Source organism: Impatiens glandulifera, chromosome 7 (assembly GCF_907164915.1).
Source record: "Impatiens glandulifera chromosome 7, dImpGla2.1, whole genome shotgun sequence".
NCBI classification, from domain to species: Eukaryota; Viridiplantae; Streptophyta; class Magnoliopsida; order Ericales; family Balsaminaceae; genus Impatiens; species Impatiens glandulifera.
Window position 1 is genome coordinate 5206192 of NC_061868.1, and position 72089 is coordinate 5278280.

The 72089-nt window shown below is 29.8% G+C and overlaps 6 protein-coding genes across 8 annotated transcripts in view; all 6 read left to right on the forward strand.

The window, feature by feature from the left end:
- Window positions 1-13503: 13503 nt before the first annotated feature.
- LOC124945949 (zinc finger BED domain-containing protein RICESLEEPER 1-like) lies at window positions 13504-16176 on the forward strand. The gene is made up of 3 exons (XM_047486489.1): window positions 13504-13689; window positions 13792-15805; window positions 15895-16176. The coding sequence occupies exons 2-3, from the start codon at window positions 13846-13848 to the stop codon at window positions 15951-15953; spliced, it is 2019 nt and encodes a 672-aa protein (XP_047342445.1). The 5' UTR covers window positions 13504-13689; window positions 13792-13845; the 3' UTR covers window positions 15954-16176.
- An 8260-nt stretch (window positions 16177-24436) lies between these two features.
- On the forward strand, window positions 24437-28392 carry LOC124946225 (oligopeptide transporter 1-like). The gene is made up of 6 exons (XM_047486793.1): window positions 24437-24497; window positions 25433-25902; window positions 25972-26069; window positions 26472-27044; window positions 27131-27398; window positions 27535-28392. Exons 1-6 carry the CDS (start codon window positions 24437-24439, stop codon window positions 28339-28341), a joined length of 2277 nt encoding a protein of 758 aa, XP_047342749.1. The 3' UTR covers window positions 28342-28392.
- A 4518-nt stretch (window positions 28393-32910) lies between these two features.
- On the forward strand, window positions 32911-37052 carry LOC124945353 (ABC transporter G family member 26). Its single transcript, XM_047485774.1, has 8 exons — window positions 32911-33390; window positions 33467-33753; window positions 33859-34014; window positions 34089-34272; window positions 35065-35343; window positions 35429-35995; window positions 36387-36494; window positions 36572-37052. Exons 1-8 carry the CDS (start codon window positions 33196-33198, stop codon window positions 36836-36838), a joined length of 2043 nt encoding a protein of 680 aa, XP_047341730.1. The 5' UTR covers window positions 32911-33195; the 3' UTR covers window positions 36839-37052.
- Window positions 37053-57197: 20145 nt separating this feature from the next.
- On the forward strand, window positions 57198-59330 carry LOC124946180 (E3 ubiquitin-protein ligase At1g63170-like). Its single transcript, XM_047486750.1, has 3 exons — window positions 57198-57885; window positions 58517-58895; window positions 58976-59330. Exons 1-3 carry the CDS (start codon window positions 57470-57472, stop codon window positions 59123-59125), a joined length of 945 nt encoding a protein of 314 aa, XP_047342706.1. The 5' UTR covers window positions 57198-57469; the 3' UTR covers window positions 59126-59330.
- A 4646-nt stretch (window positions 59331-63976) lies between these two features.
- Window positions 63977-66112, forward strand: LOC124945863 (protein FERTILITY RESTORER RF2, mitochondrial). 2 transcript variants are annotated; one of them, XM_047486377.1, is made up of 5 exons: window positions 63977-64123; window positions 64224-64300; window positions 64408-64568; window positions 64651-64726; window positions 65676-66112. In XM_047486377.1, the coding sequence occupies exons 2-5, from the start codon at window positions 64249-64251 to the stop codon at window positions 65879-65881; spliced, it is 495 nt and encodes a 164-aa protein (XP_047342333.1). In that variant the 5' UTR covers window positions 63977-64123; window positions 64224-64248; the 3' UTR covers window positions 65882-66112. The 2 variants fall into 2 exon arrangements, with proteins under 2 accessions (XP_047342333.1, XP_047342334.1); XM_047486378.1 differs by having other exon boundaries at window positions 63984-64123; window positions 64198-64300.
- A 1266-nt stretch (window positions 66113-67378) lies between these two features.
- LOC124945613 (calcineurin B-like protein 3) overlaps window positions 67379-72089 on the forward strand; it is a 6289-nt gene continuing 1578 nt past the window's right edge. For both annotated transcript variants that reach the window (XM_047486073.1, XM_047486074.1), the window contains exons 1-8: window positions 67379-67496; window positions 68110-68227; window positions 68314-68468; window positions 68629-68711; window positions 68801-68860; window positions 69238-69346; window positions 69449-69501; window positions 71832-71912. In XM_047486073.1, the coding sequence (XP_047342029.1) occupies window positions 68345-68468; window positions 68629-68711; window positions 68801-68860; window positions 69238-69346; window positions 69449-69501; window positions 71832-71912 (510 nt within the window). In that variant the 5' untranslated portion in view covers window positions 67379-67496; window positions 68110-68227; window positions 68314-68344. The remainder of the gene's footprint in view (window positions 67497-68109; window positions 68228-68313; window positions 68469-68628; window positions 68712-68800; window positions 68861-69237; window positions 69347-69448; window positions 69502-71831; window positions 71913-72089) is intronic.

Consider the following 72089-nt stretch of genomic DNA (forward strand, 5'->3'; position numbering starts at 1 on the left):
GACGGATCATAGAGGAAGTACGCACAAGAGTATGTATTCCACATATGAATGGTTTAACTCTTGCCAAGAAAATACTTCGTCTCGGGTATTATTGGCAAAACATGGAACATGAATGTGTCAACTATGTAAAAAGATGTCACCAATGTCAGATCTATGCAAACCTAAAACATACCCCATCATCTTTGATTTATAGTATGATATCACCATGACCCTTTACTATATGGGGGAATTGATGTCATTGGGAAAATTTACCACCATGTGTCAAATGGACATGAGTCTATACTTGTATCTATTGATTATTTTTCTAAATGGGTCGATGCAGTGTATTCCAAGATTTTGAAATCTACTCAAGTGGCAAAGTTCATCTGCATCAATATCATCGCCAAATATAGGGTAACTCATGCCATTATTTCATATAACGGGATACACTTACAGGGAAATGTTTTATCCTTGCTCAAAAAATTCAAAATTGAACATCATAAATCATCGCCCTATCGACCCTAAACTAACGACATGGTTTATGATCATAAAAAAGATGACCAGCACATACAAGGATTGACATGAGAAGTTATCATTTGCCTTATGGGGATATCGTACGACTGCTCGACATCGACAAAAGAAACTCCCTATTATGTAGTATACGATATGGATACCGTACAACCTATTGAGATTGAAATCCCTACACTAAGAGTCCTTTTGAGTCCCAAGTCATTGAAGAAGATTGGGTAAAATCTCGATATGATCAGCTGATATTAATGGAAGACCACAAGTTGGATGCGTTATGCAATTACCCAGGTGTACCAGAAACGAATGGTTGATACCTTTAATAGAAATGTCAAACCCATGAACCTAAAATAAGGTGACTTGGTGCTCAAACGAACTCTAGAATTGTTAGACCCTAAGGGCAAGTTCCGACCACGATGGGAAGGACCCTTCCTAATTAAGAGAATCCTCTCTAGAGGTGCTGTTCGCCTATCTACAATTGAAGGTAAATAGTTTATTACTCCAAGCAATCTAGACACACTAAACAATATTATGTGTAATATCAGCCTATGCAATGAACGACTCGCAATCCAGCCTTACCAAGATTATGACGGCTTTGATCCAGCCCTACCTAGATTAAAATGAATTTAGTCTCTAACCTTGAATGGACTAATTGTCTCTAGTTTTGTATAACTACGTCATTATAAAGGGAGAACTACGTGAGACCCGATTATTCCAAAGAATAAAATAAAATATGTCAAGGACAAAAGGAAGATATGTAGGCAGTATATATAGGTCCGGTCTCAAACTCAAATAAAAAAAGGAATAGACGACTCCTAGTTTTGCCTCACATAAAGTCAAAAGATAGTGGGAACTTTAATTCTGTTCACCAACCGGTGTCAAGAATATTAGGAAATAAGTAGGGACAAAAGTCAAGAGCTTCTTTGTTAATCAAACAATGATTAATCTCCCAAATATGACCCCGAGTTTCTGGAAAACTCTAATCGATTTCTTAATAAACTCGTTTTCGGGCTCCGCGATTATCCAAAAAAAATTAACCCTCTATGGAAGGTTTTTGAAAAAAAAAGCTGGAATAAATCACAAAAAGCCAAGCCAAAAGCCACAATTTGAGAAAGGACATCTCATTCCCCTTATACAAGAGAACAAAGAGAGCTAGACTCAAGGCTTAAAAAAATAGATATGTATATACGCTCATATTAGGTTGAGGTGTTGAAATCACTATTTATGTTCACTCTAACGGTTGTCCCAATGACTATCATAAGAGCAAAACATATCGATTTCCCAAAATATACTACGAGAACCAAAAATATAAATGCTTTCGTATAGGTTGAGGTGTTGAAATCCCCGTTTATGCTCACTTGGGCGGTTGAGGTGTTGAAATCCCCGTTAGATATCTTGTCTTGATATAAATAACAGAAATATATATAAATGATGTTACAAAAAAATTAAATAAATACAATATTACAAAGAACGAAATCACCAGATGAAATGTTGATTCGAGACATGTGTTAGACATATTTCCCTTAAAATAGTTCCATCGTCTCCCGTTTGTGTTGGAGTTTATCGTAAATGGCTATCTCCTAGGTTACAACGAATCCAGTAATGATTCTGCACTGAAATAACTACTCGTCGAATCCAGTAATGATTCTGCACTGAAATAACTACTCGTCGAACTTGATCAGCGTACCTAAATTATCACCGGGTTTCAACGGAAATATTAAGTAAAGAACTCGAAGAACACTCACAAAATAAGAAGAAGACTTTTGGAATTCTAGAGTGAGAAAGAATGAAATGATGTGGTTTTTTTCCATCGAATGGTGTGTGATAAAATGTCATTTATTTTGCAATGCTCACGTTACATGGTTTTTTAATCTGTTAATAATAATATTAAATTATCATAACAATTATTAATAATAACAAACTCATGTAAGTCACACTACAAATTAACAACATTTTGTTAATTGGTCATCAAGGAATTTTGATTAATTAATTTAAATTAATTAATTCAAACATTTGGATCAAATTTTACCCTATAATTCACATTTGAATTTCACATGAAATTGATTTAATTTTATTACCCACATTCTAATTTCCATTCATTAATAGAATTTATAGAATTAGTTTAAAAATTCTAACAATTCCCCACATTAATGGAAATTGAAAGATTAACCCGGTGAAAGGTTCAACAGTTGAATTTTACATAGGATAGGTAGGGGTAACCCTTTGAACCTTCCCTTATGAAAGTATATAACTTTACTAGCTGATTAGTAGACTCGATGTCCTTGAACTATTCTACCATTTGTGTAAACGATTACACACTTTCACATAGAATTCTCCCTAATACATGTCAAGCTCTCATAGTTGTGTCCGTTTTGGCCATAGAACACGCGCCTGGTTCTGTGAGAGAGTCTAGAATTGAACCGTGCAATTCTTTCGAAACGGCCCCACTTCTCCCTCACATAGGTGATCTTTTTGCTCACAAAGAATCATTAAAAGTGATATGCTTATCCTCGTCAAAAATATATATTGTTTCGTTATAGGATTAATCCTCAACAATAACTTTCCAAGTCAATACAATTAGGTTGTCTCATTGAACCTAGTTCTTGGGATCTCTAGTCTGCATAGGTTGGGTTTTCCTTCGTACCAACTTATAGTAGGCTAATATCTCAAAAGACTTCAAACTATATCTCTATTCAATAATCTGATTAGTGGATCCACAATGTTATCTTTGACTTACATAGTCAAATTTGATAACTCCATTAGAGTGTATAGTCTAATGACATTATGTCTAAGACGTGTATGTCTAGACTTGTCATTGACTCTAAGCTTGTCCAATTTCAAATTACTGTCACAATAATTAAAAATTTCTGTTGGTACATTCTTAGTTAACCTTGGAACATCTTCTAATAAGAAGCATAGTCATTCGTACATGCTTATCATTTAATTTTTATGAAAATAATGTTTACTTGGCTAACTAGTAGACAAAATGTCTTTGAACTATTCTGCCTTCGTATAAACGATTATATATTTTACATAAAAATATTTTATTTTTCGACATAAGTCAAAAATATAGATTATAACGTTTAATCTATCTATCATAAGTTTCTTAGAAGATTTCCATACGTAGATTGCACTTCTAAGTGTAAACATATTCACTTTTAGACGTAAAGTCTTTTATTTAATAATATCAATATATCATTTGATAACAACAAAATATTTTGTTTAGTGCAATTCATATCTTTAATAGATTTTATCATTTTTATCGTAATTTTCAACGATAAAATATCATACAAAAGACACGTAATGAAATAATTTTCATTGTCTTCATGATATATATAATTGTCACATCCACTTTTTATTCAATTAAATATTTATTCAAGTGGATGTTTTGAACAATAATCGACGTGAAACGACTATGAATGCTCAAAATAAATCTGAGTAGATTGTTCTCACCGAGACAATTTTTGCGAAGACAATTTCGACTAACATAGTCGTGTCTATTTAAATGCATGATTAGAATAAGTTCTAAAATTAATAACTTATTTAATCTCATTATACATATGACCTTCATTTTCTATAATTATGAATCACATAATCTCTCTATATATAATGATGCTTAATTTTTAAAGTGTCCGAATTGCCGGGTCGAGAGCTGTGGTTAATTTGGATACTTGGGTCGGATTGTGGGTTGACCCGCCTTTAAATTTAAAACGGTTAAAAATAAAATTAAAAATGCTAAAAGTATGTTTCGAACTTACAACCTAATAAAACAAGTACAACTCTTTAACCAACTAGGCTATAAAGACTTTATATTTTAAATTCAACACCAAATTTGATAAACGCGGGACGTTTTAATATTAATATAAGTTCAACTTTTTAACTAACTAATCTATATATTTATATAATGATGCTTAATTTTTAAAGTGTCCGGATTGCCATGTTGAGAGCTGTGGTTAATTTGGATACTTGGGTCGGATTGTGGGTTGACCCGCCTTTAAATTTAAAACGGTTAAAAATAAAATTAAAAATGCTAGAGGTATGTTTCGAACTTGCAACCTAACAAAACAAATACAACTCTTTAACCAACTAAGCTAACAAAGACTTTATACTTTAAATTCAACACCAAATTTGATAAACGCGAGACGTTTTAATATTAATATAAGTTCAACTTTTTAACTAACTAATTTATATATATATAATGATGCTTAATTTTTAAAGTGTCCGGATTGCCGGGTCGAGATCTGTGATTAATTTGGATACTTGGGTCGGATTGTGGGTTGACCCGCCTTTAAATTTAAAACGGTTAAAAATAAAATTAAAAATGCTAGAGGTATGTTTCGAACTTGCAACTTAACAAAACAAGTACAATTCTTTAACCAACTAAGCTACAAAGACTTTATATTTTAAATTCAACACCAAATTTGATAAACGCGGGACGTTTTAATATTAATATAAGCTGTGGTTAATTTGGATACTTGGGTCGGATTGTGGGTTGACCCGCCTTTAAATTTAAAACGGTTAAAAATAAAATTAAAAATGCTAGAGGTATATTTCGAACTTGCAACCTAACAAAATAAATACAACTCTTTAACCAACTAAGCTAACAAAGACTTTATATTTTAAATTCAACACCAAATTTGATAAACGCGGGACGTTTTAATATTAATATAAGTTCAACTTTTTAACTAATTAATCTATATATATATAATGATACTTAATTTTTAAAGTGTCCGGATTGCCGGGTCGAGAGTTGTGGTTAATTTGGATACTTGGGTCGGATTGTGGGTTGACCCGCCTTTAAATTTAAAACGGTTAAAAATAAAATTAAAAATGCTAGAGGTATATTTCGAACTTGCAACTTAACAAAACAAGTACAACTCTTTAACCAACTAAGCTACAAAGACTTTATATTTTAAATTCAACATCAAATTTGATAAATGCGGGACGTTTTAATATTAATATAAGCTGTGGTTAATTTGGATACTTGGGTCGGATTGTGGGTTGACCCGCCTTTAAATTTAAAACGGTTAAAAATAAAATTAAAAATGCTAGAGGTATGTTTTGAACTTGCAACCTAACAAAACAAGTACAACTCTTTAACCAACTAGGCTACAAAGACTTTATATTTTAAATTCAACACCAAATTTGATAAACGCGGGACGTTTTAATATTAATATAAGTTCAACTTTGTAACTAACTAATCTACATATATATAATGATGCTTAATTTTTAAAGTGTCCAGATTGCCGGGTCAATAGCTGTGGTTAATTTGGATACTTGGGTCGGATTGTGGGTTGACCCGTCTTTAAATTTAAAACGGTTAAAAATAAAATTAAAAATGCTAGAGGTATGTTTCGAATTTATAATCTAACAAAAACAAGTACAACATTTTACCAACTAGGCTACTAAGACTTTATATTTTAAATTCAACACCAAATTTGATGAACGCGTGACGTTTTAACATTAATATAAATTCAATTTTTAACTAACTAATATATATATATATATAATGATGTTGAGTAAATGGATACTTGGGTCGGATTGTGGGTTGACCCACCCATAAACTTAAAACGATTAAAAATAAAATTAAAAATGTTATCCGTAATTTTTTTTCAAGGTTTTTTATATTATTAATCGTGCAAATACACGAGCTAAATGCTAGTTTCTATAGTGTTCCATTTCATTTCATTTAATAATTTTTACACAAGAAATTAGAATGATTCTAACATCCATGGTTAATTTCATTTAGACAAATCATATTATATATTTATAAAAATCATTATGAATCCATTAATCTAATAATTTCTACACAAGAAATTGGAATGGTTTCAACATCAATGACTTTATCTTGTCGAAATAATCGATCATCTGGTTTATAACATCATAACTCGTATTCTTGAAACATGAAAGACAAAATTTTCGATGGCACAAGCTACTAAATAACTTATCACATGAGACTGTTTTAAGATTGTTAGATATCTTGTCTTGATATAAATAACAGAAATATATATAAATGATGTTACAAACAAATTAAATAAATACAATATTACAAAGAACGAAATCACTAGATAAAATGTTGATTCGAGACATGTGTTAGACACATTTCCCTTAAAACAGTTCTATCATCTCCCGTTTGTGCTGGAGCTTATCGTAGATGGCTGTCTCCTAGAGTACAACGAATCCAGTAATGATTCTGCACTGAAATAACTACTCGTCGAACTTGATCAGCGTACCTGAATTATCACCGAGTTTCAACAGAAATATCAAGCAAAGAACTCGAAGAACACTCACAAAATAAGAAGAAGACTTTTGGAATTCTAGAGTGAGAAAGAATGAAATGATGAAGTGGTGTGGTTTTTGTCCATCGAATGGTGTGTGATAGAATGTCTATTTAGATTGTTGAAATAATAAACGGTTAATTAAATCATCAATTGATCCAACGGTTGGCATTGTTTGCCTCTTCATTTGCCTTAATATTTCTTCTTAATGAAGGGTAATTGTTTGCTAAAATTAATGAAGACATTTATTTTGCAATACTCACGTTATATGGGTTTTTAATCTGTTAATAATAATATTAAATTATCATAACAATTAATAATAATAACAAACTCATGTAAGTCACACTACAAATTAACAATATTTTGTTAATTGGTCATCAAGGCATTTTGATTAATTAATTTAAATTAATTAATTCAAACATTTGGATCAAATTTCACCATATAATTCACATTTGAATTTCACATGAAATTGATTTAATTTTATTACCCACATTCTAATTTTCATTCATTAATAGAATTTATAGAATTAGTTTAAAATTTTCAACAACTCGTTTTCGGGCTCCGCGATTATCCAAAAAAAATTAACCCTCTATGGAAGGTTTTTGAAAAAAAAGCTGGAATAAATCACAAAAAGCCAAGCCAAAAGCCACAATTGGAGAAAGGACATCTCATTCCCCTTATACAAGAGAACAAAGAGAGCTAGACTCAAGGCTTAAAAAAATAGATATGTATATAGGCTCCTATTAGGTTGAGGTGTTGAAATCACTGTTTATGCTCACTCTAGCAGTTGTCCCAATGACTATCGTAAGAGAAAAACATATCGATTTCCCAAGATATACTACGAGAACCAAAAATATAAATGCTCTCGTATAGGTTGAGGTGTTGAAATCCCCGTTTATGCTCACTTGGGCGGTTGTTCTAATGACTATCGCAAGAGAAAAACGTATCGATTCTCTTAGATATACCCCAAAATCCATAAAAAGAAAGAAGAAAAATTCCCGAAGCTAGAAAGTTGAATCTTTCTCTTCAACTATATATACCAGGAATAATCAAACTTTCGAAGGATTGCAGCCCACGACAAAAACAACCAAAAATATAGCTAAACGAGACTTCACGTCTCGATCACATTCCTTGTGATTAAAGAGTTTGAATAATCGTATGCACGAGATTGAATTTATCATTTGTATCTTAACATAGGGAAAAAAGGAACTCGGGCTCTTTAAGCGAGATAATCTCTACTAATTGCAAGAATTATCGTAGTTTAGTCCCAAATAAATTTCGAATCCAAGTTTCCATGATTTAGGGATATGATCGAGATTTCTTCTGTTTTCAAACATTATTTGAAACATTATTGGAATAGTCCATCCCAGGTAGCTTTTATCAAAGCTCCCAATGCCATAGATAAATAAGTCACCATAGAGCATGACAAAGTAACATGTGACGAGAGATGACGAAATATCGGTCGATATTTCAACCAGTTATGAAGGTCACTTCGTAAAACAAAAGGGAAAAATATTTTGTTGAAACATTCTATGAACCATAGAAATTCCTTGAAGATCGACGGTTTTAATCAAGTTGTGAAGGACATTTTGTCACGATAAAACGAAAGCGGCCCTCAGCACAACTGGTCGATGTTTTACCTAGTTGCGAAGGACACTTTGTTAGAACCAGAAGAGATAAGCTGATCAGAACATCTCTTCTCGTGAACAATCTCCAACTGAATTATAAATTTTCATCCAGCTATAAAGGTCACTTTGTATGAGTCCTCTCCAAAACCTATATGTTGATAGGCACCATAAGTCATTGTTATGATTCTTAAAGCCCTATTTTTATAGGCATCTACATAGGTCATTGTCATAACCTATCCCCCAAGAGTAGTTGTCGTCAACATCCCCAAGTAAGTCTTATTTATTCCCTAGGAGGATCCTATTTGTAGATAGGTATCTTAAAATAAGTCTTACCTACAGTTGATAAGACTACTCCCCAACATGCATGTGACTATTGTGATAGTCTATCTCCAACAAGATTCAACTAATGAATGATCGTGTGCCAATCCGACCTATGAATCATTGTTATGATTCATCTCAACATCTGTAGTCATCCAGGTTCTATCATTCCACCTTATTATAAGTTGGGATACAAATTTCAGATGTTCAACCTCGAACCCACGTCTTCTGAAAACAAAATTTGTTTTTATCAAAACTCGGTTTGAGAGGGACATTCTGTAAGCATGAAATTAGGCATACTCTAACTTATAATAATATTAAAATAATATTTTGAATTTTTAAATTCAAAATAATCTAAAGGAGAGGTTAAGATCAAATTAGGTTAATTATTGTGATAATTAAACCCTAATTAGAACAATTAATTAAAAATCCAAAAATAATTTGAGGTTAAAATATTGTATTTATTTTACCTAAACTAAACTCAAAAAGGGGTTGAAATAATTTATTTATGATTTTAAATATAAATTATATATAATTTATGGCTTAAAATGATTAAATAATGATCATAATTTTTATTATGTTTCTGATTTTTTTTTGTATTAATTTGGTGAAGAAAAACACAAGAAAGGATTAAAAAAATCAATTTTAAATAACATTTTTATTAAAAATATAAATAGTTGATCTTGTGTGACATAAATTATGTCTAAATGTTGCAGAAGAATCTGTTGCCAACAGATGAGTTCATGGGCATCATCCAACGCCTCTGACTCTTTCACGCATCCGGATATAACGAAGTATGCCCGCGCTTGGGTCCACAACGGATCAGCTAATGGGACGCTTAATTTAGACGCTCTAGCGATCGACAAAACGCCAACGGAATGCAACCGAGCGTTCATTTAAAATAAAACCACGTCATTTTTTCATCTTATCTATGTCATCTTCCATCCTTATCCTTCGAGATTTCAACCACGAGCACGTCTCTTCCTCACCATCATTACTCCTAAACTTTGAATTCAAAACATATATTCTAGTTAGGCTGCTGAAGACAAAACATAACGAAGAAGAAGCAATTTTATAAGAGAAATTGAAGTTGTATTCGTCTATGAAACCGACTTAGCTCAGGTATAAATAGTCTGTAGGAGTTCTTCTTCCAATTCATCCAAGAAAATCCCACAATCACAGCCTGTACGAAGATCTCCAACGAAGCTCCAACGACTGATTTTTGAAGAAATCATCCCGGCAATCCCAACTTCGATCCTGAGTTCTGAAAAGCTTCCTTGAAGTCATTGGAGTGTTCTCCAATCAATAGTAAGCTTCCAGACTTGTTGTAATTCGAATTGTGATTAAGAATTTAATTTTTTTAATTTCAATCGGGTTGAACTTGTTTCACGGTCAATTTCGTGCTTGTGTAGTCGAAATTGATTATAAGATGATTTTTAAGTTTTTGTCGAAAAAGATTTCATCAAATCGACCTTAATCGTAAAAACCCAAAATCAATTTGAAAACCTGGAAATTTCGAATTTCATGTTCTTGAGCTTTAAGCTTGAACTTTTTATTCAAATAGTTTCTTAACATGTTTGTAAACATGTTAGGATGATTTCTAGATCATATCACATCCATCCCAATCATGTTTGATCCAACTGATTTTTTTTTAAAAAAAGTTTGAATTTTAGTTTTAAAAGTTATCAATTACAAAGCTTGATTGATATTCTTGTTTTGGTTGTGTTCGACTATAAACATCATTTCAAAGTTGTTGGAACAAGAATTAGGCCATGAGATGGCCTAAATCAAAAGTTCTCAACTTGCCTTAGAAATCGGGGTGAGAAATTGATCCTTGTAAAGCTCGATTGATCGGATTTAGGGATTATGATCCCTATATCCATATAAGTTGTTTGTAGCTTAGAGATCATGTTTTCATGATCTGTATCAAAATATACAAACCTGCAATTCTTCATACCAAATGAAGAGCACTCGGTCATCGACGACTGAGTCATGTAGGACTGATGACCGAGAAGTAGGACCAAGAAAATTGACCTAGAACCGAGACCAAGGACTGGTGTTCTTGAGTAAGAACCGAGAAATTCGACTGAGGATTCTAACCGAGGACCAAGAGGTATAACTTGAGACTAAGACTTCCGAGTCCCACAACCGAGGAAGCTAAATTTGGGACCGAAACTCCTAGACCTAGGACCGAGCAACTTGAGTTCGAGACCGAGTTTTCCGAACCACATGGTCGAAGCCTCTAGTCCTTTGACCGAGTGTCTCAAGCCCCGATCTAGACCACTCTCGGTCTAAACTAACCCCATCCGAGCCTCGATCGATATAAACGGACCCAAGCCCTAGGACTCCGATCCTAAGGCCTGTTTGATTCCACTTTTCAAAATCCAAAAATATTTTTGTAATTTTGAAACCCCAATCAATTTTTAAATAATCCCGAGTGGTTAAAAAATGATATTTAAATTTTAGGGACATTTCCCAAATAAATATTTTGGTTAAGACCCCATTTGGAATTTATTTTTAAATTATAATGTTTTTTCTGATATTTTTTAGGTTTTACTTAATCTGTTATCAACGCAATCATAGGTACGCCATTCTAAATAATTTTGTACAATTACTTACGTAATCTAAACCTATCATTGTTCAGGACCCCCAAATTACTAATTAAATGAAATATGTTATAAATAAATCATTTGATAACCAGACTTTTAAAACATAAAAATGTCTTTAAGGGGTGTAGAGGATATAGCGCGAAAGCCCTTTTCAGAACGTAACCAAAAAATAAACTCCTTTTGGAAACTTTAGTAAAATACGTTTATACACGTATATTTTACTGAGTTTTTAAAATCATTTGGCGACTCTGTTTTCAAATAAACAATATTTTCTTAAATTAATTATGTTTGATTAATATAAATTGGATTTCAAATCAAATTATCATTTGATTATAACAAAATCCCCAGATTATTAAAATTTGAATAAAATTAATTATTTTTACATAGTTAATTTCAAAATCTTTTAAAATAATGTTTCATTTTAAAAAGATGTATGTCACACAAACAAGGTTGAAACGCATCGAATCTCGAGTTACCTCGGGTCCTCCATATTGTCACGTGTCGTTCAAACACGTGCTAAGCTGCGATGGGACACTTCTCGGGTTATAATATATATAATTTTATTTTTGAAATGAAGAAGTTAACATGATCAATGAGTTACAATTACAATTGTTAAGTTAACTTAACATATTTAATGTGCATATTATAGTTGTTAAGTATATTATTACAACTATTTTTTTTAAGAGTTTCAATAATTAATTTCAAATTGAAGATGACAAGTTAAAAATAATAAAAAAACATAGATTGAGAAGTTAAAAAGAAGAAGATATAATAAATAAATAAAGGGTTATATACAATACTATTAGAAAATTTAGATTTTGTGATCCTATTATTATTATACTAATATTTTTATATGTGTAATTTAATGTATATAAAATAAATATAATATATTATAACCATTGATAATACAATATTTCCCATATTGACAATTTGTTATTTTCCAATTATTAATTGGAGAGTTTAATAGTATAATTCTTTATTTTCCAATTAGTTTATTACTAAAATAAAAATACAAACACCTCTATATATTAATAAAGACATCTTCTTAATTATTTTCATATCAACTTTTTTTTTTTATATTTAATTAGAAGAATTCTCATTCCTATTTGTCATTTATTTTTCAATAACTCCATAAGCAAGGACGGATTTATGCAGGGGTTTGGGTGGGTTGAAGTCTATCGAAATTTTTTTTTACGGTTCAAATTTGACTATACAGAGGCTCAGGTGGGCTGAAGTCTACCCATAATTTTTTTTTTACGGTTCAAATTTAATTATACCTGCTAATTTCTTAAAATTTTTAATATACTTCAATGTTTTTTTATTTAATTATTAAAAAAATAGTAAAACTTACATTTATTCACTAATTTTATTTAGAATTTTCTCGTTATTTTTTTAAACCCACCACAAATTTTTTTAAGTCCATCCTAACCCTAATTCTTGGTCCGTCTATTCGAATTCACTCTATGTTCTAGTTTTTTTATTAATTCAACACCGCCTCCGTTCTAATGTCTTAGTGTCTGATTTTTTTATTTTGAGCTACAGAATTTTCATGTATAAGCACAGTGACTTTAAATCCTTCAGCAAGGGCTAGGTTTTAGTGAGACTAATAGTAATTTATAATATATCTATATAAATATCATTTGACAAATTATATAATTTACATGATCAACTATTTTATTTTATGAAGAGAAGATAATAAATTTAAATTATTATCTACAATTTCTTAATAAAGAATAGTTCGTGCCACTTCAATATCTCTATTGTAGTTATTCATGACTTTTATTTAATTTTATTATTTAATTTAATATATTCACCTAATTTATCACATTCACTTACTTATATTTGACTAAATCATTTTTATATTTAAAAAAAAATATACATATTAAATATGATATAATCTATAAAAAAAAAGTGATTTTGTGAAACCTTTTATATGATTTTAAAAATTAAAAGTGTTATTAAAATGAACAATTTTAACTTCAATATATATTAATTAATTAAAAGAAATCTCAAATAAAATATATTTTCAAAAAATATTTTGAAAATTTCATTATATTTTATCTCTCTCACACAACTATTACCAATTGACCCGCATTAATTAAACCCGAATCCGTAAATTTAAACCCGCAATTTTTAACAATTGAACCTCTCTAGGTTTTTCAAGTTTCACTTCAGCCTGCAATGTCTTCTTCTTTCCTCTCTTGGGAACGCCGACGGTCGAACCATCAATAACTTCCATCCGGCGACCGATCACCGGCGACCGACGGTAATCGACTACCGACGTTCCCTCCGGTACGAGCACCAGTTCCGACTGCGACTTCATCCCTAATCTACGACGACCACTCGCATCATGTAAGCCTTGTTCAACACATGCAAATTTGGCTTTAGTTATTCATTGTAGTAGTAGATACATTCTCTTTGATTACAAATCATTTATATATTTCTTGTCTTCAGCTATTGCTTTAATTCTATCTTGATCAAGAACACTTGAATCGCCAAATATAGACAATGGAGAGACAAGATGAAGTAGTGGTTGCAAACTCTAGTCGATTGAAATCTGTTGTGTGGAATGATTTTGATAGAGTTAGAAGGGATGATACATATGTAGCAATTTGTAGGCATTGTAAAAAGAAACTGAGTGGTTCGAGTACTAGTGGTACATCGCATTTGAGGAATCATTTAATCAGATGTCGTAGAAGAACAAACCACGATATATCTCAGCTGTTAACAACAAAAGGAAAGAAAAATGATGGAGCTATGGCGTTAATAAGCGTTCCTTCTGGTCGAGAGCAGAGAAATAATGATTTGCTTAATATTGCACAGAGTACATATGAAGTAGAGCATGCAATTGATAGCGCTTCTAGTATTGGCTACAATTTTGACAATAAGAGGAGCCGATTTGATCTAGCTCACATGATTATTTTACATGGCTATCCTTTGGCTATGGTAGAGCATGTGGAATTTAAACGTTTTGTTAGGAACCTTCAACCTTTGTTCGAGCTAGTGACAGTCAATTCAATTGAAGCTGACTGTAATGAGATCTATCATAAAGAAAGACAAAAGGTTTATGAAATGTTGGATAAACTGGGAAGTAAGATTAGTATCAGTGCTGATATGTGGTCTACTAAAGATTCAGATTACTTGTCTCTGATAGCACACTTCATAGATTATGATTGGCAGTTGAAGAGGAAATTACTGGATTTTATACCGGTTGATCCTTCGCATACTGAGGAAACACTTGCTGAAAATGTAATGAACAGTCTTATGAGTTGGGATATAGATCGCAAATTGTTCTCAATGACATTTGACATGGATTCTACAAGCAATAACGTTGTCAACCAAATTAGAGAACGGTTCTGTCAAAATAGGTTTCTTTTGTGTGAAGGCCATCTATTTGATATACGTTGTACTGCAAACATTATCAAATTAATGGTTCAAGATGCCTTGGAAGGTTTAGATGACATAACCCGTAAGATTCGTGAAAGCATACATTATGTCAGGAGTTCACAAACAACACAGGAAAAATTCAGTGAGTTGGTTCAAGCTTTAGGAGCCAATAGTCAGAAGTGCTTATGCATTGATAATCCACTAAGATGGAATTCCACTTATATTATGCTTGAGATTGCTGTGGAATTCAAAGATGTTTTTTCTCTACTACGAGAAAGTGACTCCAACTATTCAATGTGCCCGTCAGATGTAGAATGGGGTAGAGCAGGTGTAATTACAGGCTTCTTGAAGCTCTTTGTTGAAGTCTGCAACAATTTTGCGGGAAACAAATCTCCAACTGCAAACTTATATTTTCCTGAGATTTGCGATGTCCATTTGCGTTTGAAAGAATGGTGCCAGAATCCAGATGATTGTGTAAGTTCTTTAGCAACAAAGATGAAATCCAAATTTGATGACTACTGGAAGAAATGCAGCCTGCCTATGGCCATTGCAGCTATCTTGGATCCTCGGTTTAAGATGAAACTGGTGGAATTCTATTACCGACAGTTTTACCAAGGCAATGCATCGGAATGCATCAGTGATGTCTCCAACTCTATTAAGGCACTATATAACGGTCATGCTATATGCTCTCCTTTAGATTCTCATGGCCCAGGATTGGCCTGTCAAATGGGACCCAATGGCGTGGAATCTAGAGATAGGCTGATAGGGTTTGACAAGTTCCTCCATGAAACTTCACAGAGCCAGAACCTGAAATCAGACTTGGAGAAATATTTAGAAGAACCTCTTTTTCCTCTTAACATGGATTTTAACATTCTGAATTGGTGGAAAGTTCAAACGCCCAGATATCCCATTCTATCGATGATGGCACGCAACATTTTAGGAATCCCCATGTCAAAAGTTGCACAAGATTTCATGTTTTGCACAGGGGAGAGGGTTCTTGACCATAATCGAAGCTCACTCAGATCAGATACATTGCAGGCCTTGATGTGTGCTCAAGATTGGATGCAAGATGAATTGAAAGGTTAGTTTACCTATTTATGGATATAATTAATACATGTTGATATCTGCTAACCTCCCATGCTTCTTAATTTTATTTGTTTTGGTTCTCAGATTCTAGAGTCATCAACTCAATCCATTCTACTTTACCAATTAACTATGATGCCAATTAGCAACACCGGGTATTGATCCATATTCATCTGTAAGCTAATATTTTCAACGAGATTAAATCTACTGTTTTTCGATTAGCCAACAATAATTTTTATGTGGTCTACAAAAAATGGTTTTTAAGATCTATATATTTGACAGAACTCAAGAGGTAGATTTATATCGTCGTTACTGAAACAACTGCTCTTAGTAATTTCCTTGTTTGTGTATATATATATTTTTTCTGCATGTTCTTAAAAGTGTACATGTTGTTAAGTTTTTGTACCTCTTGAGAAAAGATCTTATCAGTTACCTTAACTAGCCTTACTAAGGATGAAATTATAATTACCTTAATAGTGATCATTCAATTATTACATGGCAACATGAGATTATTCTCCCCTTTGAAATTTGAAGATAACATATATAAGATTATTATTTTTGTACTAAAATGCCCTTTAAAATGGCATCTGGATACAAATCAACATATAAAATCAACTCTCTTTTGTAGTTCAAATGTTTATTAATGTTGATTTGTATCCAGATTTAGAGGATGTAATTTTTTTTACATATTGAGTATTGGATCCCAAAAACTGCCATTTTAAATAAAAATTGTTATAGTAGTATTTAATGGTAAATCAATTTATTATATATATAATAAGGCAAGTGTTAGTCCCATTTTCAGCTTATTTTCTCCAAGAGCTTGGACAGGTTAGAACTGCAATTTTAAATAAATCCAATCTCTCAAAACACGATCGATAAATTGCTTCATTCGATTCTGAGCTCCTTGCTTCTGCTCGTCGTCGTTGGTGTCTTTAACGCACCTCTCCTAATTATTGCCCATTTATTCTGGAATAATTTTATAATTTTGCAGAATTTTATATATTCATATCCACTGGCAAAGCTTATAAAAAATTGTATTTAGGAAATTGTCCACATTTAATTATTAATTTATATTTATTATTAATTTATATTTAATAGTACAAGACTAAAGTGACAATATTATTTAAAATTAATTAAAATTAAAATTTTACCATATTTGTAATTTTATTTTTAAAATTTAATTGTTTTAAGTTCTGTGCTAAGAAAAAAAATGGTCGGTTCTAGACCCATATCATAATACTGTCTAACTTTTTTTCATAATATTCTAGCAAGCATTAAAGTTTATTTAACTTTTCTTAAAGTATTTGTAATTTTATTTTTAAAATTTACTAATAAGCTCATTTTAAGTTGAACGTTAGGGTTGTAGGGCCATTTTAATATTCTTAATATGTAACTTTTTCTTCGAAGATTTGGACTGTACCAATTAATAATTTAAGTTTATTTAAAAGTATTCTAACATTGTGCACTAATTTGGTATCAAATTTTCATTTCCAAAAAATAATACATATATGTTTGACAAAAAAAAATCACAAAAATTATCAATTTTATCTACACTTTAAATCAAATATTTTTATATCTAATAAAAATAATTATTATATATTATAAGTACTAAAATACTATCCTATTTTATTGATTTATTTTATTCTGTCTTTCTTTTTATTATTTTTTTAATTTTCTACTTATTTTTTTAATATATAAAATATATTTATTTTATAATTATTATAAAGTGTATTCTTAATTATCTTTTCGTAAAAATATTTGTTTGGTATTAAAAAATAAAAAGAATAGTTGATTGGTTTAATATATATATTTTTTAAAATTACAAATTTTAATAAAAATTAATTGTTTATAATATATATTTTAATATTTATAAATGATTATTATAATATTAATTGTAGACACCAATATGAATATTACAAAAGTTATTTAACTCTAAAGGAAAGAATCAACATAAAAATATTTAATAATACATGAATATCAAATAAAATTTGTTATTAAAAAAAGGAGTGAAAATTTATTAATAAAGATGTTCAAACAAAATAAAAAATATGTTAGATTAAAATAATTTGATAATACTATATATAATATATATTATTGAACGTAGTAAATAATCTAACTGAAAATCTGAAATGTGAGATAAAAATTATGTATTTTCGTCCATAAAATTAATTTTTATTTGATATTAAAAAAATTATTTTAATAGAAAAGTAAATAATTTTGTCAGAAAATAGTTGTATAAGTTTGATTAACGTGTTTTTTCTTCGTATTGTGAATTTTTTTTTCTTTCAAATATTATGTTTTTTTACGTCTAAATGATTGCTCGTCATTATTTTAATATAAATAAACATTTAAAAAATTAAATAAATATTTTAAATTACTTAAATTTTAAAATAAAAATGTTATATAATATAAAAAATTGATAAAAATATTTTCAAATAAAGTTTCAATTACAAAACTTCGTACCAAATGCAAATATACCAAAATGAAAAAATAAATCCTTTTTTTTTTTTGATAATTATAAAAAGTGTGATTGTAATTTTATTTATAAAAAAAATCTTATAGCAAATACCCTTAAAAACTAATTTTTTATTTGGAAAGATCATATTACAGTATATACTTATACTAACTTAATCATTTAACCTCTCTAATTACCATTATTTATCTTAATTCCTTTCACTTTGGTGAGATTTTGAATGAAGAAAGAACATAATAGAGATTATTTGTATTTCATATGGAATATTATGCTCTTATTCTAATCCTCAATATTTATACTTATCATAAGGGATCAATTTTTTTTACCAATGATAAAATAAAAATCTAAAATAAATTTTGCATATTTAGATTAACTCTTTCTCACAATTTTAATATGTTAATATAATAAAAATTACATAAGGTATTTTCGTGGTGGTCTCCGAAGCTTGTTTGACTCAAAAAATCAAGATCGAAGGGACTATATGATATATGAGTTTATTTGTTTTTCCAACAGCAAATAAAAGTAAAAGAAAATTTATTAAGATAATAAAGAAGAGTTAAATATTACGCCGATTAATGGGTGTGTTGTTCTTCAATTCAGTAAATATATTAATTCTCATGTATAATAGACGAAGACGAAGATGTAAAGATTAGATAAGAAACATATGAAATAATAGAATGTAAATAATAATATATACAGTATAAGTTATAAATAGATCTATTAAAATATAATTGTATTATCAAGAGTACAAGTTGGAGCTATGAAAAGGAATGATAAACAAATGAGCAATAAAATATAATTGTATTGAGTCATCCATTAATAAGTCAATCAAACAAAGAAAATAAATATTTTTTTTAATAGTCTTCATGAATAATTATGAATGAGCCTCCTAAGTCTCCAGAACTGATTTGAGTTTGTTAGATAATTCAAATTAGTGGGGTCTGATTGTCTTGTCATAAAAAGATATTAAAAGATATTATTATTAATAATATATATATATATAATTAATAAAAATAATCTTACTTAGTTATTATTTTATCTTATTTATAAATTTAATGATAGTGTTAACCTTCTAGATATAGATAAAGGATAAACAAATAAATAAATTCAGGTGGGTTCACATCTTTATGAAAATATATATATAAAAGAAGGAAAATAAAAGGGAAATTTGACGAAATCATATGATTCACTTGTTTGACTTTTTGACCTACGCTTAAAATATAAAGGGTTGGTGACACATTTTTTTTTGGACGATTTTGCCCATGTCGCGAGACGCAACCGACACTCGCGAGACGATTTTTCTTTTCAAGAAAAAATAAATAAATTTATACGGCATTTGGTTGCGTCTCGTAACGGGGGCATTTTCGTCCCAAAAAAATGTGTCATCAACGCATTTATTTTATGCGCTGACCAAATAGTCAAATTAGCTGATATTAAGGGTCATTTCATCCAATTTTCCAAAATAAAGTGGGGATATGGACCATAAGGTTGACTGACTTTTGAGATGTCTCTTTAAATTTCTCTTAACTTTATAATTTGGTATTTAATATTATAGACGTATTTGATAAGAATTATTTGAATATAATTAAGTCAATTGATGTAATGTTAAGAAAACAATTTTTTATAGTTAAATGATCATTTTATATATCCTTACTTTTATTATGTTTATATATATATATATATATATATATATATATATATATATATATATATATATATATATATATAGTATAATAAATATAAAAAAAAATATATATTTTATTTAATTGATAGTTTAAATTGATTAGATAGTGAATTATTTAAAACAATATTTTTGTAAGAAAATTGTACAGAGTATTTGATAAAATTAATTGTTAAATATCAAATTAAATAAGTGTTTAAAAATTAAATAGAAATATATAAATTTGAAGTAATTAATATGTAAATTAATTTGATAAAATGACGATTAATGTAGAAAAAATATTTAAAATGTATTTTTTTTATAATAACTTAATTTAATTCATTTTTAAAAGTTAAAGATATGTTCATAAGTTTATATAATTGTTTTTTTTAATTAATGAGAAATATAATCACACTCAATAATCATGGTCAATTGATTATCGCTTTCATTTCGGTATAATTTTGTATAATTATATATTGAGTTAAGTATTCATAATTTATCAAATTAAACTAATTATTTTTATTTTTATTCATTTAAGCTGACTACAAAAATTAAATGATTTTAAGTCCTTATTAAATGGATAAATTTAAAGAAGTAATTGATTATTTAATTAAGTGATAAATTATATTAATAAATACCTTTTATTTATTTTAAATTATAGATTTTTGTTGAGTTATTTGAATAATATTTATGTAATTTGAAAAAAAAAAACTTTTTGACAACTAGATTTTGATTATGTAAATAAAATAAAAAATATTTTTTAATTATTGATTTATTAAATGAAATAAGTAATTATTAGTCATATAGTAAATTATTCATTTTCAGTTATTAATCTTTTATTTTAATTTTTTTTATTATTTAACAAAGAATAGAGACATAAATGATATTTGTATGTTCTTAGAACTTATATTTAGAATCCCACAGGTATTTATATATATATATATATATATATATAATGATGCTTAATTTTTAAAGTGTCTGGATTGTCATGGATTGTCAGGTCGAGAGCTGTGGTTAATTTGAATATACGTATGGTTCGAACTTGCAACCTAACAAAACAAGTACAACCTTTTAACCAACTAGACTAATAACACTTTATATTTTAAATTCAACCAAATATTTGATAAACGCGTGACATTTTAACAATATAAGTTTAACTTTTTATGTGAGAGTAAATGGATACTTGGGTCGGATTGTGGGTTGACCCGCCCATAAACTTAAAACGGTTAAAAATAAAATTAAAAATGCTATAGATATGGTTCAAACTTGCAACCTAACAAAAACAAGCACAACCTTTTAACCAACTAGGCTAATAACACTTTATATTTTAAATTCAGCCCAAAATTTGATAAACGCGTGACATTTTAACAATATAAGTTCAACTTTTTAACTAACTAATCTATATATAATAATGCTTAATTTTTAAAGTGTCCGGATTGCCAGGTCGAGAGCTGTGGTTAATTTGGATATATGTGAGAGTAAATGGATACTTGGGTCGGATTGTGGGTTGACCCGCCCATAAACTTAAAATGGTTAAAAATAAAATTAAAAATACTATACGTATGATTCGAACTTACAACCTAACAAAAGAATACAACCTTTTAACCAACTAGGCTAATAACACTTTATATTTTAAATTCAACCCAAATTTTGATAAACGCGTGACATTTTAATAATATAAGTTCAACTTTTTAACTAACTAATATATATATATATATATATATATATATATATATATATATATATATATATATATATATAATGATGCTTAATTTTTAAAGTATTCGGATTGTCAGGTCGAGAGTTGTGGTTAATTTGGATATATATGAGAGTAAATAAATATTTGGGTCGGATTGTAGGTTGACCCGCCCATAAACTTAAAATGGTTAAAAATAAAATTAAAAATTCTATAGGTATTGTTCGAACTTGCAACCTAACAAAACAAGTACAACATTTTAACCAACTAGACTAATAATACTTTATATTTTAAATTCAACCCAAAATTTGATAAACGCGTGACATTTTAACAATATAAATTCAACTTTTTAACTAACTAATATATATATATATATATATATATATATATATATATATAATGATACTTAATTTTTAAAGTGTTCGGATTGCCGAATCGAGAGTTGTGGTTAATTTGGATATATGTGAGAGTAAATGGATACTTGGGTCGGATTGTGGGTTGACCCGCCCATAAAAATTTTACCGTAATATTTTTTTCACGATTTTTATATTATTATTCGTACAAATGCACGAGATACATGTTAGTTACTATGTATATTGATATTTTATATGTTTTAGTGCATAATAAACTAAGGATATTATGAATTAAAACAAACATTTAATATATTAAATTATTTATAGTACAAATTAATTTAATTACAATAAATTATATTTAGGTAAAATATTATTTTCGTATTTATAATTAATATAAATGGTGACCGCATTTTTCAAACCCGGTATTTACCTATATATTTTTAACTCTTTATATATTAAAACTATGTAAGTTTAAAATTAAATATATGGTAAATTTTAGGTCAATATTACCATTTCGATTAGATTTATTATTAGCCGGCCACTGTATTTTTTATTAATATAACTTTTAATTTTACCGTTTGTATTTGGTATAGTTGATTAATTTTATAATATATATATTATATATTAAAATACAAACACTTCAATATGGACTTAATTATTAAGTTACATGAATATTTCCATTATTTTTCATAGATTCTTTAATAAGAATAATAATAACAATGTGAACCTGTTTTTCAATACATTATTAGAGATTAATTGTATCTAAAAATAGTAAACTAGTTTTTTTTTAAATTACTAAATTTACTTTATTTTTTTTGTTAAGTCAAATAAGTTCTTTAGTAAAGTATTTACATTATTTTTCACAAATTGTTTAATAAGAATAATAATAACAATGATGAACCTGTTTTTTAATCTATTATTAAAAATTAGTGCTCCGAAAAGTAGTAAACCAGTTAAAATTACTAAATTTATTTTATTTTTTTCTTCAAGTCAAATAAGTTTCTTTCATAAAGTATTTATATTATTTTTCATAAATTGTTTAATAAGAAGAATAATAACAATGATAACCTGTTTTTCAATACATTATTAAAAATTATTGCACGGACAGATAGTAAACCAGTTAAAATTATCAAATTTACTTTTTTTTCTTCTTAAAGTCAAATAAGTTTCTTTCCTAAAGTATTTACATTATTTTTCATAGATGGTTTAATAAGAATAATCATAACAATGATGAACCTGTTTTTTAATCCATTATTAAAAATAATTCATCAAAAAAAATTTAATTTTTTTTCTTAAAGTCAAATAAGTTTCTTTCGTAAATATTTAAATTATTTTTTAGAGATGGTTTAATAAGAATAATAAATGAACCTGTTTTTTAATACATTATTAAAAATCAGTTCACCGAAAAATAGTAAATCAGTTACAATTATCAAATTTACTTTATTTTTTTTTCTTAAAGTCAAATAAGTTTCTTTCGTAAATATTTACATTATTTTTCATAGATTGTTTAATATGAATAATAATAACAATGATGAACCTGTTTTTTAATACATTATTAAAAAACAGTTCACCGAAAAATACTAAACCAATTAAAATTATCAAATTTTCTTTTTTTTTCTTTCAGTCAAATAAGTTTCTTTCCGTTTCATTTTTTTAATATACAAAAAGGTAAATAAAAGAGTAAATTATTATAAAGCTTTGATATCTATTTTTGTATATAGATAAACTCAATAATTATTTTAAATGATATTTCTTAATTCTTTCCTTGTCTATTATAATGGTTGACTCTTCATTTTATTTTATAGATGACAGAAATAAATTAGTTTATATTTTAAAAAAATGGATTATTTAAGGGAAAAAAACTAATTTGATCCGGGGTCTAAAATCTAAATGGTTATTTACAATTAATTAAATTTATTTTTTTACCATTTACACTACCAAATATTGTACAAATATGAATAAATGGGAAAAGAAAGGTAAATCTGGTAAAGAATCTGGAAAATGAAAAAGATAGTAAATGAATTAATTAATTACTGTTTTCATGAATTGTAAATTGAATATTAACCGTCCAATTAAATGAATAATCTAAAAAGGGTAATTAATTAATTAAGATTAGCTGTTTTCTACATACTATATTGACCCTACATATGTTATAAATACTTTATAATTGAATTAAAATTTAGAAAATATTAAATAATTTAGAATTCCATGAATTAATCAAAATGGAATCAGTTTAAAACCGAAGATTCATTGAGAATATTGAAGGATTATAAGGATCTGTTTGTTTGTGGTTATAAGTACGTAAGAGGGTCATTATTCGTCTAGATTCATCTTCTTAATTTGTTTATCTACTATATAAACTTATATTCGTGCATTCTTTTCAGATTACTTCATATATAATCTTCCAAAGCTTTCTCTCTCTAGAGAAAGGAAGAAGAAGAAGATTCATGGCTCATATCAAAGAGGATCCAGAAGAGAAGAAGAATCATTCAAGCTTTCAAATTTCTGGTATTTCTCTCTCTCTATATATATATATATACTAAATCTGTAAACAAGATTAGGGTTTCTCTTTTCTTCAATCCATATTTCTTGGATGATGATCATGATCATGAAGATGATGATGGCAATGCCCAAATTAGAGTTGGGAGTCAGATGAATATTCTTTAAAGAAATTGGTGTTTTCACATTGGAGTCATTTAAAAAAAAAATGTTTTTATGAAATATAAAAGTTTGATATATTAAAATTTATATTCAACTTAATTTAATTTTCATTTATAACGTTTTTAAGTTAAATAAATGTTATGATTTTAAGATTAATGATAGTTTTTTTACGTTAAAAAAAAATTAAACATAATTTTCTTATAAAATATTAAAATTTATGTTGGGATAATAGATATATACAAATTTCATTATTATTTATCTCTAATTAACTATATATAAAATTAAAGTAAAACTTTATTAAATATGACTAATTTCTTTCACTTATCTTGAAGATCTTGATAATATATTTTTGAAATAGGTAATGTAATATAAATGAGAGATTTATACCATCTTAATTAATATTTTATTTTAAATAATCTATAAATTTAAATTAATTTTGAGAAAAGAAAGTTTTTTTAGTCATAAGACCTCTATTTTATGTTGTGTTTTTTAAGATTTTTTTTTTTTTTTTTTTATCAAAAACTCAATAATTTCTCAATTACTTGTCTAGTCCCATCGTTCTAATACTATTAATTTAACATTTTCTCTCTAATCTATTTAAAATGGTAGAATGATAAACAAACTTTAAAATATTAGTTTTTCAAAAAACTAAGTCCTAAATATTATTTGATTATGTCAAGATTATTTGAAAAATCCAAAACCGAACAAGGTTTTACTATATACCCTTCATTTGTTGTAGTTTTGAATGAAAATTGAGTTTTTATTTTTGTTGTATAATGAAGGAGTAGGAGTAGGAGTAGGAGATGAAGAAGACTTTACCGACAACTCTCCGATTGAGGAAGTCCGGTTAACCGTGCCGATAACCGACGATCCAACCGAACCAGCTTTAACATTCCGAACATGGTTTCTAGGTTTAATATCTTTAGCAATGCTTGCATTTGTGAATCAATTCTTCGAGTTCAGACAAAACACATTATCAATCTCAACGGTCTCAGCCCAAATCATAACATTACCGTTGGGACGATTAATGGCGGCTAAACTTCCGACAACAAAGTTAAAAGTTCCGTTAACAAATTGGTCGTTTTCATTGAATCCTGGTCCTTTTACCTTAAAAGAACATGTGCTTATCACTATTCTTGCTGGAGCTGGTTCTAGTGGTGTTTATGCTGTTAATATAATTGCTATTGTTAAAGCTTTTTATAAGAGGCAAATTAATCCTTTCGCTGCATTTCTTCTTGCTCAAACTACTCAGGTAACTAATTATTTATTTTATTTATTTAATTTAAATTAAATATTTATATATATATATAATAAATTATAGATGCTTGGATATGGATGGGCTGGTGTTTTTAGAAGAATTCTTGTTGATTCTCCTTACATGTGGTGGCCTGCAAATCTGGTTCAAGTTTCTCTCTTCAGGTAATACTTTTTTTTCATGAATTTTGGTATTCTTTTCCAATTGGGTATCCATTTTTATATTAAAACAAGTCATATTAAGAATATTTTTTTTTTAAATAATGGTATTACAAGATCAAATTTTGAGTTCAATTTTACTAAAAATTTTGGTAATTAAGATGTTTTGACAGCTTGAAACAAAAGAATAGTAAAAAAATGTTATCTAAAATAACAATTTTCATACAAAATGTCAAAAATTATTTTATTTTTGTTTGACAATTTTAAATATGATTGTAACAGTAATTTTAATAAAACTTTGTAGTAACTTTAATAAATCTTTATGTAATGTAAACTACAAATATAATTCTATTGAATTCATTTGGTTATAAGGTGAAATATGAATAATTGTTTTTTTTATAATTTCAGGGCATTGCATGAGAAAGAGGGTAGAATAAAGGGTACCCTAACAAGGTTACAATTCTTCTTAGTGATGTTCATAGCAAGTTTTGCATACTACCTTATACCGGGCTACCTTTTCCCATCAATTTCGTCAATCTCGTTCGCATGTTTTATTTGGAAAGACAAGATCATACCACAACAGATTGGTTCCGGTCTAAAAGGTTTAGGAATCGGCGCTTTCACCTTGGATTGGTCGACGGTCGCCGGTTTCTTGGGCAGTCCACTTGCCTATCCTTCTTTCGCCATAATCAATACCATGTTCGGATTCGTCCTATTTGTTTATATTATAAATCCCATCGCTTACTACACAAATTCCTATGATGCAAAGCGTTTCCCAATTTACTCTTCCAAAACATACGATCACGAGGGGCATATATATAATATTTCGAGAATATTGAATAAGCAAACTTTCACGCTCGATATACCTGAGTACGACGGTTATAGCAAGATTTATCTTTCCATATTCTTTGCATTCGCCTATGGTTTGAGTTTTGCTAGTTTGCCCGCCGTCCTCTCCTATGTTTGGCTCAACCATGGAAAGTAAGTTTTTGTTTTTGTTTTATTCATTTCGGAATTTATGTAGATTTGTGGTCATAACAAATTTCATATTTTTTTTTTTGTGGCAGGGAGATTTTTCGGATGTGGAAAGCGACGGCTGCGTCGTTGAAGGAAGAGGTTGGGGATGTTCATACGAGGTTAATGAAGAGGAACTATGAACCGGTCCCAAACTGGTGGTTTTACATTATTCTCGTAGCCATGTTGGCTCTTTCGATACTTTCGTGCGAGGGTTTTGGCAAGCAACTTCAACTTCCATGGTGGGGAATTCTTTTGGCTTGTGCCATGGCTTTATTCTTCACTTTACCCATTGGAATCATCACAGCAACCACAAACCAGGTACTATATTATGGATCATTTCATCAAAAGTACTATTAAAATACCCTAAACTTAATTTGTAGACCTATTTCCATGCATTAATTCATGCACCCTAGCTAACTTTGAAGATGCATGTATTTGTTTCTTATTCGGGCAGCAACCAGGACTTAACGTTATAACCGAGCTAGTAATTGGATTCATGTACCCGGGAAGACCATTAGCAAACGTGACATTCAAAACTTACGGTTATATTAGCATGACACAAGCCATCTATTTCCTTTCGGACTTCAAACTCGGTCACTACATGAAAATTCCACCCCGATCAATGTTCATAGTCCAAACCGTGGGCACCTTGCTAGCCTCAACGATTCATTTCTCCACCGCATGGTACCTCCTCACCTCCATCGAAAACATTTGCAACACCGATCTCTTACCCGATGGTAGTCCATGGACTTGCCCGGGCGACGAGGTTTTCTACAACGCGTCCATCATATGGGGAGTAGTTGGACCTGGTCGGATGTTCACTCGGGCAGGTGTCTACGGGAGTTTGAATTGGTTCTTTCTCATCGGATTTCTAGCACCTATTCCGGTTTGGTATCTTGCCAAGAAGTTTCCTAACAAGAAATGGATCAAACAAATTCACGTGCCACTTATATTGACGGCGACATCGGCTATGCCACCGGCTAGGTCGATTAACTACACGTCGTGGACGGTGGTAGGACTCTTCTTTAACTACTATATTTACAACAAGTATAAGCAATGGTGGGCTAGGAATAACTATATTTTGTCGGCTGCACTTGACGCTGGAGTCGCGTTTATGGGAGTGTTTCTCTACTTTGCTCTTCAAGATAATGATATCAACGGCCCTGAATGGTGGGGTTTGGATTTTAGTGATCATTGTAATGTGGCCAAGTGCGCATTGTCGCCGGTGATACAAGTGGAGGGCTGCCCACCTATTGGGTAGATGATAATTAAATGTATATCTTGAAAAGATAGGTGGGAAATTTGATCATGTCATGAAAGATTGGGGTCCTATGGAATAATTTATATATTTGTTATTGTCTTTGAAATAGTGGGGTTGTCTATTATAGGCAACACCTCATGTGTATAGGGAGTGATCTACTCCAAAGTTGTTTCTTTTATGGTGTGTGATTTCAGACTTATTTCATTTCTGTTGAATTAAAGTTTATATTGATTATTATTGTGTGCATCAATGATGGCTGAAAGTTCAAATTGGATTTCATTTATATTTTTGTTAATATATATATATATATATATATTAATTTTGATAAACATTCCATGTTAAGACGACCCATTCTTGAACCTATGTTTAAATAAGAAGTTTTCGCCTTTTTTCTTTTATTATTGTCGATGTAAATTCTTAGTGCTTTATCCGGAGTAAATTAATCGGGTCAAATTACGATGGGTCTCACCTTCAACGATGAGTCTCACTTTCAACTTGTTGAATCAAAACACTTGTTTGTCAATTACTCTATTGAAAATTAAAAAAAAAAAAAATCATAAATATTAGTCTAATTCCAGAAATAAAAATAATAGTAATAATATTGATTTTTAAGTGTAAAATTAGTTAAAATTTTTAAAAAAAAGTAAAATAAGAAAGTATGTGGATTTGAATTACTTGACTACTAGATTGATTTAATAAAACAATTTAAAAATTACTTAAATATTATTTTACATTTTTTTTATTCTTAAAATGGTCATCTATATAAGGCTCACATTTTTGTGGCTATTATTTTTGGAACTATCATTAGGCTAAACTAACTTTGGACTATTTTACAATTACTTTCAGGGTAAATTGTATGTTTATTCTATATTAAGGAGTTATTTAATAAGACATGTAATTTTAGTTTTTTTTTTATTATAAATTAATCAAAATAATATTAAATATTAATTGTTAAATGTATTTAATTTAAATGAATATTTTTTTTTAATTCAATGATAAATTATGATATCCAACTAAGATTTCTATAATTTCTTAAATTAATAAATTGGTTTTGAGAAATATCTGTAGGACACAATTTATACAATATTAATCTTTAAGAAATAAACCTTTTCTATGAGAAAATTATATATAAGAATATTTTTATATAATATATCAAAAATTTACGCTATAATAAAATAATAAACTTCAAATCCTATCAATTATGAATAACAAATAGTTATATTAAAATAATTTAAATTATGAACAAGAAATAATTATATATGTAATTTTATATATTTAATTGTGTTTATTAGTGTTTCAGACATGATATGGACTAGGGATGTAAATGAGCCGAGCTGCTCGTGAGTGGCTCGGTCAAAGCTCGATTCGAGTTCGGTCAAAATCGAATTCAAGCCGAGCTCGAGCTAGTTCATTTAAGATTCGAGCCGGATTCGAGTTTAGGTAAGACTTGCTTGATGGGTCGTCGAGCTTTTTCGAGCCTAATTATATAAATTTTATTTATTATATTTTATTTTTTAATAAAATTTTGAAACATACTCACAAGACTATTTATGGATTATTTTGAGCATATAGGCCTCCTAAATTTATACTTATAAATTAAAAATATATGTTATATAATATTTATGAGAAAATATAAATAAATTTGATATTAATTTAATTATGTAATTATAGAAACATAATTTTTGAAAATCAAATCATAATATAATTATATTGTAAAATATTATTTAATATATATAATCTCAATGTATTATATTTTATAATATAAAATTATTTGATTTCATTATAAAGTGTTTTATTTTTCATAATAAACATAATAGAGTCTAATATATTTTCTAGTTCATCTCAAATACAATATACGATTTGAAAGTATTCTTCTCAAACTTGTTTGAACATGAATAACTCCCTTAAGTATTCTACGTGTATTCTTACGCGAACCAATACGTACATTCTTACATGAACCAAGTCCTAGTTGAGGAAGAGTTACGGGGCGTAAAACAAAAAAAAAATATATGCGAAGAGTTGTACGGTTCGATGAATGGACTCTCGACTTCCATTATTTTTTTTTAATATAAGAAATTAATATATAAATATATTTAAATTCGAGCCGAACTCGAGCATATGGTTATTTGATCGAGCCAATAAAAAACGAGTTGAGCCGAACTCGAGCTAGGACTAGTTCGAGCTCGGCTCGACTCATTTACAACCCTAATAGGGACGGAGAAACAAATCATCTCCTCATCCCCGATCAACTACCAACTACCGGTTAAATTAAAAAATAATATGCGGAAATAGTACAATTCGATTAAAAAACTATCCTGACTAATTATAATTGTAACGTGTTTAATATGTTTTAGCAAAACATTTTTTTTTATAAAACCTAAATAATAAATTTAAAATCTTATAAAAATTAATTATATTGATTAGGTTATATATTTAATTGTGTTTATTGGTGTTCGAAACAGAGTCAAAACAGAAAAATAGATCATCGCTCAATTCCCGGTCAACTACCGGTTAAACTAAGAAAAAATCGTTCTAAAAAACTAACGCCACAAATGTGTTAGCAAAACAATTAATTCTTCTATTCTCTTCTTCTTCCTTTTAAAAAAAGTTTACGTGTATTAAAAATGAAAAAAAAAATATTGTTTAAGCACAACGACAAATTATGACATGAAAAGAAAAAAATAAGAAAAATATGTACTCAATAATTTGTTGAGCTCGTAAATCCTCGAGAAGAACGATTAACTCCCCGACATACTCTACTAGTTTTCCTCAATGAATATCATAAATTGTCATAATAATAACATTAGCATCGGACGATTATAATCATTGAAAGTTCTACAATTTCTCTCAAATTAGATAGTCTACAAAAAATGGTAACCCAAATATGTATGTCTTCTATATCAGTCGCAACAATCCAAATTTACCAGCAACTACCCAAAGACTCGTGCATCACCTAATGAATCCCATTAATACTCCACAAAAGACTCTAAATACTAATTACCCCTCGACAATGCAAAAAAAGTAAGTGAGTTGCAGATTTAACCTCTTTGTGACTACAACTAGCTATAATATAACATTTTTTTATTCACATATCATTCGTAAGAATTCTACCATAAATAACACTATATCCAAAGAACGAGATATTTGATGATCTTTAACTTCTAAAGTTTTTCCCGATAAAAGTTATATGGAATAATCTTAGCGAACAACTTGTAGCAATGCCCCCACACGAAAACTATCCATATCTTGCCAACACATAACGTTTTGTTCAAACGGGGACACTTGATTGCGTCCTACTAAAAATAAAACTCTATTGTGGACAAAATCTCAACAATGTTTAATCTCTTTTTATATTCAATTTGGATAGCGAAACCACTAGACTAAGGATCAAACATGTCCTCAACTATGACATTTCTACATATAGCAATGAAAGCAAACTCATGATACGTCGTAACTAGAATTTTGACACTACACCAAATGTCGTCCTAAAAACTAATCGAATAACCATATCCCACAATGAATCTAGACTGCTCATGAAAATTTTCCACATAAAATAAATTCATCTCCAAATGTTACACCCTGCTGGATAATTAAATATTTTGGTGAACCAACCAAATCAATTATGATCATACTTACATCTGATTATCGATGTCCAAAGACTATTCGGCTCCATTGTAAATCTAATACAACATTTCAATAGAAAATAATTATTAATAAAATAAAATCTCGAATATCTAGACCTCCTTGATCTTTAAAACATTTATCTCAACTAACTAGATGACAAAACGATGAGTTATAAGACCTCAATAGAAATTTACACATTATTCTCTCCATTTTCACTGCCACACTCTTGGGGATAATAAATAACGACATCATATATGTGAGCATAAATGACAACACACTCTTAATGAGGATTAGCCGACCCTTTTCGAGATTTTTTTTACTTTTTCATCTCGACAATTTACATTATTTTAGTAGTAATCGAGTTCTAAGAGACTTTAGATCGTAATGTAGCACCTAATGAAATACCACGAGACCTTGGATCGTAATGTAGCACCTAATGAAATACCAAGATATATTGACAGAAGAACACCAATTTTGAACTCCAGTACATTTATCAACATCATCCTTCTTCTATTCGAAACAGAATATGAGAAAAATATGTCTAGTTAAGATTAACTCGAAGACCGAACATACACCCATAACTATAAAATATTCTGAATGTGTTTAAAATAATATAGATAGCACGAGCGTGTCCTGAGTTAAAAGTAAATTTGATATAAAAAATATATATATATATATAATTTTGTTTTCTACTTTAGCATAATTAGTTTTTTTTTTATATAAAACATGATTTGAATAATATATCATATGATTCTCAATAATTATTACTCAAGATTTGGTTATTTTCTACTCTCATAACCAAAAATTGTTGGGTATAATCATTTTTTATAATAGAGGTATTTGAGAAGAAAAACAACTTAAGAGGTCTATTTAACAATCTTATATAACTTTGGGAAGTAATCAAAATTATCAGCTAACATTCTTCAATACCCATTTTCTGTTCTTCCTCCTAGAAAGTTGCAGAAGAAGATTAATGGAGATACAAAAAAACAGAAAAGAAGGGTAGAAGTTAGATAAAATCATAGTCATGTAAACTTCGTTTGTTTAAAAGTCTCCTAAATAGCGAGTATGCACATAAATAATGTGTTTCAACAATTAGCTTTATTCTCTCTCTCTCTCTTTTTCTCTCCTCTCTATAGGCAGGTTATTGGTTAATTCTAGCTGAATCACTTATAAGTATCAACAATTTCCAATGTCTTTCCTTCAATCCCTAAATCATCTTCAAAGATCATGGAGGACGAGATTAATCACCTCTCCCTTTCTCCACCTACATTGGGTTCCATCCAAATTTCAGGTACAAATGGTTTTGGTCACAACATTGAGTTCATATCTCAAGCTTATCTTAGAAACAGAAGTTCAGAAATCAACATTGATGATGATAATTCCTATACAAGTAAAGATTGCCCACTTCCTATATATCTCAAGGTAATTGATTAATCAATAGTTTTTGCCCATTTCTGAAACTACCCTTGATTTTGATTCTCTGTTTCCTGTTGCATAGTTTGAAGATGTTGAATACAGGGTGAGGCTTAGTAGAACTGCCTCCAATCCAGTTAGTGCAGTTGCTTCAAAAGTTTCTTCGAAACTAAACATTGAGCAAGATAATTTTAGGCAGATATTGATGGGTATAACTGGAAGTATAAACCCTGGTGAGATTCTTGCTTTGATGGGTCCTTCTGGTAGTGGGAAAACTACATTGTTGAGGATAATTGGAGGTAGATTACGGGAAAACTTAAGAGGGAAAATAACTTATAATGACATTCCTTATAATCCAGCTCTTAAGAGAAGGTAATAACGAATTACGTACTTGATTACTTGATGTTCCATTATGTTTTGATCAATTGATTGCAGCTCTCTTTGGTATGATCATGATCATGATCATGGTTATTACAGGATAGGTTTCGTGACTCAAGATGATGTGCTCTTTCCTCAATTGACAGTTGAAGAAACTTTGATCTTCTCTGCATTTTTAAGACTTCCAAATAGTATGAGCCAAAGACAAAAATATGAAAAAGTTGAGATGATTATTAAGGAATTAGGCCTTGAAAGGTTTGTTGAATAAACACTATCATTCAATAGACACAATCATTCATATGAAATGAGCGTTTTTTTTCTTGAACCAGTTGTCGCCATACAAGGGTTGGAGGAGGATTTGTTAATGGGATATCTGGGGGAGAAAGAAAAAGAACAAGTATAGGTTATGAGATTCTTGTTGATCCTTCATTACTATTGCTGGATGAACCTACTTCAGGCCTTGATTCAACTTCTGCTAATAAACTTCTTCAGATTCTCCTTGGAGTAGCTAAGGTACACAAATTCAGTTAGCTAAAATTTACACGCCTTTGTTACTGCACTTAGAGTCGAAGTTTTTTTTGAAAAGAGTGAAACTTTTGAGTAGCCACAGTCACCGCCAAAACCACAGTTTTTTTCTTTTCGAAAAAGTATTGCTCTTTTTATTAAACCGCGTTGGAGTGCCTATGAAGATCATGACATGAGTTGTCACAAGTTCAACAAAATAAAACTACAAAGAACAAAAATTCATCATCATAACTTGAAAAGAAGATAAAAAAAACGAATTAAGACAAGTGGTAAGTACTAAGATCAACATTGATATAACTCTCTTGGTGTTGAACATCATAATTTACATTGATGCAAAGATTATGTGTTTCTTTCTGGAACTTAGACTCATAAACTGTAGCATTCTTCTTCTCACCACTACCCTCTCTTATTTATCATTATTTTTATCAATCTAGTTGAGCTCTTCTTCATCTGCATCTATGTAATTACAGAGTTTCTTGAACAGAAGTTTCATGATCAGTCAAACCATAGATTGTCGTAAGTTAATCAAATGAACAGATGAGTACGAAAGTGGTCTAACTCCCAAAGAAACCTTAGAAAGAAAACTGATAAGTTCATTGCTCCATATCTAAATTATCAAATGGACTCCTTATTTTGTCTCAATTTCTCTTTATCAAGCTTTGATCTAGTGATGAATTCCTAATTCATCATAAAAGGATTTGCACTTAGACTAGAAGTTGATTGATTTGTTAAAGAAAACTGTTTTTTTTCTTTCTTTTTTTCTTTTTCTGGAGAGTGCAGGCTGGAAGGACAGTAATCACAACCATTCACCAGCCTTCTAGCAGGATGTTTCACTTGTTTGACAAAGTTCTTCTAATATCAGAAGGCCATCCAATCTACTATGGAAAACCTAGAGAATCTCTAGAATATTTCTCTTCTCTGAGATTTGTTCCCGAAATACCCATGAACCCGGCTGAGTTTTTTCTAGACATGGCCACTGGACAGGTAAACGACATTCAAATCCCCGATGATTTGCGTGCTTCAATGGGTAGTGCCAACTTTGAAAAGATCGTAATCAAGGTATATCATCTTCGATCTTCTTGATAGTCAAGATCTTTTCTTTTTTCTTATATGGATTTGAATTATGGTGCTTCTTCTATTGCAGTACCTACAAGCTAAATACAAAGCCTTGGTGGAACCGAAAGAGAAAGCGAATCAAATGAACATGACGAGCCCCGAAGATCTTCAGGTTGCAATTCAAAGGAAGAAGGATTGGACTATGAGTTGGTGGCAACAGTTCAAGATAGTATCGAAGAGAACTTATAGGGAGAGATGCAAAGATTATTTTGACAAGTTAAGAATGATTCAAGCACTTGGAGTTGCGGTTTTGCTTGGCCTTCTTTGGTGGAACTCCCAAACTGAAACCGAAGCTCAACTAAGAGATCAGATTGGTTTGATGTTCTACATTTGCATTTTCTGGACTTCTTCTTCAATATTCGGCGCTGTCTATGTTTTCCCATTCGAGAAAATCTATCTGGTGAAAGAAAGGAAGGCCGACATGTATAGGTTAAGCGTGTACTACGTTTGCAGCACGTTATGCGACATGATGGCACATATAATCTATCCCACATTTTTCATGTCCGTTTTGTATTTCATGGTCGGTTTTACAAGGACTGCTACTTGCTTCTTCACGACGCTCTCAGCAATCCTACTCATCGCCATCACAAGCCAAGTAATATCTAATCTCAAACATTGTCCCATTTCAAAACACTTATTGTTTTCAATAGTTGGAAAACAAAATTTAAACTTTATTTATGTTCTTATATATGGAAGGGTTAATCAAATAGTACTTTATTTCATCATCCATTAGAATATCCTTACTTTGTTTTCCAAGAAATTCAGATTATTTGAAAAAAAAAGCCTACATCAAACAAGGGATATTCACAAAAGGGGCATTGCTTGATGAAGGGATTATCAAATAATCACTTTTTCATTAAACATTAAAAGAAAATCTGATTATTTGAAAAGACCTACATTAAACAAGGTTCAAGTGTTTCCAAAATAGGGTCATTTTCATTTCCCAAAATAACTGTCAACTGAAATTCAAACTCACCTTCATTTAGGGGGCAGGAGAACTCTTTGGTGCAGCAGTTCTAAGCATCCAAAGGGGCGGAATGATCGCTTCTTTTGTTTTAATGCTCTTCTTGTTGTCGGGAGGGTACTACGTTCAGGTATACACAATTGAATAAGAATTCTCAAGCAAAATCATATATCGGTTTTAATGAATTTTTTGTTTTTTGTGACACAGCATATACCGAAATTTATGAGATGGTTGAAGTACATATCGTTCATGTATCACGGTTTTAGGCTTCTACTAAAGGTGCAATATTCTGGTGACCAACCGTATGAATGCGAAAGCAAAGGTGGGTGTCGCCCATTGCAGAGCTCGCCTTCGTTTGACTTGGTTAACTTGGATGGAGGACTCGAAGAAGTTTGGATTCTCTTGGGCATGGCTTTAGGTTATCGTGTATTGACATATCTTTCCCTTCGCCATAGAATCAACAATTGCAAATAATTCTGTGAAGTTTATAAGTGACAATTTAAGATGAGAGATCTTGGGGAAACTTAATCAAACTTATATACTATACAACAACAAAAACTCATTCCCTTAACCCATTTATGTGTTTCTTTATGGTTAATTTGTAATCAACAATAAAATGACACACATTTCTATTAAAATGATTTATGTGAAACTTTAGGGTATATATTTGTTTATTTACACAATCATTTGAATTCTTTTATGTTATTAAATCAAATTTGGACAATTCTTCTTTTTTTGAAAAGGTAAAGTCATATTCAAATTAGATATAATTTTATATGAATACAGTTAGATGCATGTATGTTTTATAATTGAACTTTTAGGATTCAAAAATTAAAAATTTATTTTTAAAAGTATTTATATTTGTATTTTATTTTTTTAACCAATTATATCAATCATATTTACATATAAATTATTATAATAATTATAGGTAACGAAATATAGTGTCACTTATGCACCAAGAGAAAAAAAATCATACTAAAAAAAATAATAATAAATTTAAAAAAAAAAATGTCCTGAAGATAACCAATTTTTTTAATTTATTATTATTATTTTTATACATGATTTTGTTTTTCTCTATCCGACCTTACTTCACTGCCCAAATATTTTTAAAAAAATTATGTTTATTCAAACCTTATTTAAAGTTATGTTTTCATAAAGTGAGATGACAAATATAATAAATAGAGTAAATTAAAGATGGAGATATTTTTATTTTATTGATTATTTGAATATTTTGATTAAAGGAATAATGATTAATTAAATCAAATAATCCACATTAAATTATTATTATTGTTTTAATAAATAAGTTAATATAATTTATGTTTATTTTGATGTGATGTCCATTAATATATATATATATATATATATAAACATTTTAAGTAGCTCAATTGAATTTTTTTTATAATAATAAATTAATTAGTTAAATTAGACACCCTTCCATTCTTTTATTATTTGCATTTTTCTTTTCTACCAAAAACTCATATATTATATTATATATTTTTAACTATTCAATTACATATATATTAATTAAAATACTACAATATATTTTATTTTTATAAAATTTAAATTAATTAAATCAACTAATCTTTTTAAAAAAAAATCATCTTATATATATTTTTAAATCCAATAAAATTATTACAGCCTTCCCTGTAACAACATCAATATGATTTTGTTAAACAATATTATATTATTAAAATATTATAATAATTTATCAAATTATTTATTTTATTTTATTATTACATAATTGTTTATCGAAAAAACTAAATAAAATTGTCCACCAAATAACCAACATCAAACAAGCCCAGCAGTTTGTACTATTTCTATGACACATTGCCACGTGGCAAAACTAAGCTGAACAACGTGTCAAGTCTTGTGACGCTCGAGTGATGACTGGGTTATATTATCTTTATTTTTTTATTTAATTTATAAATTTTAGCACGGTTTAAAATTAGAATCAGCATTATTTGTTTCCATTTCAATTATTTAGTGAATAATTAAATTTTAAACTTTTTAAGATAACCTATTCCAGCAATTTAAATGAAATAATTTATTTAAGATTATTTATTCTATCTACACATGCTATTATTATTATTAAAAAAGAATAGTTTTTATTTATATTTTTCTTGGCTTTTATGTTATTTGTTTTGTTAGTCTAACTTGTTCAAGAAGGATTCATAATTTTAAGGGAAAAAATATTATTTTTTGGACTTAATTTGTAGTTGTTAGTCTATTTGGTAATTTATTACACATTCTCTAATTAATTTATTTTATTCTTAGAGTTTCTAAACACCACGGCACAATGATTGTGGGCCAATTTGATTATTCATTTCTTTATTGTTCAAAACTTATTTGAGATCATCCGCTAAAAATCAATTCATTTGACATGCAAGTGGGAATATATATAGGGTTAATGTTTGGAGATTATTTGAAAAAAAAATGTTTAATGTAGAAAAAAATATAGAATTTAAAGCACTTGAGATTTTTGAATGCATTTAATATGTGTCAAATATTGTACTGAACAAGACAAAAGTTTGTAAACATAGCTAATATTAGAGTGTTTGGTTAAAAACATAAAATAAAAAATTCTCAATCCTTCTAACATTCTAATTAATTAAATAAGAAAGTTTTTCCAAATTTTAATATGATATATAACTTTCGGGAAATTTGATGAAATGGCCCCCATAACAGGGGAAATTCCAAAAAGGGCCCCCGCCTACTAAAGTTGGCAAAAAGGGCCCTTTTGCCCTGCGAAATGTCGGAAATACCCCTTCGGCGCCTTTTTTTACGCTCAAAGACGCGATTTACCATAGACGCGATTTAATCTGAATCGCGTGAGTTCATCACCGCGATTTAGATGAAACGCGTGATTCGTAATTCGCGTTTTTAAATGTACGCGAATTACCAGCCACAAGTTCCAAGAATTAACCACAAGTTTGCTTCAATGGACCTATTGGATAGGGAGCTCTTATCCCATTAGATTCATTGAAGCAAACTTATGGTAAAAAGTTGCGGCATTGGATTTCCTGAAACTCTACGAGCAAACTCTCCTCGGTTATGGTAATGTTGTTGAACTTTTTTCAATTCTTGTGATGTTGTTGAACTGTTTTCAATTGCAGCTCAAGTACCTGTACTTCTTTACTTTGATGGAGAGTGGAAAACTACGGATGATCTTACTCATTTTTCTGCAAAGTCAAACAGCGGTATGATTGTTCCCCAAAATTCTACTTATGCCCAATTAGTTGATCAAATTTATTCTGCTACCGATGTTGACAAATCTAGATATGATTTATTGCTTCAAGCCAAGTATAATGCTCCTGGCATGATTGCCAAATTTTCTTATATAACTGATATAAAAAAAGATGTGGATGTGGAGTTCTTTTTACATGAAGCAGTTTCAGTCCACAACCGCACTCCATTGTGTGTATCCTTAGTAGAGAAGTCACTACCAACTCAAGAAAGTGTAGCGGTTCCAGAAATTGATGACCCCGACGTCTTCCCGATGCAGCGTGAGGTTTTCTTTGAAAATGACATTGAAGATGAACATTTGCGTCTGAATGTGGGGGATGATGCTGATGATGATTGGGTTCCTATTACCCAACCTAGTAGTTCTGATTGGGTTCCTAGTACCAATCCAAATCCAAGCGGTTCTTGGGTTCCTAGTACACAACAAAACAATGTTGTTATTCGTACTCAACCAAGCTGCAGTGAATGGGTTGCTAGTAGCATACCAAGTAGTGAAAATCCTTTACATGAGGCAGTAAGTACCGGAATCGGATTGGAAGTCGGTTCTTTGTTTGAGAATAAAAAAGAACTTCAGCTGAGGTTATATAAATATGCCATGACTAATCATTTTGAATTCAAAGTGGTGAAGTCAAAAAAAGAACTTTGGGTTGTGAAATGTTTGGATAAGAATTGCAAGTGGAGACTGCGTGCTGTCAGAGTAAATTCCTCGGAAATGTTTGAGATTCGTAAATTCGTAAAAGATCATACCTGTTCAATTGTGACGAGGCAAGAGAATCAAAGGCCAGCACCAGCATGGGTGTTTGGCGAATGCATGAAGAGCAAGTACATGGACCATCACCATGACCACATGCCCAAGAAAATAATGGAAGACATACAGACTACTTATGGAATAAAGTTGTCTTATAATAAGGCTTGGCGGTCTAGAGAAAAGGCCCTAATGGCGGTGCGAGGAACTGTAGAAGATTCTTACGGTAAATTGCCATCATACCTGTACATGTTGGAGAAGAACAATCCGGGTACCATAACAGACATCCAGACGGATGAGCACGGTCATTTCAGGTATATGTTCATGTCCTTAGGCTGCTCAATTAGGGGTTTCAAAAACTGTTGTCGTCCAGTATTGTGCGTCGATGCCAGTTTTCTTAAGCACAAGGTTGGAGGTCAGCTATTGGTGGCGATAGCATTAGATGCGAATGAACAACTCTATCCTGTTGCATTCGGCGTTGTTGATTCTGAAAATAACAACTCCTGGACTTATTTCATGCAAAAACTTAGAGATGCAATTGGATTGGTTGATGATCTCGTGTTTGTATCTGATAGACACCCAAGCATCGCCAATGCATTGTGTGCTGTTTTTCCAGAAGCTGACCACGGTGCGTGCACATATCACATCAAGATGAATATTATGGCCAAATTCAAAACCGATCACTGCCACGCCGAGTTTGGTTTGGCTTCTCAAGCATACACAATCTTGAAGTTTAATCAGCATTTTGACAAGATCAATGCTAAGGACCCTCGTATTGCTGATTGATTGTTGTTGGTTTTCGAATATTGTATGCTGATTGAAAGTTGTATACAGATATTTCCATACAGGTCGGCCATACAGTGAGTGACTCACGCATATATATTGCACAATGCTAATTCACGTGTATTGTAATATAATTCACGTGTATTGTAATATAATTCACGTGTATTGTAATATTACAATACGCGTGAGTCATATTGTAATACACGTGAGTTATGAATCACGCGTATTACAAATACACGTGAATTATATTACAACCACGTGAATTTCATGATACCTATTACAACCACGTGAATTATATAAACACGTGAATTATATTACAACCACGTGAATTTCATGATACCTATTACAACCACGTGAATTATATAAACACGTGAATTTTATGATACCTATTACCACGTGAATTATATTACAATACACGTGAAATAATTCAGTGTTTACAAAACAATATACAACAATAATTCAGTGTTTACAAAACATGTTACAACAATAATTCAGTGTTTACAAAACAATATACAACAATAATTCAGTGTTTACAAACAACTTCATGGCTCTAAAATCTGGTGGTACAACCTGACTGCCCACTTTTCTCTATATACTTGCATATTCTTTGATATGCAATGTTCTAGACCAAGTTTAGCAGTCAGGTACTCTAAATACATTAATACAAAAACGCCACAGTCCCCACTCCATTCTGCTTTTGGTACTTCAGGGTGTGGGATTCTATGAAATCTAAAAGTTTCATTTATCATGTTAGGATACCTGGCCATTTCAACTTCAGACATTGCTTTATGAAGGAAGGGCGGCAACATCTCACAAATGGCTTTCATGTATTTTCCTAATTCTTCATCCTTGAAAATTGTCTGATCGCAATCATAAACATCAATTCTCCATTCTTGCAATCGAATAACACACAGTACCCAGTGTAGGTTGTTGAGGTTGAGGGGGAAGTAAATAACATCAACACTGCTCCAACCGGGCATATGTTTATCTTCTCTACCCCAGTGGTAGTGGTAAAAGACTTCAGAGAAAGTATGGCCAGCTGGTTTTTCTGGATCAACCGAGTCAGCAACAAAATCGTCATAGTATGAAGTAATCAAAGGGCCAAACTGGCAATCTAAGATGGTGAAATCCGCCGGGTACGACTTAGGGTAGGCGAATGCTCTTGCTCTTAGTAGACAAATTGCTGCATTCATCTCCACATCAGTTAGCCACTTATTTAACCTCAGAATTGTAGTGAAGAACTTAAGGTCTCCAAGGCCATCAGAGAGTTGAACATTTTTAAATTTAGCCCCTTTCGCAAATTATTTCTTGAACTCTTTCTTCAGTTGCTCATTACAAGTCGACATAGGATCGAGAACAATCGTCTTCTTTCTTGGACGAGGGACGACGTAGGGACTAAGTACAGCTTTCGACGCCGTCCTCTTTCTCTTAAATAGGATGTGGGATGCATCTTCCAGTACCACCACATCCTCATCTATCCGCTTGTCCTCCTTCTTCTCTTCCTTCTTCTGCACAACGAAATGATCGTCCACCTTCTTCTGCACCACCCTCCTACCCCTCTGCACCCCCTTCCTACCCCTCTGCACCCCCTTTCTACCCCTCTGCACCCCCTTCCTACCCCTCTGCACAACGAAATCATCGTCCACCTACAAAGAAATCATTGAATTAGGCAACAAAAGCCCTTCAATTAGTCCAAATTCAAGAATTGCATACCTCATCTTCATCATCCTCCACCACCCTCCTACCCCTCTGCACCCCCTTCCTACCCCTCTGCACCCCCTTCCTACTCCTATGCACAACGAAATCATCGTCCACCTACAAAGAAATCATTGAATTAGGCAACAAAAGCCCTTCAATTAGTCCAAATTCAAGAATTGCATACCTCATCTTCATTATCCTCCACCTTCTCTTCCACCTTCTCCTCCACCTTCTCTTCCACCTTCTCTTCCACCTTCTCTTCCACCTCCTCTTCCACCTTCTCTTCAACCTCCTCTTCCACCTCCTCTTCCACCTTCTCTTCAACATCATCTTCATTATCTTCCACCTGCTTCTCCATCTGCTTCTCCACCTGCACTTCAATTAATCCAAATGCAAGAAATAGGAAAAGTGCGCGAATTGCACCAAATGCAAGAAACGCATACCTCAGTAATGTTTTCCCCATCTTCAACTGTCTTCTCCATCTCCATCAAAAGCCCATCCTACAAAAACCAGAAAAGCACTTCAATTAGTCCAAATGCAAGAAATAGGAAAAGTGCGCGAATTGCACCAAATGCAAGAAATGCATACCTCAGTATTGTTTTCCCCATCTTCAACTGTCTTCTCCATTTCCAAATTCCCAACATTCTCCATTTCCTACAAAAACAAGAAAAGCACTTCAATTAGTCCAAATGCAAGAAATAGGAAAAGTGCGCGAATTGCACCAAATGCAAGAAATGCATACCTCAGTAATGTTTAATACATCTTCAATTGTCTTCTCCATCTCCATCAAAAGCCCATCCTACAAAAACCAGAAAAGCCCTTCAATTAGTCCAAATGCAAGAAATAGGAAAAGTGCACGAATTGCACCAAATGCATACCTCGAAATTTTTTTGCCCATCTTCAACTGTCTTCTCCTCCAAATTCCCAATATTCTCCATCTCCAACAGCAGCCCATCCTACAAAAACCAGAAAAACCCTTCAATTAGTCCAAAAGCAAGAAATATGCAAAGTGCGCGAATTGCACCAAATGCAAGAAATGCATACCTCGAAATTTTTTGGCCCATCTTCAACTGTCTGCTCTTCATTTTCATTGTCCTCCCCAACAGTGGTTTTCTCCAAGATCCCAACAATGTCTTTCTCCTGTCCATCCTACAATAAACAGAAAAGCCCTTCAATTAGTCCAAATGCAAGAAATAGGAAAAGTGCGCGAATTGCACAAAATGCAAGAAATGCATACCTCAGTATTTTTAACACCATCTTCAACTGTCTTCTCTTCATTTTCATTGTCCTCCTCAACATTGTTTTTCTCCACAAGCCCAACATTGTCTTCCTCCTGTCCATCCTACAATAAACAGAAAAGCCTTCAATTAGTCGAAATGGAAGAAATGCACCAATTAGTCCAAATTCAAGGAAATGCAAGAAATACATACCTCAACTTCATTATCCTCCACAAGCCCAACATTGTCTTTCTCCAAAATCAGCACATCATTGTCTTCCTCCTGTCCATCCTACAATAAACAGAAAAGCCTTCAATTAGTCGAAATGCAAGAAATGCACAAATTATCCAAATTCAAGGAAATGCAAGAAATACATACCTCAACTTCATTCTCCTCCACAAGCAGAGCATTGTCTTTCTCCAAAATCACCACATCATTGTCCTCAGTGTTCACCTCAAAATCCCCCTCGTCCTTTTCTTCTTCATTCTCCTTCTTTTTCTCCCCTTGCTGTAGTTGCTTTAATATCCGTTTAATGAGAATTATGTCATCTCTCATTTCGGTTTTGATGAGACTTATTTCATTTCTCATTTCAGTTTTGAAGAGAGTTATTTCGTTTCTCATTACAGTTTTGAATTCATTTAGCTCCTTCGAAAGTTGATCCAATCTACATCTATCGTGGGGAGTTGTTGCTGTTGGAGTTGGGGGAGAGGATTCTTCGTCTTCGTCTTCGTCTTCTTCTTCTTCTTCGTCTTTTCTACTCGTGGCGCTCTCGACAGAATAAGAGCTGCTGGTGCTGGTGCTGGTGCTGGGGGTAGGGTTGCGGGTTCTTCTTCTTGTTGAAGGTTTGGCTTTGGCTGGAGTAATTTGTCTTTTCTTCCTCATGACAGTTTTTTTATGAGGAACTCCATCGTCAATATCTCCAAATTTCCTCTTTCTGCAGTCAAGATCAAAAAAGACATCATAAACATTACCTCCCATATCTTCAAAGTCATCCCCAGCATATAAGATCTTCTCTTCTTCAGACAATTCCATTTTCTTAACAATCGTGCCTTGCAGGGCAGTGTGAAGATCAGAGGCAGTGCTATTCCTCTTAGATTTGTACTGTATTATCCTTGGGCAGACAGGCTCTTCAGTTTGAAGCGTCGTTTTAATTGCAAGATTGGGGACAAACGTTTGGATCACCTCATAAGTCCACACTTGTAAGGCTAGTGCGAACCCATATACGGTATAAGAAACATCGACATCTTTGTCTTTGTCTTTGTTCTTCTTCCCCGAGGCGGCATCCTTCTTCTGCAGATACAGCTTCCTGTAGCGATCAAGGTCTTTGGTCAAACCCTTCATGGTTGCTCTAAAGGCCACCTTTCCCCATGGAAAATTGAGGAAGGTGTCGATGTCATCGACCATGCTGAAGAGTTTCATATTTATTATCCTCCTCGGGTCAAGGGCAAAGAGATAATGGGAAACAAGGTATACCAGCCCCAATTTCCATGCATCTTCCCTATCAGAGCAGGACAGGAATTTTGAATGAAGGTCTCCTATTCTAATAAGTGGAATACGTTTAAAATATTTACGAACCAAAGTTGGAGATTCTTCAACCTGGTTGAAAATTGTTTGCTCCGTAGGGAATCTCCCAAAATTGAGACCTGTAACCAATGCAAACTCCCTCATCCCGAAGCACAGCTCTTCTCCATTCACAAGGAACTTCATCTCCATAGAACTTGAGCTGGACTTCCTGAGGAGCATGTGGTGTATAATCATTCCTGAGAAACGCAGTAACGGGTGCCCTTTGAATAAGAATCTGAATTGGGTTTCCTCTACCCTTTCAGTTAGATTCATCTTGGCAAACTTGGCAGCAATATTTCCCATATTGGTTTTCCAGGATACCCTCCCAGCAAACTCGGGTATTGTAGTGGACTCCATCTACAAAACAAGGAAGAAGATGGGAATAAGCAAATCGAATTAACCATTGAGAAATGCTTGCAAACTTCTTAATAGATTAAGGTGCAGTAAAGGTGCAGTAATACATTAAGGTGCAGTAATGGACAGTTCTAAAGACATTAAGCATATGATGTGTCATTTCTTAGATCAACAACTCATCCTGTCTCATTGGCATTCTATTAAACGTAAAGCAGTAAAGCAGAATAAGAACAGACGAAAATTAAGCAGTAAAGCAACAAAACAGATAAACCCTAAGCCTACACAGTCAAAGAAAACACAGAAATACCATTTCTTCACAAGAACATAACAAACACGGAAATGCAATTTCTTAAACGAGAAATGAATGAATAAGCGTGAAATGCATGCATGCAGAATAAGAACATTGATGCAATACTCGTCATATACACACTAAAAGCATTTACACACATAAACGAAACCAGAACCAAACCATAAACCCTAAATACATCAATATAAATCAATATGAACGGCATAATACACTTCTAAACCCTAACCCTAACACTTAAAGCCCTAAACTTACCGGAATATGTCGAATAGACGGCGGAAAAAGACGATGATGTCGAATAGAGTGGAAAGTCGATGACGTTGAACGAGGAACGATGTTGAGTGAACGATGATCTTGATCGATGTTGAAGGAAGTCGGCAGTTGAGAAGACGTGGTTTTGGAAGTCGGAGTGGGAGGGAGAATCGGGGTGGTTTTGTTTTAAATTAGGGCCGAAAAATTATATATACGACTAAAGACGCGATTTACCATGCACGCGATTTAATCTAAATCGCGTGAGTTCATCACCGCGATTTAGATGAAACGCGTGGCTGGTAATTCGCGTACATTTAAAAACGCGAATTACGAATCACGCGTTTCATCTAAATCGCGGTGATGAACTCACGCGATTTAGATTAAATCGCGTGATTGGTAAATCGCGTCTTTGAGCGAAAAAAAAAGGCGCCGAAGGGGTATTTCCGACATTTCGCAGGGCAAAAGGGCCCTTTTTGCCAACTTTAGTAGGCGGGGGCCCTTTTTGGAATTTCCCCTGTTATGGGGGCCATTTCATCAAATTTCCCTAACTTTCAATTTAACTGCTTTAAGAATTCGTTTGATTTGAGTTATTTGGGAGTAAATAATAAAATATTTAAATAAAAGTAATATTTATTTAATGAATTTATTAATTTGATGAATAAAAAAAACAGAAGATTTAATTGTTGTGAATAACCTATTTGAGACCAGTCTTAAATTTTAGGTAGGATTAAAAATGTTATCAAAATTAAAAATTTACGTAAAATCGTTGTTAATTTGTAAATTTATAAAATCTAGAGTTTACTATAAATCGTATAAGTTTAATTTGAAAAAAAATAATAGTTAATATTATTATATATATATATAATTAAGTATTTTGTCAATTTATAAAATTATATATTTAAATAAAAAATTCATTCAAAAATAATAATAAATAAATAATACTATAAACAAAATATAATTACAACATTAATTATATTAATTAATTTATTTGAATAAATAATAACTTTATATTTTAATTTTTAAATATAAAATCATAAAATCGTAATTATTTATAAATTCATAAAAAAAATTATCGTACAATTATAAGATTTTAAAAATAAACACTAGATTTTATCAACGTTGGGTAAATGAATCATAACATAATCATGATGCAAGAAATTTCGTTAATAATTTATTTAATAAAGAAAATTAAGAGATAAAAATAAAACGCTATTAATATATATACAAAACTGATATTTTTGAGTTGATAATCGGATTTATTTAGAGTTGAACAAACAATTCCACTCAAGTAGAAAAATATCAACAGTGTCGTTGATGAGTCTAACACGGGCTCATACACAATTAGGCACAAGTATGACAAAATACCATTATTTAGAGTAAATTCTTTTTAATATCTTTTTTTAAATATCCAAGTTAAATAAGTAATATTACTATATTAGTGATTACTATTTATTATTTTAGAATTTATACTTATTTTAATTAGATTAAATAAATATTTTTTTAATAGATAGGAATATATCATTATCTTTTAAATTTAAATAAATTATGATTTGTTTTAAAGATTTTAGTTCTATATAGATACCGTCAATCTTTAAGATCGATAATCTATGATCATTTCCAACTTTTATCTGGAACCAATATTTTCACAACATTGCATAATTTTATTAAGATATATTTAATTTTAATTTAATTACAATAATAATAGTTTAATTATTATTCAAAGATTATTGTTGAATTATTGATTTCTTCTTTAAACAATTTTTTAATAAAAATCAAATCAAGGGATATATAGTGTTATAAAAAATGAAACTAATGTTTAAAACTTTCAATTTGTTTTTATATCAACCACATGGATCTTCCTGATCTTGTTTCATAATTTAGTTTTCTTATTTTGGTGTCTTCAAAATCCTTTTCATGACATAATATCTAATTGAAATAGTAAAAATAAATTTGAAAGTAAAATAATGAAGGTATAAAATGAGAGTGACCGTGTATCAATCTAAATAAATAAATGAAAAAATAAATTTTTTTTACAACACCAACAAATCAAGAAAAAAGAAAATATGAGAGGATGTGTTGAACTAAGTAAGTCCGCTTAATCAAACTTTGAAATTTTAGAATTTCTAATTTATATTTTTTTATTTTAAAGTTCTATTTTAATACAAAATAGGGCTGATATATTATTTTTTCATATTTAATTTTCAAACCAATATTATACACAACGTGCCGTTTTTAAACTTCATTTTTTTCAAAATAAAAATGACTCGGGCTCGGGATTGTGTTGAGACAGCATTTGGCTTACTCTAATTTTATTCATAGTTTATTTTGAAAGTGATGTATAAATATTATTTATTTTTAACTATATTTTTATTTGTAATTATAGATATAAGTAATAGTTTCTTAAATTTTAATTATATTATCAGTTTTAACTAAAAACTAAACTTATAATAATAATATATATAATATATATAAGCCGAGAGTAATTCAAGTTAGCTAGAGATCTATACATTGTTTTGATAAAAATATTGTTTAAACTAGCTATATGTATAAATTTCTCAATTTAATATATATAATATATATATATTCCTTTATATTAGTTAGTGTTTCAATTGATTGACATATTTAATTAAGATTTTGATAATTTTGAAGAATCTTCTGCCCGCAAGAGACGGGGGAAGAACAAGAATATTGCGCTGTCTAAGAGGCTAGCGGGGACGAGGATCCCTCTAACGTTTAGAGACAAGGATGGGAGGCCAGGCGGTACAGACGTGGGAAGGACACGTTGGTCTAGACATGTGGGGTCGATTATCCGGAGCCCCGCAGCCGTCTCACACCGTCTTCTCAAGTGGAAGGCTTTAAGTGCAGACCAATTGGATTCACTGTGGACTGCTATCAAGGTTAATAATTATTACTTGATTAAACATTACGTCATTAAATAATTATTTTTCACATTTGGATGTTATTTTTTTCAGGATCCGTTCGAAGCGACTAATGGTGACATTGAGTCTTTTCGAACGACGGGGTTGGGACACGCCAATCAGATATGGGATAGATGGCGGTCGGATTTGAACAAGAATTATATCCGCGTCCACAACGGAGACGAGGCGGCGGTACTGGCTAATCCTCCACCGGACTACGATCGAGACGATTGGGAATTCGTGTGTCGCAACCATTTCTTCACAGAAACGTTTAAGGTAAGGTTTCATAATTCAAATAAGAGTTGATATTAATTAATCTAACTTCATTTGTTATTTCAAATACAGAGACACAGTACTACAAATATGAAGAATCGGAAGAATCTGAAATTCCCACATCGAACGGGAAGTAGACCGTTTGCACAAATTGAAGACGAGTTGGTAAGTAAATTATTTGTAATAACTTAATATAAAGATTGTTATTAATTATATAAATCATTTATTTCAACAGGCGATTGAAATGGGACGGCCACCGTCTGTAATTGAAGTATTCAAGAGGACCCGTACACCAAAACCGACACAAGAAAACCCAACACCCGTCCCGAACGAACACGTGCAAGAGAAAATTGTAAGTGAATTGAATATGCCTAGTTTTTTATTATATAAATGATATTTTATTTGAATTGTGCAGGCTGAGATGGAGGAGGTTGTTAGTAACGAACCCGGAATATCGGATTTTGAATTGACGGAGAGGGTGTTCGGACAACAAAAACACGGGGTCGTGTTCGGAATGGGATCAGGCGTCCGGCCCACACACTTTCGTGATGATCGTCGTAGTGGAAACAGTTCACAGCGAAACAATGAGCGATTGTTAGAAGAGAATCAAATAATGAAGCTCAAGCTGGAGGAACTGGAGAAGAGAGATGAAGAAAGAAGGCGGAAAATGGATGAATTGCAATTGGAAAAGCAAGAAATTGTGGAAAGAATGGAGAGGGAGAAGGCAGAGATGAACGCGAGAATGGAGAGGGAGAAGGCAGAGATGAACGCGAGAATGGAGAGAGTCGAATTATATATGAGGCAACAACCACCTCCTCCCCCCACAAGCTAAGGTTGTTTCGATTATGAACATGTTTTCATTATAGTAGTTGAACTTATAACAGATTGTTCGGAATATTTGTTTGGTTTCGAATTTTGTAATGTTCACGATCAATTAATGTGATCGTTTAATGTATGCTGCATTTCTTTTATCCGCACATTTTGCTGTATATATTGGTTTGGCTGAACAGGTTTTGGTTAGGTTTTGGTTGCGAGCAAAATAATCCGCACATTTTTAAAAATTTAGGGGAAAAAACCGAAAGTAATATTGAAATCTCTCGGTTTTTCTCTTTTTGGAAAAAACGAGAGATATTAGAAAACTCTCGGTTTTTAGCCAAAGAGAAAACCGAGAGTTATATGACAAACCCTCGGTTTTTATCCTAAAGAGGAAAACCGAAGGTTATTTACAAAACTCTCGGTTTTCCTCTTCGGGTAAAATCCGAGAGTTTTAATATAACTTTCGGTTTTCTTGAAAAGGAGAAAACCGAGAGTTAGTGGAAAACTCTCGGTTTTACCCGAAGAGGAAAACCGAGAGTTTTGTAAATAACCTTCGGTTTTCCTCTTCGGGTAAAAACCGAGGGTTATTTGTAAAAAGAAGAAAACCGAAAGGTCTATATACAACCCTCGGTTTTTCCACAAAAGAGAAAAACCGAAAGGTCTTTATAAAACCCTCGGTTTTTCCAAAAAGAGAAAAACCGAAAGTTCTTGTAAAACCCTCGTTTTTTCCACAAAGAGAAAAAACCGAAAGTTTTCATATAACTCTCGGTTTTTCTCTTTATGGAAGTCCCGAGAGTGTCAATACCGAGGGATTGCGAGGGTTACTAAAACCTTCGGTAAGGTGTCTTCACCGAAAGTTATAGGGTCAAAACCGAGAGTTCAAACTCTCGGTTTTGACCCTTTTTTCACCAGTGATATATATATATATATATATATAAACTAAATAAAAACTCTAAGAAAGAAAGAAAAGGCATATGTATGTATATAAAAACTATTTATGCACTTTGGTCATGTCTTATTTACCGTTTTACTTAGATATGTGTGTTTTCATGCAAATTAGATGTTGTAAAACATTATAAAAAAAATAAAATTATTTTCTATTTACTTTCACTTACCAACTTCTCTTGTAAACAAATTTGTTCATCTTCACTCCTTTGTATGATTATCTAAAGAAAAGTTATTGAATGAATAAATTTTGTCATTATAAAGTTTTAAAATAATTTTAGCCATAAACATTAATATAATTTTGTTTTATAATTAGATCAGGAGATATTTTCTTATTTTTGTAAGTGATTAGTTTGTTCAAATTTAGGTTATAACAAAAACTTTTATTATTGTAATTGGTTATTCTACTTACTCTTCCCAACATATATATTAATTTGTTTTATCTGTGTCACTAATAAATTTGGAGAATGTCACATAAATTTATATGTCAATGTGTCCACATATAACATAATTTCTATCTTAAATCTTTTATAAATGTCTACATATTTGTAAATAAAAATATGGATAAATGATAAAAATAACATAAAATATCATAATGTTTATCTCTTGAAATAACTATATATATGTTTGTCTTCTTGTATGTATTTATTTATATATATAGATATCCCCTCTTCTAGTCTAGCAGTAATAAAAGTTGGTATCAGTCTCCTTGAAACATTTTTTGGCTACATTTTATATATATATATATATATATATATATATATATATATATATATATATATATATATATATATATATATATATATATATATATATATATATATATATATATATATATATATATATATATATATATATATATATATATATATCATAATCTCTATCACAAATTTTGTGTAAATGTCTTCATATTTATAAATAAAAAAATATGCTATAAATGACACAAAAATCAAATACCATAATAGTTATATCTTGAAATAACTATATTTATAGACAAATTTAAGATTTAGAGTTTATGTGTGCTTACAAAATAAATTATGAATAAAACAAGTAAATGAAAATTAGTTTTTTCTTTTTTTAGAATTAAGGAAGTAAATATTAAATTAAATTAAAAAAAATTATGAGATTAATTAGGTAATTTTCAATACTACAAAATTTATTAATTATTTTGTATAGGGTGGGTTTGAGCTCATGTGTGTGTATATATATATAAACTTATTAAAATTTAATCCATATTATCTCATTTATATTTTTTTTTTCAAGTTTTATATAAGATTGTTTTCATATTATGAATGACAAATAGATTTAGAAAACTATATATGTTCTCAAAGACTTGTGAATTTTCTTACTACAAAGCTTTAATTGAATGTTTCTAAAAATAAGTTTCATTCATTTATATCAAAATGTTGTGCAATGTATTGAATTTGAGTGTTTTTTCTGAAGTTAATTTGTTATTATTATTTGAGTACATTTGCATTAGTAAACATTGAAATAGGTATGTAATTTTCATAGTTTTAACCTATCGATTTGCTTGTGAATTGAGTAATATACTTATTAATGTCAACAACCTTATATTTTTCTCTTAATAATATTATCTATAATAACAATCATTAATTTTGTTTTTATTTGCATCGGAGTGAAATAGTTTGTGGATCGATAATGAGATGCAAGTATAGTCATGATTAATTTAATTGATTCACCAAAATGTCTAATCACTAAGCTTGGTGTAGTATTTGGAGGAGAATTGATTCTATGGGTAAGAGTTTTCGCTAGCAATTTAGATTAGTCTTGGGATGGATCATTGATTAGTTTTTGAGACGACACATTATGTAGTGTAAAAAATCTAATTACGACATATTATGACTTGTTTTCATTGTTATACGTAAAATGTAAAAATGTCATAGTTAAGTAATGTTTAATATTGATTTCTTTTGTCCAATTAAATATAAAAAACAAACATTAGAGATAGTTTTTCTCATAACAAAGTTTTGATTTTGTTAGGACGCAAGTAAATATCTCAATTTGAATAAGACGTTATGTGCTATAAAATATGGATAGTTGTAATGTGGAGCATTGTTATAATTTGTTCGCTAAAATTTTATTCGGTTTTGTTGGGAGAAATTTTGAGAGTCAAAAATTCGATTAAATATTTCGTTTTTTTGTATTAAGCGTTATTCACTGTTGTATTATGATAAGTCATTATCGTATATGTTACCTAGAGATACAATCAATTATTATTTACCGTGACTAGTAAATATCTAGAATATTTTTGTGGAATAAATTCATGTAGATAATGTTGGAATTCTAAGATAGTTGCTTATGAGAATTGAGAAGTTTGAATTCAGCTAACTTGAATCTAGTTGTTAGTCCATTTGGTAATCTCTCTTAATGAATTTATTTTATTCTTAATTTCTAACATCACCGGAAAATGATTTGTCTTTAAAGTGGGCCAATTTGATAATTCATTTCTTTATTATTCACACCAATCTACACAATTTCCAAATTATCCTACTAAAAATCAATTCATTTGACAAGTGGGAATATATTAATATATATATTAATGATCAAGACAAACCATGAGGAAAACTTAATTTTAAGATTATCCTCGTTTCTCAATAGGACCAATACTATTAGGGTTCTTTGAAAAAAAAAATTAAAATAGAAGTTAATTTTATTTTGATTAATAATTCAAATATTTAATTAAAAGATAAATCATTCATGGAGACTATTATACACACAAAATATGCAAACTTAATGGACAAATTATATTACAAAATATTTACTCTGAATTATATTACAAACTTATGAGACCAATAAAATCTTATAAATTTAGATGGAGAGCATGAAAAATGATAATAACTCACCTAAAATAATCAATTTTAATTTAATATATAACATAGACGGCAGAAAATTGTCTTTTGTTGTTAAGAGTACTTTAATTAATCTTAACTAATTAGATATAATTTCATTTTCTTCTTATTAATTACATTATTCAATTTATTAATTATCACTCAATTTAATATTATATATTTTAAATTATATTTTTTTATTTTATTATTATATATTATTACCTAAATCATTTTATAAAAAAAAAATTACTTCCTTCAAATCATTATCATTTTTCTTTATTCTAAACTTAAAATTAATCTAAAAATCCGAACTAGACACTAATAAATTTAATAGAAAACAAAATTATTTAAATATATTAATCATGCGTACTTAGTTTTGGTCATTTGGTAAAAGATTAATCATTTTATAATAATATTTATTTAAAAAGAGAAAGTAAAAACATGTTCGGATAGGATTGGTGAAATAATAAGATAAGAATGACGTCAACTGTCTTCTGGAAGATGTGAGATGGACACATCATCATCTATCTCATGTAGACACGTGTCAAATTACTCCCTCAAACCGACTTCCTATTTAAATAAATTAACCAACAATTTTAAAGAAAAAACAGATCTTTCATCTTCAAGACATGATTGTTTGATGTTGGTTTTTTTATTTACAAAATATATTTAATTAAATTATTATATTTTTTTATGTAAAATTTATAAAAATATTTTAATTCATAAATTAAATAATTAAAAAAAATATAACATAATATAGAAAACAAAAAATAAACTCCAAACTAAATCCTTGCAAATATTAAGAAAGAAAAGAAAAGAAAAACATGGAGGATGTTTTTCTTTTTCTAGATAGAACTAAACTTGGGTGAGTGATAAAATTAAATTTTAATGGTTAAATACTGAATTTTAGATGTAATGAACTATATTACTGAAAAATAAACATTTTAATAAAATTGTAGATAATTAGTATTCATTTTAATAAATAAAAAATATAGAACCAATATCATAAAAGTATTTTCAAATAAGTTGTAGTTGAATGATTATATTGTCCAAATCGATTTTCGGAAAGATTATATTTTGGTGCTTTGTTGGATATCCGAATCCATTGAGGTCGTCGACATCAATTCAATTGTTATAATTCAACTATATGTCGGTACGTGTATTTTTTTTATACTCAAATATTTAATAATAATTGTTATGTTCTTACAATTTGTCGACATGGTATGACGTGGCATCCGAGTGTCAAATCTCCACTATCGATCCATCAAGAATCATCAATCCACGTGTCTTGTAAATTAAGATGTTTATTATTTTCTGTGGTCAAAATTGTGTTTGAATACTATAAGAAAGAAAAGTCATCAAACAATAAATACCACTCTTTTATTTTTTTTAAAAGTCCAATTCCTATTTGAGCTCAAATCTGGATTGCTTTTTCTAGGTTTTAATTATTCACATTTTTTTTCTCTAATTAACTAAATATAGGAAAACAATATTGTCACTATAGACATCAGCTACAAAAAAACAATGTTTCAAATAGTTTAAAATATAAAAATTCAAAAGTCAAATCAAATAATTGAAAGCGTGAGTCTCAATTTGTTTGAGTTTATGTAAAATATATCATTTTAGTTTAGTAAGAATTGAATGTAAAATCTTCAATATATATGATCATAAGACATTTATCTTTGAGTTAGGTCAGTGAGTTTTATTTTTTTATTATTTCATTTTAACAGATCAAATTATTAATTTAGACTAGTAAATTAACCTATTTCTAGAAATATGAACATTTTTATTATACTAAAAACAGTTAAAAACAAAAATAAAAGTCAGACAACAACTTCCAAATATTGTGTCTGCCAAGCTCACATATAATCTTAGACTAGTATATATATATGTCATCTAAAAGGGGATAAAATAACTAATTTACGGTTAAACTATATATGTTGTATAGTTGGTTCATGTTTTAAAAGTCAATTTAACACTAAAAGACATGTGATTACATAATTAATAAGAAACATATTATTTTAAGTATTATAATTTATGAGTCAAATAAAATAAAGTTAATAATAGAAAACAAGTTTCTCTTAGCCTGTTGCTCTTTTTTCTTTTCTTTTTTAACTTATTAGTACTCTTATCAATGATTTTACTCAATTATCTAACAAACAAATTATCAACATTATTTATTAAACCTTAATTTATTTAAATAAATTACAACCAAGTTTAAGAGACTAAATGTCTCACCTCTTACCATAAATTTCATAAGGGCATGTTCGTTAGGTTTATTTGAATAATTCGGAAATAGAAAGAAAAAAAAAATGATGATTTTGAAAGAGATTTTTTTTTTGATAAAATGATTTAAATGGTGTTAATATATATAAATAAAATAAAAAATAATAATTTTAAATAAAAAGTATTTTAGTATTTTAATAAGTGATGTTGATGGACGAGAGATAGTGAAATAATCAGTTTATTTTTTATAATATTTTAAATATTAAATAAAAATATTTTAATCAATTAATCTAAATAACTTCTAACATGATTTTTCTTAAAAAAAACTTTTATAAAAGATAAAAAATAAACATTTTTTGTAACATTATTTAAAAATTAATAAAAATATTACTTTTGCATTCACTTTTTACTTTAGAATAGTCTCCACTAATTCAACAACTTCTTTTATATTAAATAAAAACAAAATCACATACTTTTTTCTTTTTCTTTTTCTTTTATTTATTATTATTTTTTTTTTTACAATTATTAAGAACGAATAGGATTGACCCAATATTAATTTTCAAATAAACCATATAAATATAATATACAATCCTAAATTATTTTAAAATAATCAAACATCAAACAAGTTCTAGGAGAGGTTGTTGATCTCTCTCCTTTGCTTGTCCTATAAACAAAACATCCGATGGAAGTTAGGCCAACCGTTTAAATTTCTTCATCTTCTTCTTCTTCTTCTTCCCCATCCATCTCTCTGCAATTTCACTTAGAACATAAGCAACTTAAATAGCTTGATTCTTGGTATCATCTCAACATCAAAATTTCACAACCTTTCACCCTATATCTACAAATCATCTCATTCTCTCTAATACCCAATTTCTTTTGTGGGTTTTTTGATTCAAAAAGATCAAATCTTTAGTTAAACAACATGATCATCCATTGCAATAGAACCACCGTCTCTCTCCCTTCCCCTGACGACCGGAGAAGGTCTCTTGGCCGGAATCTTGCAGTGAGGATATCGAGGGCTAGGTGGTATAGTTTTCTGAGAAGGGTTTTTCATTATCAGAATGGATCAAGGTCTGATCTTGGATCTAATCCGTTTGATTCTGGTTCTTGGATGGTGATGGAATTGTTAGGGATGATTGTTCAACTTGTTGTGATTGTAAATACTCTGTTTGTTTCTAAAGATGAAAGACCTGTTTGGCCTATGAGAATTTGGTTGGCTGGTTATGGCGGCGGCTGTGGGTTTAGTCTTATTGTTCTTTACTTTCGTTACCGGATTTTATATAGGGCTGTCCTTTCCGATGAAGAACAACAGAGACTCGCCGGAGAAGAAGAACCAAGGTATCATTTTTATTTTCTGTTCAAACAATTATTATTTTGAGATAAAAATGATTATTTAAAGTTGTTTGAGTTAAAAAAGTTGTCTAATTTATATTTTGAAATGATAGGTAAAATAAAATTTAATATGTTTAAAGATATGGTACCTCACGTATCCTTGACATTTGTGATGCTCAATGAAAATTTGATTAGTTATATTTGATGATATATTTAATAAATATAATAGTTTTATATTATTATTAACAATAAATTAATTTATATGATTAATTGTTACATTTATACTATAAATGGTTCTGCACTTTTTATTTATTTATTTATTATTATTATTATTATTATTATTTTGACTTGGGCCGAAATATAAAGTTTATAAATTGATTTGAATTTTTTAATATTTTATAAAGAATTTTTAGATTTAAATATAGTCGTATAATTTCTAATTTTTTATAATATATTATTCGAAGTAATTGTTTATATTACTCGATTATCTATTAATTAATAAAAACTAATTATTTTAAGTATTCAAAAAATGTTTTATTATAAAGTTATAGATCATAACAAGTTAAAAAGGATAAAAATACTTACATATGAACACTTAAAAATATAAGACTAACAATTATTTTATTTGATTAATTAGGAGCATGAGATTAATGATCAATTGTCGAACATGTTTGGATTTGTTCTTTGCGATATGGTTCGTAATGGGCAACATTTGGGTGTTCGATGCTCGAGTTGGATCCTTTCGTCGAGCGCCAAAGCTCCACGTCCTCTGCATCTCCTTGCTTACATGGAACGCTATCAACTACTCTTTTCCCTTCGTTTTGTTTGTCTTTTTGTGTTGTTGTGTGCCTCTTATTAGTACCATAGTCGGATACAACATGAACACGGGTTCTCTTGTTCGAGGAGCGTCTGAAGACCAAATTTCAAAATTAATGAAATGGACGTTTAATAATAACAAACGATTTGTTGATTTGGAGCATGGAAAATCGAATCTTGACAATGATCATCAAATTGCGGTAAGTTTTTATAGTTATAATGATTATAAAAATTATCAATTATAAATGACTAATCTTTTCATTTGATGTTATTGTACTAGGAATGTTGCATTTGTTTGGCCAAGTATAATGACAATGAGGAAATAAGGCAATTGCCATGTTCACACATATTTCACTTGAAGTGTGTTGATCAATGGCTGAGAATAACATCATCTTGTCCTCTTTGCAAACAAGAATTAGATTACAAATGAAATTACCAAAATATCCTGTAACCCACTTGAAAAAAAACTGTTTTTTTAGGTAAAAAATAATGAGAGTAGATAGCACACTATAATGTCATGAGTTACTTTGAGCTTATTGGCCAGTAACTTGGTGAAAGAAAATATTTTTTTTCTTTCATGTGGATAAAGTGTATAATTTTTTTACTTTTTTTTTGTTGCAGTAATTTTTTTGTGATTTCTTTTTGGTAGAAAAATGTATAATTATGTTGTATTCATATCTCTATTTTTTAAAACTATTATATCTTTATTTTATGATTCTTGTCTTTAATTTTGCAATTTTTTATATTGAAATCAGGGCTAGGGGTAGGGCATCTAATTAATTCTTGGATGGGCCTATCCTTTGTGGATTTGTTCCAATCATCTTCATTTTAGTTATTCAATAAGTAACCCAATTTATAGTTAAAGTAAAAAATGTTTAAACATTAAAAAGCATTCAATTTTTTTGGACTAACTTTATTTTTCAAAAATGTTTAATAATAATAAAAAACATTCTGCCTAAAGTACTTTAAGTGAAAAAATCATCTATATTCCAGAGATTTTTGTTAAACAAAAGAAGATTAACAATAATCTAAACCAAAATCTTTCATTTCATAAGATTGAATACAGATAAATTATGCCTTAAATTCAAGTAAACAATTATGAAATACTATTTTTTATAATTATTAAGGTTACCTAATATATTTTTTTAAGGACTTCATATCCTTTAAAGTAAAACTTCATTTTATACCTGACAATGCGGAGTCTCAAATTGTGAAATTCGGAAGAAGATGTCTCAAATTGTAATCGATCCCTAATAAAGAATCTTAAATTGTGAGATTTGAAATAAGATGTCCCAAATTGTAATTGGCCTCAATAAAGAGCCCAATTTATTATTTCAGTCGTTATTTAAATGTGCATTCTCATTGGGTACTTGTGTCTTTTTCTTAAGGAAAAAAATTATTTAATATCTTAAAATTAAGTCACCTAACATGACTTTCTTTTTATCCATGTGATGGTCACATAATTTTCGGCTAAAGGAGGTAAAAAATGTTAGTTCACTTCAAAGAGATTTTAAGCTGATAATTAATTGTTCAATTTCGAATATTTGTCTAAATAACTTCTAAATACTATCATCTCATGTATTAAAATATAAGATTTAATAATTAAGCTATATTGCCTAAAATAGTTTCATAATAGGCTTAATCAAAAACAAAATATTGGAATCCATCTCTTATCAATGCATATGAAGCTGATATATTGATTGAAAATGGTAAGCAAACAAACAAATTATAGTTCATATAAATTTTATTTCAGCTTAGTCTCTTATTTTTAACTAAAATTATATAAAAAAAAGTAAATACTTGAGTTATGAACATTAAAAATCTAAGATTCTCTTTTCTATTGCCACTACTATTTGTATGAATGATGAAAACGTTTTACCTATTTATACACAATATTTCAGTTAACTTTTTTTAATTAGCCTAATAAACTTTTAATTTTGGACAACTTATTGAGTGTTGATGTGGCGAGCTGACACATTATAAGCTCTGCCAAGAGGAAAATATCAATATGAAGTGATACATGTCTCAAAATACATCAAAATTAATAAGTGATGATAATTGATTGCCATGAGCAAAAATTCAATTTCAAACACTTGCTAGCTTAAGTTCTTATTAAAGTAAAGTGAATTTCAATATGTTGTTTTCAGATGTTGGACATATGGCTATGAAGAACAATTAATATATCTTGTATGAATGTTGAATCAAATAAATGAGAACAAAGTTCTCTTAATAGTACTAGCTAGTGTGATAAAAACATATCAAGAATGCTAAGTTAGTTTTTGTAGTCTTATGTCCACACAAAATTTACAATATTATAATAATAATAAATGTGTTATGTGGTTGTTATTGAATATTGTCTTTCTGAATAATTATAAATAACATGAAATAAATATTCAAGACACTCAACACAAATAATAAGGGTCAAATTATTCCAAAACTTAAAACCATATATATGACGTTAGTATCAATGAGCAAGAGATACGAGATCTCGAATGAAGGTGGTGAGTAACAAAACTTTTGAAAAAGAAAAAAATGAAGACAAATTTTAATAAAAGTACGGTACTTTTGATAATGCAGAGTTCATAGTTATTGTGTTACATCTAAATAAAATCGAGAGGGAGACAATCAATCGTATATTCCAAATGCATTATTAAACAATATTTTCCTTTCCATATATCTCATACATATAAGTCACATACATTAATATCACTAATGTCTCCATCTATAGTGTATTAATATTTGTCATTGTATAACATTTCTCAATAGACAATACAAATTTAAGGAGGACATAAAAAAGAAGATTAAAATTCCTAAATCTAAAGTACATAAAAACAAATTGATTAAACAAGCATATACACCCTTAAAATAAATATTGATGTTTACAAAATCTGTAAATTAATAGAAAGATTAAAGAGCTAAGAATCGATTATCTTGCGGGTAAAGATTAAAGTTTCTCGGAAATTACACACATGTCTATAGTCTCGCAAGGTTTACAAAGTTGTTGAATGATCAATAAAAACTATAGATAAAAACATAATGTAAAGACGAATGTTTACAAAAGTTTAGATTAATAAAGGGTTAAAAAGTTCGATTACCTCGTTTCGGATGAATGTTTATCGAAGATTACACATGTTTATCGTTTCACAAAGCTTCTAGATTTGCTGAAGCGAAACTAATCTGCATGTCCCATGGTATCGCCAGCCCGGTTGGTCTCCTAGACTATAGGAGGACATCATATAGGGTAAAAAATTAAAACGAAATATTATTAAAGTGTTCTTAAACATAAAAAATATTATAAAATTATCGGAATTTGTTTTTGTGGGAGCCATTATTTGTAAAATTATTTCATTGAGAAGTGAAGATTGACCCATTATCAAAGGAAAATGTGGATCAAAACTACAAAATGAAAGAGTTGAGATCATGTGTTCTAATGATTACATTTAAATAAATTGATAAAAAAGGATGATGCTACATTTCATTAGACAAGTATCAATTAGTTGATACATGCCTATGCTTATAATCAGTTAGAAAAAAATATGATAGATTTATGTAGTTGTAGGATAATGGTAATAAATCTTGCCTGTGTAACTATATAAATTACAAACATTATTAAATTTTACATAATAGTGATTACACTAATTTTATATCAATGAAAATTAAAAATATCATGTTGAGACTATTTTTCTACTGTTTTGTTGTAAGTAGACTTATTCTTTCAATTTATTATTATTATTTTTGAAAAAAACAAAATTATGTTATTTTATTTGTATTTTATATTATTTATTTAGTTTGGTTTAAACTTTTAATATTATCTCACCATTCTGTTATGTTCATACTTTTTCTTCTGATTTTTATATTTTCAATTATAATTATTTTAACGTTTTAATATGATTGCACATGCCCAACAACATGAATCTATTTATCAAATGCACAAATTGAAAGATAAAATAATATTAAAATTTATTTTAATGATGTTACTATAGTTAAAGAAAAATTAAATTTATTAAATTTATTAAATTTATTTAATTTAGTTAAAATCTTAATTTGTTTTATTTTCTAAATATTTTATTTTAATTTATAAATATATGTATGTATATAATTATATTCATTAGGTAATATATATTTTATTTCTATAAATTATAATATATAGAAAAAAATTAATATATTATATATGATATAGAGAAAGAAATAAGGAATATATTATTACGTAGAGTTACGATAGAAAAAAATATTATTATATATAATATATAAAGATAAAATTAACATATTATAAAATATATATATATAATATTATACGATAAAATATATAATTTATAATATTATATATTAAAAATTTTGACTCTATACAATTGAATGTTATTATTATTATTATTATTATTATTTTATAGTTACTTTTATAAACAAAATAAAATAAAGACAAATTTACAATTTCTGATCAATTATCTGATTGAAAATCAGAGTTTTATTCTTTTATTATTATTTTTTATATATATATTTAGGTTATTTGAGTTTATACCAAATCCCAACAATCAAATAAATTATTTTATTAATTAAAATATTAAAATTATATTTTACTTAAATATTTAATTTTATATTATTACAAATTAATATTAATATATATATATATATATCATATATTGATTTATTACATTATAAATTTATTTTTATATAAATTAAATTAATAAAATATTTCATTTTAAAAAAATTATATTAAATAAAAATAAATTCAAAATAAAAATAAAATTTTAACTTACTATATTATCGGATATAACATTTAAATTTTAAATAATTTAAATAAATAATTATACTTGAAAATAAAGTTAAATAAAAATTATTAATTAATTTATAAATATATCTCTTTTACATTAAATATTTATAAAGAAATTTATTCAACTTTTTTTTATATAAATTAATTTTAAATAATTATTCTAATAAACTTATTTGTTTTTTATTATTATCTTATCAAATTTATTTAATATAAATTTTTATATTAATTATATTAAATAAAAATAAAAATACAATATAACTAAAATTATAATATACTATATTATTATAATAATAGTGATTTATAAAATTAATATTAATTTAAATATTTATTAATATATTAATGAAAATTAATTTTAATTTATCTATATTTTTTTATTTAATATTTATTTTATTAGAGAGAGATATTATTGGTACTAAGATGAAAAAAAAAAACAAAGATTACATTTTAATGTCTTAAATTTATTTATTTATATAGCTTCGGATCAGACATATTTTAATTATTATTATTATTTGCTTCTTTTTCTTATCTCAGAAGCTCAAGCTTGTTTTTCTCTCTTTTTCTTCCATTCTCCCTGAAAAGTCCGTCGCCGCTCGCTGGTTGAAGAGAAGACGCTGTCCACAAAAAGAAAGAAAATTTTGATTCTAGTTTGATTTATCAAAGGTATAATCCCTTCAATTTCATCTCTTTCATTGTTTTCCAGCAAACTGACCAATCTTAAATCTAGGGTTTCATAGGGTTTTCTTTGTCCTGGATTTTTCAGGTGTTTCTTTCTTTTTTGCTTAAAGATGTCTTCTTTGACAACAAGTACTTTTGCTAGCCCTATCACAACTCTCTCATGTGAGTTCATTTGTTTTATCATCACTTCTTGAACAGCCCCCTTGATATGATCTTGATTATGGGTTATGGGTTATAGTCTTATTAGCTTTATTGCTTCTTCTTTACAGCACCTATTCATTATCAAGGACAACCCAACTGTTATCTTCCTTTGGGGGGGCTTAGACCACTCCCAACTCAGTTCCAGACCTCCTTGCAATTTAAAAAACAGCCCATCAGACATGTTACTCGGTTGAAATCAGCTTCTGTGATATGCGCATCTGCTGCATTGGTATGGTTTCTCCTACCTGAATCCACTATTTGTAAATAGAGTGTGATAACATCCTCGTGTCTAAATTTGCGTTTATTTGTAGAATGCAAGATGTGCAGCCGAGCAGACACAAACAGTTACTCGCGAGTCATCAACTATCACCGTTGCTCCTATTCAAGGTGAACCGTCTTTAAGTGTTTGCTAAAACTGAAAATTAGATGTTAAATACTTAACATCTTATACTATTTGGCGTGCGATAGTTTAATTGGCGTTCCATAACCAATCATGCTACAAAAAGCCATTACTAGAGTAACTTATCCAATGAATGAGAAAAGATTTACCTTGTTAATCTTTTTAAACAGCTCATAAAGTGCCTCAATTTCACTCACACTAACTGCATTGGAGTGCAAAAATAACTGATATCAGAAAGAAAAATAATACATTTGTCCATGTCAGCTAAATAAATACTCAAAGCAAAAGATTCCTAATATCAGGAAAACATAAATTTAATGAGAAAAATTAACTGTCAATTGACACAAAGGTAAGTAGCTTACACACAGTCTCCCTCGCCAAAATTTCAGGATCCTCGAGATCTCTAGATGCTCGATACAAATCTAGATCACAACATCTGAAGAAGGGAGCACACAAATTCTTAATCCTGTCTAAACACTGAGACATGGTATTAGCTTGGTATCAAAATACTACATGCCTGCATATATAGATGAATATGCTAAAAAAATGTCTGCAGTTAACTACTACACGAAAAAAATATCATTATAATGTAAAGAAAGCAACCTTTTGACCATTTCCAATTTCTTCTACAAAGCTGAAGTTCATCTGGTCTCGAAAACTATCGCACGCCTCTATGTTACTATCTGACGAACAGTTTTAACATACTTAACATCTAATTACATCATTTAATTTTAAGTACTTGGTATGTAGGATTGTAAATTGATTTGACAAAATGTGGAATTAGATTTTGTATCCATACAATGATGTAATTTGATTGATTTTCAGGGTTAAAAGTTGTCTTTTGAACTGTCTTACTAGAATACTAGATTACGAGAGTTCAGTTATTCATAGTTTGCACAACATGAGATTTCAGGTTTAATGATCAAATAATTACAGGTAAGGAAAAGTCACCAGATCTAGATGATGGTGGTGATGGATTTCCACCTCGTGATGATGGTGATGGAGGAGGTGGCGGTGGAGGAGGAGGTGGTGGCTGGAAGGGCGGGTTTTTCTTTTTTGGGTTCCTTGCCTTTCTTGGACTGTTGAAGGATAAAGAAAGTGAAGGAGATTATGGAGATTCTAGGAGTAGGAGAAGAAGATGAAAAAAAAGGTCTTTCTTCTGAACAAAGCTGTTGGGGATTTTCTTATTTTGCATAAATTTTGTGAGTTAATCTAATACTTCCCATTTTTAGTTCAAGAGAAGATGTTTTCCTTATCTGTGAGTCAGATCATATTTTTTTTCTTATGATTTATGAATGTAATATGACATCAACATCAGTTTCATCGCAAAAGTTGTTGTAATGCCAAGATCTTCCAGATCAGATTTGTACCAAGTACTATTACTAGACATATCACAAGATTATAGAACCAAAAGAATATAGGCATAGTTTATAATTCTATTTGGTATCAGGGTCGAAAGAAAAACTCCTTAAATGACGAATTTGCTTTATTGCTTGTTTGTTGACAGCATCTATTGATTGTCAAAGACAGTCCAAATCCACTGATTGATACATGTTACGGTTAATACACTAAATTACTCTTGTCTTACCTGTAATTTGTTGTTTATGTTCAAATTTGTGTTCTGCTCCTATTCAAGGTTAACCACTTCTTATAAGGAACCATTTTTGGGTTTGAATTTGAGGGTTAACCACTTCTGGATTAGTGTTTGTGATGAATTGTTAACAAATTTGTGAATCTGTCTTATTAGGTTTTGTTTTAGAAGATATTATCTTATTTGGATTCATTAGGAAACTTTTACAAAAAAATTTATAAAAAGAATAGTATTTTACTTGGTGAATCTGTCTGATTAGGTTTTGTTTTAGAAGATATTATCTTATTTGGATTCATTAGGAAACTTTTACAAAAAAAAATTATAAAAAGAATAGTATTTTCAAGTAAATTACTTGTGGACTTGGCCAATGATCACTTTTCTTGGTCAAAATCAATGTCAGCCAAAACTTAATTTGTGTACCAGAGTTTGTGATTGAATGCCAAAACTTAATTTGTGAACAAAAGTAACATCTATTGTTCGATTTTCACTAATAACACTTTTATTTAAGTGTGGAGGTCGTGTTAACTTAAACTTTAGCCTTACTCAAACAATAAATCCCGATGAAAACAACTTAAATATAGTTGATTAATTTAGAAACACCCAGTTTCGGAACTGTCTGAGTTTGGTTCTTTTTAAATATCTTATTGAAATAATATTCTAAATTCAGTTACAGATGACAAACTCAATATAACAAATGTAACTAATTATCATATATTTAAAAAAATGTTGTAGCCTCACACAAAAAAGTCGAAACAATAGAATTGAGCGTTTAAGATGATACATAACAATATTCTTGTTTTTATTTTAGATTCGAACAACTCTATTACCTAACACTCTTAAAATCACATCATCTCTATTAATGCTTACCTTATCTTACCATTTATGTTTTATCTTCCAATCTAATTTTAGAGCTTAGGATGGAAAGTGAAAATACCTAATTATTTTTATTTCTAAGAAAAAGAAAACTAATTCTCTAATGAATATATCAATGATTAAAAAAATAAAAAGAACCGCTCTTATATTTATCTATTGATCGAATAAATTTCAATTTATCAGTTCTATCTCTCTCTCTCTCTCTCTTTCTCTCTCCTCAATCATCATTACGGTTTTCTCGCTCCGCTCTCTCCTCCAGCTATGCTATACTCTCTACAATAATTTCAGTACAGGTAAAATCGTATGCTTGACTTCGATTCGATAAGCATTCACGGATGATCGTCTATCATTTTGTTCTTCATAGATTCAAATCAAACATTGTATATTAGTACGATGATAGGCAGATCCGTCGCCATCGCATTGTTATTCTTCAATAACTAGGCATGTATCTGATTTCTCCATTCATTTACTCGTTTTTATCTGATTTATTGCTCCATTTTATGTTGCGCTTCGTTTTATGTTATCGATCCTTTCCTTGTATACGATATTACCATGTCAAATCATCTTCTACATATGAAATACGCGTAGTAGGTATGGAGTTGAATTGTTTTAATTGATTACGGTTCTTGTTATCTCTTCAAATTCATGTTTCCAATCTACTGATTCTTCTAAAGGATGAGAACAACGCAGAAATAGATTGATTGATAGATAGATAGATAGATAGGTTATACTTTACCTTCGATTAGCTGACATGATTTGCTCAAATAGAAGCCGAGGAATCATTTCAGATGTGTATATGTTTTGATTTCTTCATTGTCCAACTACAATAATTTCAGTATTTACATTTGCTTTCATTTGTTTCGGCTCTCCTTGGGATACTGAATCATGTCATTTCTGGTTCATTAGAAGTCTATTCTCGTTTAGGGCACAAAACTGTTTGTCAGATAGTAACATAGAGGCGTGCGATAGTTTTCGAGATCAGCTGAACTTCAGCTTTGCAGAAGAAATTGGAAATGGTCAAAAGGTTGCTTTCTTTACATTATAATGATATGTTTTTTTTCCTTTAGTAGTAACTGCGCACACGTTTTCTTAACATGTTCATCTATGCAGGCATGGAGTATTTTGATACCAAGTTAATACCATGTCTCAGTGTTTAGACGGGATTAAGAATTTGTGTGCTCCCTTCTTCAGATGTTGTGATCTAGATTTGTATCGAGCATCTAGAGATCTCGAGGATCCTGAAATTTTGGCGAGGGAGACTGTGTGTAAGCTACTTACCTTTGTGTCAATTGACAGTTAATTTTTCTCATTAAATTTATGTTTTCCAGATATTAGGAATCTTTTGCTTTGAGTATTTATTTAGCTGACATGGACAAATCTATTGTATTTCTTTCTGATATTAATTATTTTTGCACTCCAATGCAGTTAGTGTGAGTGAAATTGAGGCACTTTATGAGCTGTTTAAAAAGATTAGTAGTGCTGTGATTGATGATGGATTGATTAACAAGGTAAATCTTTTCTCATTCATTGGATAAGTTACTCTAGTGATGGCTTTTTGTAGCATGATTGTTTATCAACATCTTGCTGTCATGTGCAGGAAGAGTTTCAGTTGGCCTTGTTTAAGACAAACAAGAAAGAGAGCCTCTTTGCTGATCGGGTATTTGTTTTTTCAATAGACTATCTTCCATGTTTCTATTCATGGTCTAAATGCAAATCAATTATGCATGTTCTGTGTGGATCATTACATGCATCTAAATTAATTAGTCAATCTTCTACATGACACTGGGGAAGAAATTGTTTTTACTGCACAAACTCCCTGAAACTGAGCATTTTATGTGCACACACACTGAGATATGCATTCATGTAAATATAATTGCCAGTTCCTATTTATGCATTCTTTGGCCACGTCTGTAAGTGTACGTGGTCAGCTTGACAATGATTAAAAGTAGAAATACTTCCTACTGCAAATGATATGTTATTCATCAAATCTACTTCCTCGTGATGCTCGACTCATATTCCTTTTACTGATTGCAGGTATTCGACTTATTTGACACAAAACATAATGGGATACTGGGGTTTGAAGAGTTTGCTAGAGCACTTTCAGTGTTTCACCCAAATGCCCCTATTGAAGATAAGATTGATTGTACGTTGAAACACATGGATACACCATTGTTATCCATACCGAACCAATCCATATTGGTTTCTGTGCCAAGTTTAATCCTCTCATATGTAATTATTTTTGCAGTTTCTTTCCAACTGTATGATCTCAAGCAGCAAGGCTTCATTGAGAGGCAAGAGGTATTTTGTTTAAGCAGTTAACCGTGACTTTGACATTAATTTTTATGCCTGTTCTATCCTGTACTTATCTTAAGGATTGTTAAAGGTTAAAGGTATTATTTTAAACAACTTCCATGTATACACAAGAAAGACTCAAAGTTTCTTTTCTGTGGTTAATATCTTGCAAAAGAAGTTGACAAGATATCAATATAATATAATTTCACAGCTCAGAATCATGTGTTGTTTAGTCAATGATGTTGAAGGTTAAAGGTATTATTTAAACAACTGTCATGTATACACAAGAAAGAATCAAAGTTTCTTTTTTCTATACTTAATATCTTGCTAAAGAAGTTGACAAGATATCAATATAATATAATTATACAGTTCAGAATCATGTGTGCTTAAAGTGGAGTTGTTCATATTTTTAGCTTGCTTCATGTAATCCTCTCTTAGAACTGCTTTCTTTGTTGAGCCTTTTTAGTATGCTGTTTTGGCAAAGTGACAAAATGAAAGCAAAATGCATTTGGCAAAAGACTGTAATCCAAAAAAAATCTGTAGGACAATAATTGTTTTTGAAAACTTTTCACTAAATGAAGTTTTCAGTCACACTTTTCATACCAAATGACAAAAAATCACTTTCACTTTGGCGAGTGACGATATTTGTGACAAAACATCACTCTCCAAAAAAGGCTTAATTGATTCTGAAATGATTAGAATATCCATTTCCATGTGAAATACTAGCATTTTAAAGCCTCCCGTCAAAAGAGTTTATTGCTCCTCTTAATTGTTAGGGTTTCGTTTGTTACTAAGGCATGTGAAAAGAATATTTAATTTATAATCAAATCTTTGAAATGGAATCAGAATTGGATCAATTCTAATTCCATCATGTAGGAAAACATATACTTCATAACTCTAATCCTAATAGAGTTCTGCGCACAATTATTTACTCTCTTTTTTCCTTATTCCATTACAAATATATTCATGAACCTTTATGTGTAAGACATTTATATAGTTTCTCTATATTATTTGCTACTGGTCTTCTACATGTTTCTGAACCTACACTTCTCGTATTTGAAATAATTTATATAACTACAACTGATACGGATGGGAGAATAGGTTTCCCACGGGCCAATCACACGAAAACACGTGGCGGACTAATTAATAGTATTAGTGTTATTACATTTAACTATTGTTATTTATTTTAATTAGTTTAGGATAGTAGTTATCTTTCCATTTATTATGGTAATAGTCGTACCTTTCCAATTTAGTGTTAGACTAGTATAAAACATATCTAAGTTACAACTCAATATTATTGAATGGAATTATGAAAGGTTCTTCATTTCTCTTCTCGATTTCTCGTGGCTTCTCACCACTTTTTCTTGGAATGTTTGAACTCTAACATTGGTATCAGAGCCTCCATCCTCGCACTTTCTACCTTAGCTATATTTCTAGTTAATTTTTTTCTATTACAAAATAAATATAATTAAATATAATAACCCTAATACTATTAATTTGCCCACGTGTTGTGGTGTGAATGACCCTTCGGAACCCTAGTCTCCCTTCCGTATCCAATACCTGATCATATTATATTTTTCTTCTTTTATTTTCACTGATCTCATCACTTATATATATATATATTTTCCTTTTTATTCTCCCTCATCATTGAAACATATTAACTCGTATTCATAGTTAGAATTCATTTTCCTCATAATATTGATTATATATAATTTATAACTTTTAAATTTATCATGTTACCAAGTATTCTATTGTCTTAGCGGGTGAAAAACATCTGCTTACTGTTTTCTTAATCTGGTGAGTAGTATTCGATTCCACGACAACCCCTGTTAACTTTGTATTGCTTTTGTCCTTTTTGCGTAAACTACTACTTTGAATTAAATGAAATTTGTTAAGAAAAAATGAATCATCATGTTGCAATTATATGGGCCCATTTTGAAACACTTTTTGGGTTTGAGTTTGGATGAGAAACCAAAAAGGTTAAGTTTCCAAATGTTCTCTCTTCTAGATCCATATTCAAGTAAGTGTTTCCAATGGGTCAAATATTAGAGAAATGGAGGGTGAAAGTATAAAATGAGAAGTATACACTAAGGAATTCAAACGATTCCTCTTATATAGATGAAGAATTCCAAGGATTCATATAGTTCCAAATACAATTCCATTTTAACCAAATAAAGGAATTGGGATTGAACTCCCATGTTCATATATGCCGATTGTTATCATATATCTTTTCTAAGTCCTTACATGTTTCTGTTGATAATTGAAAAGTCAAAGCTTCCATTGATCTTCTATATTCAATATTTAGATATTTACTGGGACTCTCTGCATTTATATAGGTGAAGCAAATGGTAGTCGCAACACTAGCTGAATCTGGTATGAACCTGTCTGATGATGTCATTGAGAGCATTATTGATAAGGTACATTATTCATTTATCATACACCAGCTATATTTGGGCCTTAAATATCGAGAAGATGGAAAGCATATTATATATTCATTTGTGCATGTCTGCTTGTTTCTTTGATCATGTTTTTTCCTTTGATCCCCATTTTTCTAATCGGGAGCTCTTTGAATTATGATTATGCTAGCCTAGTTG

Excerpts from the sequence above, each read along its gene's own strand:
- LOC124945949 (XM_047486489.1), top strand. The coding sequence starts at position 13,846 with ATGGAGAGACAAGATGAAGTAGTGGTTGCAAACTCTAGTCGATTGAAA. Across the intron at positions 15,806-15,894 it reads GATGCAAGATGAATTGAAAG|ATTCTAGAGTCATCAACTCA; the intron begins GTTAGTTTACCT and ends TTTGGTTCTCAG.
- LOC124946225 (XM_047486793.1), top strand. The coding sequence starts at position 24,437 with ATGGCTCATATCAAAGAGGATCCAGAAGAGAAGAAGAATCATTCAAGC. Across the intron at positions 25,903-25,971 it reads TTCTTGCTCAAACTACTCAG|ATGCTTGGATATGGATGGGC; the intron begins GTAACTAATTAT and ends AATAAATTATAG. Across the intron at positions 27,045-27,130 it reads GTTTGGCTCAACCATGGAAA|GGAGATTTTTCGGATGTGGA; the intron begins GTAAGTTTTTGT and ends TTTTTGTGGCAG.
- LOC124945353 (XM_047485774.1), top strand. The coding sequence starts at position 33,196 with ATGGAGGACGAGATTAATCACCTCTCCCTTTCTCCACCTACATTGGGT. Across the intron at positions 33,391-33,466 it reads CACTTCCTATATATCTCAAG|TTTGAAGATGTTGAATACAG; the intron begins GTAATTGATTAA and ends CCTGTTGCATAG. Across the intron at positions 36,495-36,571 it reads CGGGAGGGTACTACGTTCAG|CATATACCGAAATTTATGAG; the intron begins GTATACACAATT and ends TTTGTGACACAG.
- LOC124946180 (XM_047486750.1), top strand. The coding sequence starts at position 57,470 with ATGATCATCCATTGCAATAGAACCACCGTCTCTCTCCCTTCCCCTGAC. Across the intron at positions 57,886-58,516 it reads GCCGGAGAAGAAGAACCAAG|GAGCATGAGATTAATGATCA; the intron begins GTATCATTTTTA and ends TTGATTAATTAG. Across the intron at positions 58,896-58,975 it reads ACAATGATCATCAAATTGCG|GAATGTTGCATTTGTTTGGC; the intron begins GTAAGTTTTTAT and ends TTATTGTACTAG.
- LOC124945863 (XM_047486377.1), top strand. The coding sequence starts at position 64,249 with ATGTCTTCTTTGACAACAAGTACTTTTGCTAGCCCTATCACAACTCTC. Across the intron at positions 64,301-64,407 it reads CCCTATCACAACTCTCTCAT|CACCTATTCATTATCAAGGA; the intron begins GTGAGTTCATTT and ends TCTTCTTTACAG. Across the intron at positions 64,727-65,675 it reads CACCGTTGCTCCTATTCAAG|GTAAGGAAAAGTCACCAGAT; the intron begins GTGAACCGTCTT and ends AAATAATTACAG.